Source organism: Procambarus clarkii, chromosome 65 (assembly GCF_040958095.1).
Source record: "Procambarus clarkii isolate CNS0578487 chromosome 65, FALCON_Pclarkii_2.0, whole genome shotgun sequence".
NCBI lineage: Eukaryota > Metazoa > Arthropoda > Malacostraca > Decapoda > Cambaridae > Procambarus > Procambarus clarkii.
In genome coordinates, this window is record NC_091214.1 from 13645242 (window position 1) to 13717330 (window position 72089).

General features: G+C 45.5%; 1 protein-coding gene across 1 annotated transcript; it reads left to right on the forward strand.

Annotated features, from left to right (window-relative positions):
- The first annotated feature begins 19864 nt into the window (after positions 1-19864).
- LOC138354986 (glutamate receptor-like) lies at positions 19865-56836 on the forward strand. The gene is made up of 6 exons (XM_069309690.1): positions 19865-19876; positions 20321-20487; positions 23078-23292; positions 44339-44556; positions 56298-56457; positions 56790-56836. The coding sequence occupies exons 1-6, from the start codon at positions 19865-19867 to the stop codon at positions 56834-56836; spliced, it is 819 nt and encodes a 272-aa protein (XP_069165791.1).
- The last annotated feature ends 15253 nt before the right edge of the window (positions 56837-72089 follow it).

The following is a 72089-nucleotide window of genomic DNA, read 5'->3' on the forward strand; positions in this document are numbered from 1 at the left end:
TCAATCTGGACATGGTAGTAGATGCTTTACTGATGCGTTTGTTTAGCTCTGTATCTAGAGAGAGGTAGTCAGAGATTGTGGAGCCCAGGTACACGAAGTCGTGAACGACTTCCAGTTTGGAATCAGAGATGCCGATGTCAGGTGTGGAGTCCACTCCTTGTCCCATAACCTGTGTTTTCTTCAGGCTGACGGTGAGTCCGTAAGCCTGACAGGCCTCGCTGAAGCGGGTCATGAGCCATTGGAGGTCTTCGGCTGAGTGGGCAGTGACTGCTGCATCGTCGGCAAAGAGGAAATCGCGCAGACACCTCAGCCGAACCTTCGTCTTGGCTCTCAGCCTGGCAAGGTTAAAGAGCTTTCCATCCGACCTGGCCCGGAGATAGATGCCTTCCGTGGAAGATCCGAAGGCGTGCTGCAGCATAACTGCAGAGAGAATCCCGAATAGGGTTGGAGCCAGTACGCAGCCCTGCTTTACTCCACTTCGGATGTCAAAGGCGTCTGATGTTAGGCTATCAAAGACCACGGTGCCCTTCATGTTCTCATTGAAAGATCTGATGATGCTGAGGAGCCTGGGTGGGCATCAGATTTTGGTGTGGATCTTGAACAGGCCATCCCTGCTGACGAGGTCGAAGGCCTTCGTCAGATCTATGAAGGCTACGAAGAGTGACTGCTTTTGTTCCCTGCATTTCTCCTGCAGTTGTCTGAGAGAAAAGACCATGTCGATGGGGGACTTGTTAGCTCTGAATCCGCATTGTGATTCTGGATAGACTCTCTCTGCAAGTACTTGGAGCCTCTTCAATTTGACTCGAGCAAATAGCTTTCCGACAATACTGAGGAGGGAGATTCCACTGTAATTGTTCCAGTCGCCTCTTTCACCTTTATTCTTCTACAGCGTGACGATGTTGGCATCCCTCATGTCCTGTGGCACCTCTCCTTCCCAGCAGAGGCAGATAAATTTATGCAGCTCCATGAGCAGGCTACCTCTGCAGCACTTCAAGGTCTCAGCAGGAATGCCATCTTTTCCAGGAACTTTGCCAGAAGCAAGGGAGTCTAGGGCCTCGCTGAGTTCTTCGAGGATCGGTTCGCTGTCGAGCTCCATTAACACAGGCTGGCACTCAGGGCGTCTTCGGTGACCACATTCTCCCTGGCGTATAGCTCAGGGAGATATAGCTCATATAGCTCGACCCAGCGCTTAAGCTGCAGTGTCTGGTCCTGAATTACCTCGGCAGTGGCAGATTTCAGAGGAGCTGTCTTCTTCTGGATTGGGCCGAGGACCTGCTTGATGCCGTCATACATTCCCCTTACATTGCCTGTATCCGCTACAGTCTGTATCTGGGAGCAGAGCTGGAGTCAATTGTTGTTGGCACATCGCCTGGCGCTCTGCTGAATTTTGCAGCGGACGGCCCGAAGGATCTGTAAGTTGCGCTGACTTGGGAAGGCTTTGTAGGCTGCCAAGGCGTTTCTCTTCACTTCGATGTATAGGTGTCATCTCTTCCGAGTGAGCCTCGAACTCGTCTGCCGACCTGCTGGTCTTCTTGTCAAAGGTGGAAATGGCAGCGTTGAACACAGCATCTCTGAAGTGCTCCCATCTTTTACAGACGGTGACCCCGGCTGGGCCAGGGAGAGCTTCCTCGAGCACATGTGTAAAATCTTCCACCTTGTCCTGGTTGCAGGTCTTGGTGGTGTCGATGCGAGGTCTGCCCTCCTTTTTCAAGTTATGAATCTTCTATGTTTGCATATTGACCCTGCTACATACCAGGGAGTGGTTGGTGTCACAAACAGCACTCTGGTAGCTACGCATAATCTTGACGCTGGGTAGACTAGCACGCCTGGTAAGAATCAGGTCAAGCTGGTGCCAGTGCTTGGATCTGGGGTGTCTCCAAGATACTCGGTGTTGAGGCTTTGTGCCAAAGAACGTGTTGGTGACACAGAGACCATGAAGGCAGCAGAGTTCTAGCAGACGTTGCTCGTTCTCATTCATCCTCCCCATGCCGAATTGACCCAGACAAGTGGGCCAACTGTTGTGATCGGCACCCACTCTGGCGTTGAAGTCGCCGAGGATGAACAGTAGCTCCTTTACAGGGATTCTCGCTATGATTCTGTTGAGGTAGGTCATCGTAGAATTTTTCCTTTGCCTCTGCTGGAGAAGTCAGGGTTGGTGCATATGTACTAATTACATTGACTGGTCCTGTTTGGGAGTGCAGTTGCAGAGACAGAATTCGTTCGGTTTTCCCCGTTGGTGGCATAATGTGTCCCAACAGTGCATTCCTGACGGCAAATCCCACACCATGTTCTCTGGTCTCATCTGGAGGATTTCTTTGCCAGAAGAAAGAGAAAGCCCTCTCTCTCACAGATCCTGATCCTGGAAGCCTGGTCTCTTGGAGAGCAACAATACCCATCTGCAGGTTGCTCAGCTCCCTATCGATGATTGCTGTTTTTCGGGCGTCGTTGATTTCTTGCAGGTCGTCAGAGAAACTTAGGGTCAGTGGCCTGACGTTCCATGTGCCCAGCTTCAGGGCAGTTGATATTTTCTTCTGAGGTTTGGTATTGCTTGGTGCAAAGTTGTCGGGCTGCTTGTCGGTTTTAACCCTAAACCCCATGCACCCAGTGAGGTTAACGGACCGTGGCGAGGCAACGCCTTATTGGCTGGGGTTTGCCCTGCTTGAGGCGGCCGGTAGCTGCCCAGTGGGGCGCAATGACCCCTCCCAGAGTCGGAAGCAACCCCTGGCATCACACTCTTCGACAATCGAGCAGACTTAAAACCGGTAGACTGTCGCTTCCCGTGTTGGTTCAACGCTGTGAGGCGAAACTGGAGTGTCGTCTCCATGGCACAAAGCTTGGATAGGTAGATATGAAGGAGAAGCTGTTACCCATGCAGCAGGTCCCCCCTCTCCACGTTGCTGAAATTATCCAATGGAAAGTCAAATGCCAATACACATGGTTCCAGCACCGTCGCTGGAGCTGCCAGAACGAGGTCGAAGTCAACAACGAACTGCTTTAGGAGCTCCAACTCTGGATTTTCCTCGAGGTTGACTCCTGAAGCCTTTTCCAAAACAGGGGTATGACCGCAAGGCAGCGGAGGTTTAAAATCAGCGTTTTCCTTCCCCTAGATGGGCTGCCTTCCCAGGCTATTGAGTCCCATCTACCCGGAGCAGCTGGTTTTAAGACGCAAGAGGTACGCCCTTGCCCCTTCTCCTGTTGGTAAAAGCAGTTCCGCCAGACATAAAGACTAAGCCACCCGTGCAGGCCAGGAGTTGGATTTGGTTGTCAGAGGCTATTTGAGACGCACGCCGTATTGGCGCTTTTTATAGGTCATGGGAGCTCTTCCCCCATTACCACCCCCTGGCTATGACAACCCCTTGGAACCTGAATAGGTGTATAACTAATATAAATAAATTTCATTATTAAGTTACATAAATTTACACTCTCTGGTCTAAAAGTTTTCTGTATCCAATCCTTCGGCCATCCAGCCTACACCCGGCCATTTAGTTATAGAACTCTCAAGCATCCCGTTGCTGATGTTTGTTTTGCTTCAGTTTGAGCCAATGACGCTGCTCACACGCCAGAGGGATGGAAGTTCCTTGGTGACTGGCCTCCTGGCCGACGTCTTTACTCACCTTCAGGAACTCACCAACTTCACGTAAGTCACCATACCACCTTGTCTCATTATTCTTGTCACCTCACCAGGGAGTAAGGTGGAGTGTGGACGATATGTGAGTAGGAATAGGAAAAAGAGATAGAAGATAGAACAATCTGGAAGAGAGGGAGGAGTGGGGAAGTGAGCAAAGAGATCCAGGCACAGTAGGATAATTCTCCCTAGCAGTATTGTAAATGGGGACATAAATGTGCTGTGTTTCTTTTCCTGACAGCTTCTTTCTGGCCCACTATTTTTTCCATGAACGTCTGTGATGGCTCTCTTCTGGCCCACTATTTTTTGTGCGAACTCTTGAAAGATCTACCATCTGTTCCACTATTTTTTTTTAACCAGAGGCGACAGTATGTTCTAGTCATTACTAATTTAACGTGATTGTCAGCGACTGACTGTTCCACTCATCCCTAATTTTATTTTTCAGTGAATTTCGATGATGGACGGTTCCAGACATGATTAATTTTATTTTTCAGTGAATCTCGATGATAGAGGGCTCCAGAGATTATTAGTTTTATTTTTCAGTGAATTTCGGTGATGGACAGTTCCAGAAATGATTATATTTTTCAGTGAATCTCGGTGATAGACGGTTCCGCTCATGACTAATTTATTTCTTTAATGAATCTCGGTGACTGACGGTTCCAGTCATATCTAATTTTTCTATAAAACTCTTTGATTGACGGTCGTAGTCGCATTTTTTTAAATTCATTTTCAAAGATTGTTTAACAGTATTAAACAATCTGTATTTTTTTAATAGTATTAAACAATTTTGGGTCTGTAGACTGAAAACTAAACATTTATCAATATCTGACCAAAGACTGCATACCAAATATGCATCAGAGTTTAGTCTAATATTTGTTTATGGAACATTATAATTAAGAAAACTGCAGAAGGACTGTTGGCCCATACATACATAGTATATTTTATTTATATCCATGCTAAGCTCATGTATATATATATATATATATATATATATATATATATATATATATATATATATATCCTTCAATCAATCATATATATATATATATATATATATATATATATATATATATATATATATATATATATATATATATATATATATATATATATCAATCAAAGCATCAACAGATAACCCAGAGCATGAGCCAGCCTCTAACATCACTCAGTACGTCACATTAATATCTCCTAGATAGCATAATATATTTGTTACTTAGAGTATGCAGTTCTCAATATATTCTTTAAGGAGAGAGAAAGAGGGGTCTAAGATGCTGAAATACAATAATAGACAGAAAGAAATAATATAATGGATAGAGAAAAGAGCTTCTGCATATATTCATAACTTACAACACTTCCAGGACTAAAATATTATTTTTTTGTCCCTTTATTGCTAGGACGCACCGCTTTATGCTCCATTGAAATCTCCAGATAAAAATGTTTCCAACAATATTGTTATTCTCATTCATCACGTCACATCAAATCATTTCTGATTGTAAGAGGGGCTGCTTGTAGACCACATTGTCATTAAAAGTCGATTAGCACCCAGGTGCGAAATTTTAGAGCAGTGTAGTATTCAGATAGTTGAGGTAAAGTTCATTATAAAATGAAGTCTTGTTATATTATTGAAACTTACAAACATTAATAATTGTGACACTGATCATGCATTTACAAGCACAACTGTAAGCATGAATGAGACAGATAAACACAGCTAACCTAACCTAACCTCTTCAGGATTATATTAAATTCAAACAATTATATAGTAATAAGCATAAGAATAAGAATTTTAATTTTATAATTGCATTATTATTCTTAATAGTGTACTTTCTAGTTTCAGCAAAAACGAAGAGAGAACACACTCACACTAGGAGCAATAATAGTACGGAATAATTACAAAGGGAGATCACAGCAATGTTAGTACTGGATAGTTGCAGGGTGACCACATCAATGTCAATACTGGATAGTTGCAGGGTGACCACATCAATGTCAATACTGGATAGTTGCAGGGTGACCACATCAATGTCAATACTGGATAGTTGCAGGGTGACCACATTATTGTCAATACTGGATAGTTGCAGGGTGATCACAGCAATGTCAGTACTGGATAGTTGCAGGGTGACCACATCAATGTCAATACTGGATAGTTGCAGGGTGACCACATCAATGTCAATACTGGATAGTTGCAGGGTGACCACATCAATGTCAATACTGGATAGTTGCAGGGTGACCACATCAATGTCAATACTGGATAGTTGCAGGGTGACCACATTAATGTCAATACTGGATAGTTGCAGGGTGATCACAGCAATGTCAGTACTGGATAGTTGCAGAGTGATCACAGCAATGTCAGTACTGGATAGTTGCAGGGTGACCACATCAATGTCAATACTGGATAGTTGTAGGGTGATCACAGCAATGTCAGTAATGGATAGTTGCAGGGTGACCACATCAATGTCAATACTGGATAGTTGCAGGGTGATCATAGCAATGTCAGTACTGGATAGTTGCAGGGTGATCATAGCAATGTCAGTACTGGATAGTTGTAGGGTGATCATAGCAATGTCAGTACTGGATAGTTGCAGTGTGATCACAGCAATGTCAGTACTGGATAGTTGCAAAGTGATCACAGCAATGTCAGTACTGGATAGTTGCAGGGTGATCACAGCAATGTCAGTACTGGATAGTTGCAGGGTGATCACAGCAATGTCAGTACTGGATAGTTGCAGGGTGATCACAGCAATGTCAGTACTGGAAAGTTGCAGAGTGATCACAGCAATGTCAGTACTGGATAGTTGCAGGGTGATCACAGCAATGTCAGTATTGGATAGTTGCAGGGTGATCACAGCAATGTCAGTACTGGATAGTTGCAGGGTGATCACAGCAATGTCAGTACTGGATAGTTGCAGAGTGATCACAGCAGTGTCAGTACTGGATAGTTGCAGGGTGATCACAGCAATGTCAGTACTGGATAGTTGCAGGGTGATCACAGCAATGTCAGTACTGGATAGTTGCAGGGTGATCACAGCAATATCAGTACTGGATAGTTGCAGAGTGATCACAGCAATGTCAGTACTGGATAGTTGCAGGGTGATCACAGCAATGTCAGTACTGGATAGTTGCAGGGTGATCACAGCAATGTCAGTACTGGATAGTTGCAGGGTGATCACAGCAATGTCAGTACTGGATAGTTGCAGGGTGATCACAGCAATGTCAGTACTGGATAGTTGCAGGGTGATCACAGCAATGTCAGTACTGGATAGTTGCAGGGTGATCACAGCAATGTCAGTACTGGATAGTTGCAGGGTGATCACAGCAATGTCAGTACTGGATAGTTGCAGGGTGATCACAGCAATGTCAGTACTGGATAGTTGCAGGGTGATCACAGCAATGTCAGTACTGGATAGTTGCAGGGTGATCACAGCAATGTCAGTACTGGATAGTTGCAGGGTGATCACAGCAATGTCAGTACTGGATAGTTGCAGGGTGATCACAGCAATGTCAGTACTGGATAGTTGCAGGGTGATCACAGCAATGTCAGTACTGGATAGTTGCAGGGTGATCACAGCAATGTCAGTACTGGATAGTTGCAGGGTGATCACAGCAATGTCGGTACTGGATAGTTGCAGGGTGATCACAGCAATGTCGGTACTGGATAGTTGCAGGGTGATCACAGCAATGTCAGTACTTGATAGTTGCAGGGTGATCACAGCAATGTCAGTACTGGATAGTTGCAGGGTGATCACAGCAATGTCAGTACTGGATAGTTGCAGGCAAATCACAGCAATGATAGAAACACAAAATTGTATTGAGATCGCCAGTCTTATTCCAACAGTTGAACAGGATAATTGTAAATCCGACACCAGCATCTATTCCAGGTTTCCTCTTCAGATCTTGAATATATAAATATGAGCAACACAGAATAATAATAATAATAATAATAATAATAATAATAATAATAATAATGATAATAATAATAAATAATAATAATAATAATAATAATAATAATAATAATAATAATAATAATAATAATGAGAAAATCAAGTGAATACATGAGGGAATTTGAACTTTCAACCTGGGCAACTCCCAATCAAATGCCATAAACCAATAAACCACAATTCGCATACAGTATTCCAACAGATTTTTCTCGTTGATTCGTAACCTGAATGTGATTTCTCTGTGCAGCAATCATATTAATAATAAAATTAGTAATTATAATAATTATAACAATAATAAAAATAATAATAATAATAATAATAACAATAATAATAATAATAATAATGAGGAAAAACCATTGGGATGTGAGACGGCGTGAACCTGCGACCAAGATATTGCCAGCCGCACACTCTGCCACTCACAAGTAACGCGACACTTAAAAGCTGTCACTCACTGACAGATTACACTTTTACAACCTCATTGGATCCTAAGACAGCAAACTCGTTGCGAGGTAATACTCTGATGATTCCGAGATTCGGTGATTAACTAATCACCGAAAGTACTATATGCACAATTTATGTATCCCGGGATTAGTACTTACATTCAATTTCACACCTGTCATGCCCTTTCGCAGCTGTCACTGATGACGTCTCCAGGTGGCAGGTAGACTGTAGAATTTAGCGAGGGAAAGCCAATGCTGAATGAACAATATTGGATAAGGTTTCAACCTCCAGCTATCCAGATGATAGATTGCAATTCCTGGTGTACGGTGTTGTAATACACGAGCTGGTTAATCACCCCAAACACGATCCTCAATAACTCTAGTGTAATTTGCAACATTCACTCACAGTCTTTATTACTGTACAATAAACCCCACACTTCTTAACACACAGATAGTGTATTTCCCCACACTTTGCCGTTTTCTGTTTGGCGCGACGAGAGACACTGGCTCTCCTCCTCCACACTTCCTGTTTTCTGTTCGACACAGGGAGTACACACCTTGCCGTGTATAACCCGTCCTCTTAAAAATAACGTCACTTTTCGCTCATATGCGCACTATGGCCAAATTTGGACGTAATATGAAATGAAATCGACTCACAAAAGTGACGTACTGTTCCGTTTTCTCTTTGAGTCGTCCGGCTTACTCGGTAAGGTTAAAAGAGGAAACTTTCAATTAACGTTTTCCATAACGTTTTGAAACTTTATGAGAATTTCCTGCTCACCTATCAGAGAACCCTTAACTTACTGTTGTTGAAAAAAAATCCCAAATTTATCTTAATTTTCTTTCATTTTCAAATTAGGTCCATTTTCGGCCATACGGGCAAACGGCCAAAAGCGACGTTTTTTTTTAAGAAGACAGGTTGTAAATACCTTCCTCATGTCCCGTTATAGCGAACACCCAAATTCTACTCACATTTCTGGAATATTTCACACAGTATATTTGTGTAAAATATTCCTACAGATAATCTACAAGTATAGAAATGTTCTTACAGACAATCACTGCTAGATGGACAATCACTCCTCTCTCAGATTCACAAATGATACCGAGTCCTTCTCCTGAACTTGTTACACTTGATTTCACCTTTCTCTCTCTCTCTCTTCCTGTGAAATCACTCTTTCAGGTATTTAACACTTCTGTTAAATTCACATATCAACACACACGTGGTTCTTGGTCTGTTCCTGACCGCCGTTTATGTCGTAATTTCTTATTCCAGTCCAATATAATATCCTCTTGACACCTGCAATTACCTAGTGATATGGTTCTGGAATATTTACGGGTGTTTGGGTTACACCAATACTTCAGGACCTGGGGACAAAGCGACTTATCTTGGAGATCTTGAGACAGTTATCTTCTGCTGTAACTCTTGAGAATGCTGTGATGTCATCACTTGTTGGCCAATCAGAGTCGTGGGCCTCTCCGGCACTTTACATACTCTGCTTCCATTGGATCCGGCACCTGTTGATCCTTGTGATGCCGTGTTTGGTTCCCCCCCCCCCCCACCAACACAGTGCCCCACAGTCTTCGAAGAGGATGGAGTAATCTTGTGGTTACCTTCCAACCGTTTTGAGGAGAGGAGAGCCTATCCTGCCTCCCCACTACCACCTTGTAGCAATAATGCCCCCACCCTCTCAGTAGAGGGTATCATATCCTTGGTGATTTGAGTGTGCATTCTGCATTGCACGACTTCCAGATGACTCAGATCACATCCATTGACCTGCTTGAACTTCTCTCAATGAGATAAATTCAGAGACATACAAGTAGACACACTTTGGACATCAACTAACGAAGTTAGTTCTTGCACGCACACATCAAAGCAATAAGTTACTACGCTGAGAGATCTTCCTTTTACATTACCCCCAATTTCAAATGCATATTGCTTGCAATCATGCATTACCACGGTGTTCACAGAAACTTCATGATTAACACAAACTTATGGTTACATATAGATGATTGCAACAAGAAATGTTGAAGCATACTTTCAATATGACAGCTTGAGTGATTCATGTGGACCACTCCATCCTCTGCATCTGCTGCCGACACTTGATCTTCATCATAAAATGTCAATCTTCTTTTCTGCTTCTTCTCAGGTGTTGAAATGTCCTGCAGCTGCGTGGTAGAGCTCTGGGGCATGCACCGGTGCAACAAACGGCTCAACACCTCAACATATGTCACCAGACACATGACTCACACAACCAATTAGACCACACAAGACAAACTCATCAATACCTGTGGTGCACCTGACTCCTAGCTGTAATGACAGCTGGCTGTCAAACACATTGACACTTTTGCTTCTTCTTGGAGCCCCATAATGAATCCCTTCAGACATTTGACACGTCGTGTCTCCAAGCGAATGGTATAATTCTCCGTCATCTTTTCTCATCTCTCTTGACAGAACAGCAAGCAACCCCAAGCACTGTAAAACACAATCAGCGCAACCCTCAATGTTGACACAGTTCACCTCTGCACCGTCGACCAATATCACTTGGTCCGGTGTTGTATGACACCTGACACCTTGGGTAGAAAACCACGTTCCACCCTGAATTGCATCTGAGACTTCGGTCATTGCTGAAATTATGGCATCTTCAATGCTTTTAATTTCCTCATAAGATGTCATCTGACTCATGGCACATTGGATGACAAATCGAGTGACATCTCGTCCCACCGAATTGATCGTTCCGGTAGAGACCAGTCTGACACCACAGTCAACTGTCTCCATCTTCTCTAGTGTCGGTTGACACCTGACACTAAAGGCATACCATCTTCCATGAGTGTCGACACACATAGCTATCTTAAGTCTGACACCACTGCAAGCTACTTCTTTCTTTTGGGTCCCGTCACTTTTGACACTCATAATGATTCCACGAATGAAATCTTTTTCCTTTCATTTAAATTCTTCGTCGCAACAGACAAGACTACACTGTCGGCTACCGTCGTCTTCTTTGTCGCATGACACATGACACCTTTTTTGACACCGTTAGTAGTGCCTCTTCTTTTAACAGCTCCACCTGCTGGGACGACAGATCTGACACACCCATGAACTGTCGTCCCTTGAGTCTCCCTGACACTTGACACTACTGTTGACACTTCCTCCTTCCTGCACACTAGTGAAATTCCCTATAATCCCACTTGACTTCTCAAAAGGCAAGAATGTGCCACGCGTTATCAGGTACACGATGTTAGCATCACCTTTGAGTTCTTGAGTTCTGCTCCGTGTTCCACAGAAATGTGCAGGCATGGTGATATCTTGACACTCCCCCGATGTCTCCCTCTGATATCACACAGTTGTCAGCCATGACAGTCGTTAGGACAAGCTGATGAGGTAACGTAGCAGGTTACGATCCTACTAACTACTTAACGTCCCTTATTCTGTACACACTAGTGACATGGTCATATCCAAGTTCACTTGAGGTCATACCATAGTCAGCAACTGACTCGCCACCACATCCAGTGGGGGCGAGTCAGTCACGGTAAAGTGACTTCACCTTATCGCAGATGTCACTTCCGTACCTACCTTATTGTCGCAGATATCGTTGATCAAACGATCACCTTGGGTGACATTAGTTCATCCATCGACAACTTCCACTGGCTGTCTACAGACTCCCTTTGAATCTCTATCTTCTTGAGTTGATGTTTCACTTCCGGTCAACGCCTCATCACCTAACACGAACGCTATCCTGCGTTGGACCTCAAGATTTGCTTGTTCGTTCCATCTCTTCATAGCAAACTGAACACACTCTTGTTGACTCATGTTCCTCAACTTGTTTATTATTATAGTGCGGGTTGGTGGTGTTGTCGTCGTTGTTCCTTCTTTACGGACAACCCAACCCACAACTCAGTAGACTGCTTATACTTAACCAGGAGATCACACTAGGCGCTTCTGGCTCTTGGAGTGGGGCTCAACGTCACACGTTTAGAGGATGCGGCTCCAATACTTAGCCTCGTTGACATGTGCACACACCCACTCGAGCTGCTGTGACTCCCCACTCACTCCTTATGTGATATGATCTTAATCCCCCTTTGACTTATTAGTTTTCCATCCTACCCTGCCCACAGCGGTGGTTCTTGGGTTTTTTTTCTCTCTCTCTCTCTTTCCTTACTATTTCGTGGGAAGCCTCACTAGGACAAGGGCAAGCACCAGCAAATTGGAATACATTTACTGGACAAAGCACATACACGATACATACACACATATAATAATAATGAATCCTATACTCTATACTATTACAATCAGGTTGCACTCCAACACCATCAGAACTCTATCATCAGCTTATCAAGTGGTATCCTATCTCCTGATTCACCACCTAATATTACCAACCTCCTCAAGTAGGACAAGTCTTATATTACAATGTTGCACTATCAGCAAGAGAATATATATATCTTTGAACATGTACAAGGAAAATCAGCATTTAATGCAATAACATATATATATCAGTATAAATGTTCCTCGATACACAACAATGATCAATCGATCACTCTATCAGTCCTAGAACACATACATCAGTAAGTAATCCTGCCTGCGACTGTAACTCTATACTTCAGTATAAACTTTTTGGTACAAAAATGGCAAACTATCACTCGCCTTTCACTGCGTCTTACACGCTAAAGACAAACACTCTATCAACTCCCTACAAGTGATCATTTAGAACTTCCCTTCCACATCTGGAAGTTCACTACCCTGATATCTTCAGGTTCTTCCGGACTTAACTACCAGGATCCTCTGCAGCTCCTCCAGGCTGCTACACCATGAAGTTTTTCTTGGGGAAACTATGGTGCTTCACTACCTCTACTAGGGTCCTCCACAGCTCTCCTGGCTGCTACACCATGAAGTTCCCTCGAGCAACTATGGTGCTTCACCACCTCTACAGAAGCACGTGACACTCCTCTTCACTGCTTCTCCTCACAGCTCGAGGTCCTCTCCTCCACTACCTTGGCGTCTCATCAATTACTCCCTCTGTGCTGGCTTCGAAGTTCTCAGCAACTTCTTCCCCAAAGACAAACCACAGATTGTCTAGTCGAGGGCGCTATCCCTCTGATGGCGTCTGGTCAGGGCGCTCCACACAGCCCACGAAAATGTCTCTGGGCAGCTCAATAAACTCTCCTCGCCGTCCAGGACTTGAGACCACAACGTTCTGAGCTCAATTCCACAGCTGGCACGTCTGCACACTTCTCTTCTCTTGGAGATTTATCACTAGGAGTTCCTTTCTGACGGGAGCTCAAACGGAGCGCGGCTTTCCCCCTGCGATGTCTGGCCTCAAGTGAGGGGTCAAAGCCCTCCAGAAGCAAGCCTCACGCCTCCAGCAAATTATCCACGTCTCCTAACCAGTCATTTATCTGTTATTCTTATTCACTGCTCATAATCTTAAACTCCGTGTAAAATTTACCCAATTATCTTTACATATGAATCTTCATGTCTGTATTTCCGACCTCCTAGTCAGGTCAGGCTTGATAGAATAATTCTCAAAGGGGAGACTCGTTTTTCGGCTACCTGGGATCATAACACTATGTTATAAAATTCTAATACTGTACGGGAATTGGAACTTTAAGTACCCATCTCGACAACTTAATCCTTGGTGTGTAACTGTATTCTCACTGAACTTCCCCGATGAATGAGATCTTTCAGGCCAAGACCATATGCCTCATGGCCTTGAACTTCGACTTCCATCTCAGGCAACATTCTCCCTTCATACTATACAGTGCTAACCACTTCCACATGTGGCTGGCATTTGTCCCCTTTAGTAGTAATGATGCCTGACCCACCTCCACACAGGTCACCCGTACTTAGGGAACATGTCCTCGACTTATCCCGTCGTCCACGACGACTCTTAGTGGCACACATGGTACTTACATACCCAGTCATACTTGATATGTTCCTACCTAACAATTTCACCCATTCCTAAGTACTTCTTACCACCATGAAATGCAAACAACACAGAATACCAAACATTACTTTACTCAACTTTGCAACTTTTAACTTGAGTTATAGCTCTTGGGCTCTGCTTTAGCCCTACACGTTGGGCGTCAGATTTGAGAGCATACTCCGGGTCACTGTAAACACAAAGGTCCCATGTTGGGCGTCAGATGTGTGAGAGAGGCCCCCTTTGCATCCACACTCAATGGATGTGAGAATATGATTTTCCTGTTTTCTTTATTCACATCTTAGCCCCACCTTGGGCGTCCGATGTGTAATGATAAATTTTACCACACAAGACAAGAACATACCGGGCGCCAGAATGTGCGATATTACTGGTTAATGAGATGTGGATTCGAATTTTTGCTCTAGACAAAGGAATACACTCCGGAGGCGTGATCAAAACGCCAAAGATATGAGCACTTCAAGTGGAAATGAAAGCCAGGGGGTCTTCAAATTCCACAAGCAATACCAACCCTTTCTTACTTAAGTTGTTCGCTTTGCAATTTGCTTGCAAGCAAATCTAGCAGGTAGAGGATGGATTCTAACACCAAATTTGTATTTATTGATTGGGATTAGAGGGTTAGATCCCGAGCCAACTTAAATCAATGACATTGTCAAGAATGCAAGTGAAATATGGTGGGGGGGGGGGGGGCAGTACTGCAGAATGAGGAATAACATCAAAGTCACGTGTTTTAGCAAAATTAGTTTTATTCGACAACTTACTGACTAATACACAGTGACCCTCGTTCTTTACGTTAATCAAGAGTATCACTTCAACAACTGTCAAAACCACCATTTCGTAGCAGGTCTCCTGACCCACTACTCTACAGGTGCAAAGAGACTAACAGTCTCGACCCACTGGACAGGTCATGAACAAAAGTCAACTAACCTGAACACTAAGTAAACGCTATTGGCAATTATTGCTCTAGCTACTGGCAGTATCAAAACACTTCAACACAATAAATTTACATATACGTAAATAAATACTCAAGGCAAAGTCACCAAGATATTCAGCCACAATATCAACACCAGTTAATTACTTTTCTCTGAAAAGTTCACCAAGACATAATATTACAACAGCTTGAGCCAGTAACCGGGTTCTTTCTGCCTAATGTGCCTTAGAGCCTCTTCTATAATCCCACTCCATATCAATGGAACGTTCTCAAAAATTGCCGGTAGCAAGTAATAGTGCAAGGAATAAAGGGAGGTAAACAAGATGCAATTACATCTTCATCAATATATTATCTATTGAGGTATAACTACACTTATGTACACAATGTCGCTTTAACCCAGGAAACTCAATATCCCTGCAGTGTTCTTCATATCTCGGTGAGTCTACTATCATAAAGTCTACGTCGTTCAAGCTCAATGGTAATCACCGGCGAGTTCACCTTCCTCAACATGGGCTCGTCCACACACTGTATTGTCACGATGTCCCAATACCCCACATCTGCTCTCCAGAAACTCACTGACAGAGGACTTCAGCAACATGCTGACAGAGGTCACAAATTATTTCCAGGGTGTGTCTCTAGCAACACACTAGCAGCACTTCTCAACAGACGGCCACTACTGTCGTCTTGTAACTCCTCTTGGCTAAATCCCGGGTACGTCGGTCCATACGACAGTGCTTAAGTACAACAGCTAACACACTGTCTACTACCGACGGCGGCCACGTGTCCTCTCACAGGAAAAAGTCAGGGACCAGATTCACGAAGCAGTTACGCAAGCACTTACGAACCTGTACATCTTTTCTCAATCTTTGGCGGCTTTGTTTACAATTATTAAACAGTTAATGAGCCCCAAAGCACCAGGAGGCTGTTTATAACAAAAACAACAGTTGATTGGCAAGTTGTTTAAAACTTGTAAACTGTTTAATAAATGTAACCAAAGCCATCAAAGATTGAGGAATGATGTACACATTCGTAAGTACTTGCGTAAAAGATTCGTGAATCTGGCTGCAGGAGTTTGGGACTGCCCGAGGTGAACTCTTTTCCACAGGGCAATAAACTTTCCACGTCACCTTTGTGGACATAAAAGTCGTTAGCCAGACAGAAAGTTTACAAGCGGAACATAGGATGTCAACCTTTTACCAGGGAACTGTGAAATGTAATCAGATGCACACTCTAGATGGCGATGATGTTGTTACTTCACTCACCAGAGGGCATCATCATCGCCCACACCTCATAACATAAGAGGAAAGGTATGAAACAGGAACCTTTCACAGCCGCCACACCTCCTCCAACAGTTGGCATTGTCCTCGTCTCACTTAATGCCATGGAGTTGGAGTGCAGGTCCACAGATGGCATCGATATCACCACACCTCACCCCATAATAAGCGTTGTTATTGTAACACCTCCCACACCAAAAAGAATTTGGTTTGGTTTCCAAAAAGAAAATAAACCAAATTATTATTTTTAATAAAACAAATTAGACTTATGCAGATTGACTACCAATGTCTGGAGAATGTCCGGGTCCTAGAGCTTTTCCAATAGGGATACCTTGAACAGAGCGAGCACCACGACCACGGGCAATGATCTAACAGACGTGACTGTCAGGAGCGGGGCCACCTTCCATGCCTTGGTTATTTTAAGCACTGAGACTTTGAGGAAGATTGAAAAACTGAGGCGCACTGCTAACACCTTCCTGAGTCAGCGGTACCACTGGTGGCTGGATGCAGAAAGAACAATCGACTTGAGAATGGTCCGGGACGGACCCAAACGTCGTCGTCCCTTCACCTTCTAGTGTGTGGTCTGGTCAACATACTTTATCCACGTTATTGTGACTCATCGCCTGCTTGCAGAAGGCGTTTCCTGTGCGGATCTGGATGTCCCCAGGGAGATTCTGGAATACAGGAAGTAGACAACTTTGGTTACCAGGTACAGCTTGGGGATAAGTTCCAGTGTTTTGGCCGTTGACTGGGTTCACGCATGTTCCCACGACGACAGTCTGTTCATTGAAGGTAGTCAGGGGTCAGAGCCACGTGGTTGAAGGCCTGGTCGATGACTGTAACGCAACGATCGAGGATGATACCTTGGGTGACAGTGGGGGTGAAGACTGCGTTCACTCTTCTAACTTCAGGGCTGCCAAAATTTCTTATAATGTTGGTACCTGGCTCACTAGTTACATTAGTAACATCAACCTTTCTAGACCTGTCACTCATTACAACATTTATTTGTCTACCAAGATCCTCAAACACTTCTAGGTCCCTTCCGTTGTGATAACCATCGTCACTGGGCGAACGTCCTGTCCGTGGTATTGCTTCATCATGCTGACGTGTATCAGCCTCTTCATCTGGTCCATCCACTGTTCCTTGGTCACCTCTAATAATCATCTCACTGAGTGACCATATGCCATCTCGAATGGAGAGGACTCCAGAGACTTACTCGGCACTGATTCTATGGCAAAGATAAGAAAATCACAGAAGATACTGAAGAAATATCTGTCTAGATGATTAATAATTTTCGCAAGCCTGTAATATCCATAATGGGCCGTTTTCATCACTCTTGTTCCAAACATTGAGGGCACAATACCCTGTGCACATACCTCTGAAGTCGGGGAATTCTTGGTCGATTCCATTGGCACCACACCTTATATGTCCGAAAGTATGAGTCACCTGCCGTCACAGTTACTCTAGGGTAACTGTAAGTGCTTGCAATTGGGGGTTCCCTTTCTTGCTCTGTTGTCCAGGTCGCTCTAGTCCTGTGTTTTGGTTCGGGGTTAGAGTCGAGAGTGTTCGCTGGAGTGCTGTCAGCAACCGGTGGGGTAGATATAGGGATAAACAAGTCATTGTCATTTCATCTCAACTGCGTCTGCACCTGTAATCTGGTTTGTAGTGCTACTTCAGGTCTTGCCAACTTTTCAACAGGACCGTCCAGAACTATGAGATGGCTACTGTCTAAACTCAAAGCTTAGTCATTGGCCAGTATGACCTCTATCCCCTCTACTGCCAAAGTATACTTGACATTGAAATATGGCAATTCCAAATGTATTTCTACTAAGGGGGGCAACGTACCACATAGAGGGAAACTCACCTAAAATAACCCTTTGTTTCCTATCAGTAAGCACTTCCTCGCGTAACGAGTTCCTCAGAATCAGAAAATGGGCTGCTCCACTATCTCAGAGAATCACTACAGACCGGCCAGTCTGGTCACTCGATGCATACCCTTCCGAAGTGTAGGGGCAAACAATCCTGGTTTCTCTCTATATGTGCATAGAGACTGGGTTTCTACTGCTGATGTTACACATCTCACCAGCATAACCTGCCTATGCGGGTCGTTACCTGTTCTAGTTCTACACTTACCAGATATGCGCCCATTCTGTTCGCAGGTCCAACACACTATGTCTCTCTTGGTCTACCTAGGGGTGTTTTTTCGGCACCACGTGGAACGGTCTTCTTTTCCGGCTAATAGCTAAAAAATGGTTTGGAGTAGCTCTTTGTAACATACCTGATACAGGGCCTATGGGTTAGAATATATTTTTCAGCCATGGTGGCTGCAACACCCAAGGTCTCTACTTGCTGCTCCTCCAAGTATGTCTTCAGATCACCGGACAAACACTCTTTGAAATCTTGTAATAAGACGAGTTGTTCCAGTTGTTCTTTGGTCTCCACCTTCCGAGAGGCGCACCATGCGTAAAACAGTCACTCCTTAATACAAGAGAACTCTGTAAAGGTGTGCCCTGATTTCTTCTTAAGGTTGAAACGTCTGTCTATATGCCTCAGGCACCAACTGGTAAGCCATCAGCACCACCTTCTTGATAGCGTCGTAATCACTAATGGCACATACCAACAGTGTGGAGTATGCGGTTTGGGCGTTCCTAGTCAGCACCAATTGGATCATAATTGCCCAATTGTCTCTTGGCCAGTCTAATGATGCTGCTACTTTCTCGAAAGCAGCAAAGAACTTTGACTCCTCCTTCTCATGGAATTTAGGCATCATTTTAATGTTACGCACAGGGTCGAATCTATTGGTCTCTCTTCTACTACTTAATGTTAGCACTTCTAATTCATATGTCCGTTATCTCTCCTTTTCTTCTCTTTCTCGCTCCTCTCTTTCTCTCCTTTCTCCATTTTCCAAACGCTTAATTTGCATTCCCAATCCAACCGTGTCATTTCCATTTCCTTCTCCAACCGTTTCACTTCGATTTCACGTTTTATTTCCATTTTCCTCTCTACTCTTCTCTTCTTTTCTCTTTCTCTTCTTTCTTGGGTTTCTTTCCGTTTTTCTTCTCTCTCTAGTTCTAGCTTTTTTCACTCTATTTCACGTTGGATTTCTAATTTTCGCATTTTTTACTATTAATAGGCTCACATTAAGTTCTTCTTTGTCATTATCGTCATCATTTCCCTCGTTTTCCTTTTCGGTGGACACCATAACACTTTCTCCTTCACTATGGACTTCACTTTCCTGCTGGCTGTTAGGTTTTAAATGCCTATATACCTTTGAGAGGATCTCGACACGAGAATCTCTATCGCTTACCTTAATCTCAAGGTAGGCAATTATTAACACTAATTCAGGTTTTCCCAGATGTTTCAATTTGGGAAGGCAGTTCTCCTGGTTTAGGAACTCCTGAACATCGCCCGGAGTATCAATAGTCTGTTTCTGAGCAATTGTTCACTTTCGTAACACTGCGCTCCATGTAACACTGCACTTAACACTGACACAAAAAGGGGAAATCTATACAAGGGGATTGCAATAATTACTTGAAGAATTCTATCAAACTTTTGCCAATTATGTTACAGCCTGCTTGAGACAGTAACCGGGTTCTTTCTCCGAATGTGCCTTAGGGCCTCTTTTACTATTCTCCCACCCAAAGTCAATGGTAAGTTCTCAACAATTGGCTATAGCAAGAAATAATGCAAGGAATAAGGGGGTAAACAAGACGCAATTTCACCTTCACAATGGAGAAATTGGTAATTTGCAGTAAATACTTGTTGCTTGACTAAAAAGTACATGTTCTGTTTCACTGAGAAAGAGGGTGGTCCTTTATTTACTCTACTGATGCCTATTTATTCATCGTTCCTCTAGACATGAACCATATCTTAGTTAGTATCACAATAATAATGTATATCTTGATTCAACCTAGTAAGCAATTGAAAGGCAAACAGTACTCTTTAGCCTATTACATATAATGCTTCACAGACGATGTTTACCCTATCAGAGAAGTCACAGGCAGCCAAAGCACTTACTCATGTCAGTAAACCTGATTAAGTTTTCCAGAGAAGGCAGTATTGAAGAGTGCTGCAACCTCTGCTTAGTTTGTGCACTATTTATATTAGGCAAACTTGGAATATTGGACTAGGAGTCATAGTAAATGAGCTTGGCTAATTTAATGACTGCAATATTGAAGGTTTCAGTGTGAGCGTGTGAGGGATGGCGGGTGGGGGTCGCAAGTGCAGGGTGAATGGGGCGGCATGGTGGGGGAGCTGGTGCGTGGCGAGGCAGACATCGCCATCGCCGCCCTCGACATCACTCACAAGCGCAGCACCGCTGTCGACTTCCTTCTTGGTTTTCTCTACTCTAAGTACGCTTGCGGTTACATTTATTTGCTATTATAAATTTGATCCGAGCTTGTATTGAACTTGTTGTTGCTTAAATATTTCAGGCCTATTTTTCCAGAAAGAAGTGGCAAATCACCCATTCCATAATGATCACTACTTATATTAAGTTTGAAGTAATTCTAATTCACAGCAATATGTTTGCAACAGTTAGACATTGGCTTACAATTAATAGACCAATGAGCAATTATATGTGTGAACGATGTTGTTACGGCCACTATGGACCAGTAACCGGGTCTCTGATGGATGAACCTCGTTTATAGTCCCCGACCCCAAGTTGGTAGTACACTTTCAAGAAATGGTTGTATAGTGCAATAGAATAAGGGGAAATTGAAAATACACACAGTTCCCTTCACCAATATATTTATAGTTGCACCGTTAAATATCTTAAATAAAACTGACTATTACCACAATTATTTACAATAGTGTCACGTTCACACAGGACACCAAAAGTGCACACATGCAGTGTTCACCAACCCCAGAGTTTTCACCATTCAGTACCTTGTCCACTCGTATTGGAAAACACTGGCGCGTTCACCTTTTATGTGGGCCAGCCCACCGACACAGTATCACAAGGTGCCTATACCCAACTATCACCAGCCACTCCCTGGCAGAGGATTTCTGTCACACGCTGATCGGGGTCAAAACAACCAGATACAGGGTAGCTAACCCCTGGCAGAAGCCTCTAGCGACCGGCTAGCAGCACTTCACAACATGCACCTCACTGTTGTCTGTTACTCTCCTAAGCCAATCCCGGGGTATGCCGATCTCTTCCAACACTGTGTAAATCAGCATCTAACACACTGCTCAGATCGGCGGAGGCTTACTTAGTCTTCTTCCAGAACCAAACTGAGAGTACGTGGACTGCCCAAGGTAACCTGCCTTTCTCAGTACGACTGCTTCCACACGTCACCTCTGTGGACATAAAACGTCATCATTTACATGGATGGTACCATGAGGTAACACTCATTTACCTGGGAGTTGACATTATGCTCCGTAGCACAATCTAGGTGGCGCTGATCTTGATACGTCCACCACCAAAGGTCATCCACAACGACCTCTTTGTCTGACCAAGGCAGGAAATAGGAGCCATTGTCACTGCTACGCCACCACCAATTGATGGCATTGTCCACGTAGTGTCCAATATCAGAGGGTTGGAGTGCAGGCCCATAGGTGGCGCTGGAATTGCCACTCTACAATCCGACGAAGGAGACGAGACCCTTAACAGATGTGAACCCTTTACCCTTACGAAGTGTGGATTCACTAGAAAAGACTAGTGTTGCTAGTCGATGCTACAGCTCTCAAGAGCTCTGAAAGTTACCTCGGCGACAAAGACATGTGCTTGTGTGCAAAAAAAGTTCATATAAGCATAAGTCGCTGCACAATTTGGCAGGCAATTTAGAACACTGATTTTCAAGGTGTTAATTATAATAAATTTACTTTAACATGCTAACCATTAGGAACGAACAATTGTTTCAGCCATTTGTGTAACCAATTCATAATTTTAAAACACATCGAAAAATAATAATTTTGTGAGTCTCTTTCTTCAAAGGAAGAGCTAAAAATATGAAAAAAAAAGATTTAAAGCAAATTTGATATGTTTTCTTGGCTATATACCATAAATTAATAATAAAAACCAGATATTTATATAGCAGATACTTAAATTTAGAGAGAAACATTTCCGAAAATTTATTATCTTTTTTATTGGGCTCTTGAGAGTGTAGATAAATGGTTCAATTACAAAAAAAAATGATTGAAAAATGTCTGAAACAATTTTATAACTTATATATTAATGTAAATTATAATACCAATAATGTTATAATTCTTCAAATTAGTTCATTTTTATGCAGACCATGAGCTACAATAACGTGGCTGAACATATGATAACGAAACTACACATCAGAAAGTGAAGAAACTGCAACGTTTCGATCCGTCCTGGACCTCGAATTGATAATGGTCCAGGATGAACCAAAACTTTGTTGTTTCTTCCCTTTCTAACGTTTGCTTCATCAGTTACTTTTTATGTATGCAGACGAGGAGTCACAATAACGTTACTGAAATATTTTTACTAAACCACACACTAGAAAGTGAAACGACAACGACGTTTCGGTCCGTCCTGGACCAATCGACTTGAGAATGGTCCAGGACGGACCGAAACGTCGTCGTCCCTTCATTTTCTAGTGTGTGGTTTGGTCAACACATTTTATGTATAATAACGAATGTAATCATCTTATTAGGTAATAAGAGAATGATATCAAAGCTCGGTAATAAATGGAGATTTATAAACTGAACCTAATTTCCATGTATCTCCATTGTAAAACCTCAACTGACAAAAGCCATATGCTCCTGTGTAGGTAAAACCTCATAAATCATTAAACGAAAGCTGCCCTTCATTTGGATTATAATATCTTTCTGTAGAAAGTTTCCTTCTTTATCTCATAAAGACCATTATGTGTAAATAAATAAAAACAATATTATCACTAAAGTTATATAATAGACGGCAATAAAATTCTAAAGTTTTTCACATGCAGTGTTTTATTAGTGTTTTGCTGTTAGATACCAACTGGTGATGCGTCGCCCGTCAAGCAGTGACTATGTGTGGACAGCGTACACCAAACAGATGGAGAACAGGGCATGGGCAGCGATGGGGGCGGTGGTGGTGCTCTCGCTGCTGGTCACGACCCTGGTGGTAATCTGCTCCGGCCGACGGGGACACCACATCTCCCTCTCTGATACACTCATCACAGTCTTGGGATTCCTGATGGGTCAAGGTACTGTTACGATTATCGTCACGTTCATACATTTCCCAAGAGTTATTACTGACTCGTTCATCAAGAGTTATTTTGCTTATCTTATGTACTGTACATACTTGATGGCCCAGATTTTATTTCAATTCAAACAGGAAGTGTGAGAGTTGCACGGTTTTGGAGAAATTTAGATTTTAAGGAATTCTTAGGGGGGGGCTACATGTTAAAAAAAAAAAAGCTGTTGCGGTGCTGAGGATTTCAGTCTATTCAAATCGGTCTCGAAGAGCATCCTTTGATATCTTTGAGATTATCTTTTATGTCTTTGAGATTATCTTTGATGTCTCTGAATGTATTTTTGATGTCTTTGAGTGTATTCTTGATGTCTCAAAGAGTATCTTTGAAGCCTAACAATGTCTTAGAATGTTTCCTTTGATATTTGACGAATATATAAGTGAGGAAACTTTGTAAAGAAGTTACCTGCTTGATGGGGTTCTGGGAGTTCTGCTCCCTAAGCCCGGCCCTGGGCCAGGCTTGACTTAGGTTACATAGTTACCCACAATAATTTAATACCTTTACGAAAGAGTACTGTTAGTTGAGAAATAATGTAAAAATGATTCCTTAAACTATTTTTCATGTGTATTCTTAATTAACATATGACATGAAAATAAAGTCTTTATAAACTTTATACTGCATAAAGAGTAATGCTAGTTATGAAAAGATGTAAAGACGTTATTATAAATTATTTACAGTATCACGAATTGTAATGCTGGTTAAGAAACGTTAAGAAAAGATTGTGTTATTAAATTTGTTACTGCATAAAGCATAGTTGGTTTAAGAACAGTGTTAGTAAGAAATATTAAGTTGATGGAGATAAATACATTGACAGATTTACAAATAAATTTCGGTAAATGACTAAATAAATACTGTGTAATATTTTTTTAAATAACAATATATATGTAATTTGTAAATAAATAAATTAATCATTTGTAACTAGAATAAATAAATAATTTGTAACTAGAATAAATAATTTGTAATAATTAATTTGTTGAGAAATAGTATTGGTGTTGATAATATGTAACAAGGAACTAGTTACTGTATAAAGATGTAATTGTACATTTTGTTTAAAGGAATACGAAGAACATTTAAGAGAATGCAAACAAAACAGATAACATGAATTGAACTTGTAAAGAATATGCTGTAAACAAGGGCGCCTGACTGCTGAGTGGACAGCACTTCAGATTCGTAGTCCTGAGGTTCCGGGTTTGATCCCCGGTGGAGGTGGTGACAAATGGGCAAAATGTTTGTTTTGCCCTAATGCTCCTGTTACCTAGCAGTAAATAGGTACCTGGGAGTTAGACAGCTGCTACGGGCTGGTTCCTGGGGGTGTGTAACAAAAAAGAGGCCTGGTCGAGGACCGAGCCGTGGGGACGCTAAGCCCCGAAATTATCTCAAGATAATCCTCAAGATAACATGAATAACGTGTAACAAGTTGTGCAGAGAACATGTAAGAACATTCTGAAAACATGGAGAATATGAAAAAACACAACGAATATGCGAAGAACATCGATTGAACTTGCAGAGAATATGCTGAGAACATGAATGACGTTAAACAAGTTGTGCAGAAAACATGTAAGGCCATGTATGAACATTCTGAGAACATGGAAGGAACATATAATGTGTGCAAAGATCATGCGGTGAAAATTTGCAGAACATGGTGAGAACATACAGATGAACACGCAAAGAGTGCAGAGATGTTACGTATTTACACTCGAGTATTGACAAAATACAGTAAGATGCATGGTAATATCTGTTTTACAAGAAATATTGTTTCATGAGACAAAGTCTCACAGATAATAACCGAACATTATAGAGTTATAGACGTAGAACGGATAAAACGAGAGATGTAAAAATAAATTCTAATTCAAATTCTTGTAGGGTAAAGTTGAGATGGGATTTGGGGAGGGAGGAGGTTAAGGAGTAGTTGGGGAAGGGGTTGAGATTTGGGGGAAGTAGGTGGTGAGGGATGGGGAAGATAAGAGAGCGGGGAGCTGTGGAGTGAGGGAGGAGATAAGCGAGCAGGCTGGCGTGGGTGTTATGATGATTATAAGGAGGAGGCAGGTGTGTTGGGGGGTGAGGTTTTCTTTTCTTGTTACATCTGAAATAAGACTCCTAATAAATATATTCTCTGAAAATGAGCTTCATTTGACCTTAACTTTACTCCTGAATGGGTAAAGCTTAGCGTGTATATTTTATTAATAATTGTTTAACAAACTCCTAATGAACATATTCTCTGAAAATGATCATGATGCGATTTTACTAAAAACACCTTCGGAACTCCTTTTTAAGGTTCTTACAATTTTAAGGGGGGTAGCTTAGCGGTAAATTTGGCCCAAAACCAATATTTACAACTTAGCTGCTATTACCACTAATTGTGTTGTAGTAGCTTAGACAAAGTCTGGAGCTGAGCAAAGAGCTGAGTGAGGCCGGGGGGTAGAGAGCTCGGATGTGGGTGGAGTGCATAGAGCAGAGCTCTGAATGCGGGCTGGGTCGAAGAGCTCGAATGCGGCATGGGTCGAAGAGCTCAAATGCGGCCTGGGTCGAAGAGCTCGAATACGGGAAGAGAGCGTGGAAACTTGATGCAGCTGGAATCTGGCTGTCTGCTCAGTAGTGAGGCCGAAGCGTCTTGTGATGGTAAAACTGGACACATGGGGTGTTACACTCTTGCTGGTAAATTTTTATAGGTGTTGATTATCTGCGGTATTTCTCAAGTAACTGCACTGAACCACTTTTGGAATTTAGACTGATGATGTTTCACTGAAGAGGACATATATTACAAGCTTCTCTTCACCTTGGACAAACTGACCGACATTTAGTAGGTTACGTATCGGTTAGCCTAATTGATCCTGTACCCTTGGGGAGAGATTTTAATTGTAATAAACTGTACACTTGGGAATTGTTAGGGGACCTCGAATTAGTGGAGAACTTCACGGAAAGTGAAACACTTAGAGAGGTTTTGTAGAATTAACAGACCCATCACATTATCTGTACATAAACTAAGGAAAATATGGAGTAAGTATAGTACTACTTAATATAGCTGCTTCACCCGAAATACGGACAATAATAATAATAATAATAATAATAATAATAATAATAATAATAATAATAAATGAACAAATTCACAAATGCATTGACAAGGATTCGAACCTATGTGTTGGATGTTCCCAACTGTACCACGACACAGAAAAATTTCAACCTTCAGTGCTACTGCCCCCCCCCCCCCCATTCCTCACGAAGATCCCGAGGCTTCCACTGAAGTCTAGCCGGGGTTTCACACAATTCTCCGATGTGCCCGGGCTCAAGTCAACCAAATAGTTCTACCTCTGATGCCCCTATTTCAATACACAGACAAATCACAATATCGTGATATACAAATGAACAAATTCACAAGGGCCTTGATGAGTATTCAAACCTAATCAAGGTTAGAATCCTAGAATTCGATCCTAGGTTCGAATCCTCATCAAGGCCTTTGTGAATTTGTTCATTGATTTATCACGTTATTGTGATTTATCTGTGTAATAATAAAAATAAAAATAATAATAATAATAATAATATTAATAATAATAATTAAAAATACTAATAGAGTATTAAAACCTAGGTTTTGAGATTTAACCTACATCTTTTGTCACGGTACATTATACAATGTTCTGAACATGATTCTAGGAGCATGCGTTTATGTCTGGCTGACACACTTGGTGTTTATCAATAGACGTCGTCGTGATTATGCTCCCCAGATCCCGCAGCTGGACACCCCATATGAATACTGTCAAGCAGTATCCTTCCCAGTGATAGCAGCCACATAGTGAGAACCGACGATTTAAATGCAATCTCAGGACACAATATATTCTTTCACGAGCAAAGATCACGTTCACTCCAAAACATATATTACTTACGGGCTATTCATGCCCGTGCCACTTCTTGGGTGGCTTAATTTTCATCACTCAATCATAAATGCTCCCCAGGAACTAGCCAAGGAATGTCAGCGTTTCAGAAAAATAACCAATTATCCAGTTTTCTGGGAACGGTGGGCAGGGGTTCGTGGACTTATTGTTTCCACTCTGAACACCACAATCTGTGCATATAAGAAGTAATAAGATTAGTGAACTTTGCTTCCTCAAGAATAATTTTACGGTTAATCGGATATATTTTACTAAATGATTTCTTGCCCCATATTGTCTCTATAGAATCTATAATTTCTTCTCTTATTAGGCGGTTCTCTTCTATATTTGAACAGTTATGCATTTTTTCTATTATTAAAATCTTTTCTACGATTAAAATCCCAGCAATAGTTAGTAATGACATTATTCTTATATAATTTTGTTATTTTTTTGTGGGTGTGTTCTTCAGCTCTTTGCAATAAAACACGACCAGTTTCTCCAACAAATGATGAATGGAATCATTACAATTTATTACATAACTTACCTTGAGGTTACCTTACCTGGAGATGGTTTCGGGGCTTAGCGTCCCCGCGTCCCGGTCCTCAATCAGGCCTCCTCGTTGCTAAACTGGACAACCAGGCTGTTAGACGCAGCTGCTCGCAGCCTGACGTATGAGTCACAGCCTGGTTGATCAGGTATCCTTTGGAGGTGTTTATCCAGTTCTCTCCTGAACACTGTAAAAGGTCGGCCAGTTATGCCCCTTATGTGTAGTGGAAGCGTGTTGAACAGTCTCGGGTCTCTGATGGTGATAGAGTTCTCTCTCTCAGAGTACCTATTACACCTCTGCTCTTTAACAAGGGTATTCTGCACATTCTGCCATACCTTCTGATCTCATGTGGTGTTATTTCTGTGTGCAGGTTTGGGACCAACCCCCCTCTACTATTTTCCACGTGTAAAATATTATGTATCTCTCGCACCTACACTCAAGACAGTCATTACCTACACCGTTCTTATTATTATCATTACTACCATTATTAATGCTACCATAAAGTAATGCTAGTGTCTTCTCACAGTCATAATAAAATAGAATAAAAACTACACACACACATGCAAACACACACACACACACACACACACACACACACACACACACACACACACACACACACACACACACACACACACACACACACACACACACACACACACACACACACACACACATACACACACACACACACACACAGGTGGAAACTTAGTACCCAAATGAGCCGCAGAGACGTTAGAAAGAATTTTTTTTCAGTGTCAGAGTAGTTAATAAATGGAATGCACTAGGCAGTGATGTGGTGGAGGCTGGCTCCATACACAGTTTCAATTGTAGATATGATAGAGCCCAGTAGGCTCAGGAATCTGTACACCAGTTGATTGACAGTTGAGAGGCGGGACCAAAGAGCCAAAGCTCAACCCCCGCAAGCACAATTAGGTGAGTACAATTAGGTGAGTACACACACACACACACACACACACTGGAGAGCAGAGAAAGATACCAGAATGTCAGGATGAGAAAAGAGGCAGAAAGACAATACAAAAATGACATCGCAAGCAAGGCAAAGACTCAGCCTAAATTGTTGCATAGCCACATCAGGAGAAAAACAACAGTAAAGGAACAGGTTATGAAATTAAGGATAGGGGCGGAAGGATTCACTACAAATGACAAAGAAGTGTGTGAGGAATTGAATAAGAAATTCCAGGAGGTCTTCACCTTAGAGAAAGGACAAATTCCAGAGGTAAGTGTGGGAATAGCTAACCAGGAACCACTGGAAGAGTTTGAGATTACCAGCAGGGAAGTAAGGAAGTGTTTACTAGAGTTGGATGTGACAAAGGCTATAGGCCCAGATGGAATCTCCCCTTGGGTTCTAAAGGAAGGAGCAGGAGAACTGTGCCTACCACTCTCCATAGTGTATAACAAATGCAACAGGGGAACTGCCAGATATTTGGAAAGCAGCTAACGTAGTCCCGATATACAAGGAAGGGGATAGACAGGAGGCACTGAACTACAGGCCTGTGTCCCTAACCTGCATACCATGCAAGATGATGGAGAAGATTGTGCGAAAAAAACTAGTGGAGCATCTGGAGCGTAGGAACTTTGTAACACAGCATCAACATGGTTTCAGGGATGGCAGGTCCTGCCTCACAGGGTAACTTGAATTCTACGACCAGGCAACAAAAATAAGGCAAGAAAGAGACTGCATACTGGGTGGGCAGACTGCATATTTTTGGACTGTCAGAAAGCCTTTGATACAGTGCCACACAAGAGGCTAGTGCGAAAGTTGGAGACGCAGGCTGGAGTGAAAGGGAAGGCACTCCGGTGGATAGAGGAGTACCTAAGCAACAGGAGACAACGAGTCTGTGTGAGGAGTGAGGTCTCAGATTGGCGAGACGTTACAAGTGGAGTCCCGCAAGGGTCAGTCCTTGGACCTATACTGTTTCTGGTATATGTAAATGATCTCCCAGAGGGTATAGATTCGTTCCTCTCAATGTTTGCTGACGATGCAAAAAATATGAGGAGGATTGAAACAGAGGATGATAGTAAGAGGCTACAAGATGACCTAGATAGACTGAGTGAATGGTCCAACAAATGGCTGTTGAAGTTCAACCTGAGTAAATGCAAAGTAATGAAACTAAGCAGTGGAAACAGGAGGCCAGACACAGGATACAGAATAGGAGATGAAGTACTTAATGAAACAGAAAGAGAGAAAGATGTAGGAGTTGATATCACACCAAACCTGTCTCCTGAAGCCCACATAAAGAGAATAACGTATGCGGCATATGCGAGGCTGGCTAACATCAGAATGGCGTTCAGGAACCTGTGTAAGGAATCATTCAGAATCTTGTACACAACATATGTAAGACCAATCCTAGAGTATGCGGCCCCAGCATGGAGCCCGTACCTTGTCAAGCACAAGACGAAGCTGGAAAAAGTCCAAAGGTATGCTACTAGACTAGTCCCAGAACTAAGAGGCATGAGTTATGAGGAAAGGCTGCGGGAAATGCACCTTACGACACAGGAAGGCAGAAGAGTAAGGGGGAACATGATCACAACCTACAAAATCCTCAGGGGAATCGACCGGGTAAACAAGGATGAACTATTCAACACTGGAGGGACGCGAACAAGTGGACACAGGTGGAAGCTGAGTACCCAAATGAGCCACAGAGACATTAGAAAGAACTTTTTCAGTGTCAGAGTAGTTAGTAAATGGAATGCACTAGGAAGTGATGTGGTGGAGGCTGACTCCATACACAGTTTCAAATGTAGATATGATAGAGCCCAGTAGACTCAGGAATCTGTACACCAGTTGATTGACGGTTGAGAGGCGGGACCAAAGAGCCAGAGCTCAACCCCCGCAAGCACAATTAGGTGAGTACACACACACACACACACACACACAAATACACACACACACACACACACACACACACACACACACATACACACACACACACACACACACACACACACACACACACACACACACACACACACACACACATACAGTAGGCCGGGAGACGATAGAAGACACACACGATTAGTGAGGTCCGCGGAAATTCGTCAATTTCTCGGGACATTGAAGGAGTATAGAGGCTAGATCATAGTATTTGGCCTCTCGCAGTGTGTAGCTAGCAGGGTGCAACATAGCATAGTCATATCGCTAGCGATAGTGCGAAGATTTGGTGAAGAAACCAAAGTGGAGCTAGTGGCATCACCGGTGCATGTAGGTGTGCTACCTGACCGGGTGGGACGCCCCGCCGTGGAACTACCTGATTGTGCTGTTGAGTGGTGACTGTGATCAGTGGTACAGTGAATTAGTGAACTGTCACACAACGATACAGTGACTGACTCCAGAGCTTTGTGTAGACAGAGAAGAACCGACCTCATCAATCTACCAGCACTTAGTGAATCACCTAGTGGGAGACAATGATGGATAACCATCGTCACCATACATCGTCCTTACTCATCTGGTTGTGTGAGCAGGAGGAGACTGGTATGTACCCCCTCTCTGGTCAATTAATCAGTTGTACAGATTGAGGTAAAATATTATCAAATTCTTGTTCAGGATATCATATATATTTAAAAATCTCAGGGTGGCTCATTTGGTTAGAGGTAACGTATAAGGGATATCTTGACACATACACGCACGTCCGCCCACGTACGTATACACGCACACAAGTGTGCACACGCTAAAACACACACACACACACGCACACACGTGCACACACACACACACACACACACACACACACACACACACACACACACACACACACACACACACACACACACACACACACACACACACACATACACACACACACACACAATCGTTCAGTCAGGGGAAAAGGCATTAACACCTGGGATCAGGACCTTACTATCCCCCCCCTTGACACCCCCATCTGACCTGACCTGACCTGGTCGCCATCTCCACCCCCCCCCACCCCCAGTCCCCAGCATCGCCCATACACACACTCTTCCCCTCCCCACTCTCTCCCTCTCCCACTCCCTCTCTCCCACTCTCTCTCTCTCCCACTCTCTATCTCTCCCACTCTCTCTCTCTCCCACTCTCTATCTCTCCCACTCTCTCTCTCCCACTATCTCTCCCACTATCTCCTGCTCTCTCTCGCTCTCTCTCTCTCTCTCTCTCTCTCTCTCTCTCTCTCTCTCTCTCTCTCTCTCTCTCTCTCTCTCTCTCTCTCTCTCTCTCTCTCTCTCTCTCTCTCTCTCTCCCTCTCTTTCCTTCCCCCTCCCTCTCTGCCCCCCCCCACACACACACACACACCTGTTACAGGGCCTCGTAGCCTGGTGGATAGCGCGCAGGACTCGTAATTCTGTGGCGCGGGTTCGATTCCCGCACGAGGCAGAAACAAATGGGCAAAGTTTCTTTCACCCTGAATGTCCCTGTTACCTAGCAGTAAATAGGTACCTGGGAGTTAGTCAGCTGTCACGGGCTGCTTCCTGGGGTGTGTGTGTGTGTGTGGTGTGGGGAAAAAAAAAAAGTAGTTAGTAAACAGTTGATTGACAGTTGAGAGGCGGGCCGAAAGAGCAAATCTCAACCCCTGCAAAAACACAACTAGTAAACAACTAGTAAACACACCTCCCCCCCTCTCTCCCTCACCCGCTCTCTCCCTCACCCGCTCTCTCCCTCTCCATCTCTCTCCCTCTCCTCTCTCTCCCTCTCTCCCTCCCGCCTCTCTCTCCATCTCCTCCCCCCCTCCCCTTCTACTTTCTTCTCACTTCAGTGGAAGGGTCGGAAAAATTTATCTCTCCCTTTATCACTCCCTTTCTCTCTCTCTCTTTCTCTCTCTCTCTCTCCCTCCCCCATCCCGCTCTGCCCTCCTGACAAATCCTATCACGGCACAACTATAGGAACACGGTCAAGCATGGCAGCCAGAGGGACCAGGGGAACAGGGAAGAGCCAAGATGACGAAATGAAGGAAATATTCGCCCAGTTTCTGGAGGACATCAAGAGTGAGATGCAAGAAATGATGCAGGAAATGAAGAACGAAATAAGCAACCTGAAAAAGAGAGCTGACAGCAGCAAAGGAGGAGATTAGAGCCCTCAAAGAGAATGGTATCGAGACTGAGAATCAGAAAACCATCTAGGGAGAAGGTGGTAATAGTTTTTTTGATGAGAATGCCACAATAAAAGCAACATTTGCGGAAATAAAAAAAAAAATAACTCTGAAGTAATGACTGCAGTGATGGAGGTGGCCATGAAAGCAGCCACCTCACAGGAGGTGGCACGCTCCACTAGCCAACTGCTGGAAAGGAACAGATCAGTGGTTGCTGTGGGTATTAAAGAGCAGGAAGGCTCTAATAGGACAGAGTGGAATGACAAGGACAAAGCAGCTGTGAATGAAGTACTAAAGGCACTAGACATGGAAGGGGCTGAGCATAGCATTGAGAAGGTTTTCAGGCTAGATTGGTACAACAAAGACCGAGACCGAATGATAAAGATAGTGTTTGCAAACGACAGCACAAAGGAGAAGATCCTATCAAGGAAGAGCTCCCTGAAAAATGTGGGAAAATTAAAAAAATGTATTCCTCCAGAGAGACATGACAAGGGAGGAGAGAGCCGTGGCGTCAGAAGCAAGGAAGAGGCGCAGGGCGAGAGGGAAAAACCAGGAAGTCACAGCTCCCAACACAACACCCCCAGAGGCGAGGGGGACACCCACAACCAGCTACCCAGTAACACCAGAAGGGAGGACAACCCCGCCTCCCTCCTCTGCATAGAAAACCCCCCTACCCCAAACCCTCCCTGCCCCCACTCAAATGTTCAGCCAAATCTCCATCCCCCCCACACCCAATCCCCACCCTTCTACCCCTCCCTTTCTCCCGAGTCCTCCCTCCCCCCCTTTCCTTCCCGTCCTCCCTCCCCTTTCACCTCATACCCTCCCTGTCCCTTCCACTTCACTGGATCCCCCGCCCCTCATCCCAGTATCCTCTGAGACCCTGTTATCCACCTCACAGGTCCTCACACCCATGGAACAGCCTCCCCCTGTGGGATGTGGGCAGCTGTGAAGGATGTGCAGGAGCTGTGTGGGATGTGGGCAGCTGTGAGGGATGTGGGATGTGGGCAGCTGTGAGGGATGTGGGATGTGGGCAGCTGTGAGGGATGTGGGCAGCTGTGAGGGATGTGGGCAGCAGTGAGGGTTGTGGGCATCTGTGAGGGATGTGGGCAGCTGTGTGGAATGTGGGCATCAGTGGGGGATGTGGGCAGCTGTGAGGGGTGTGCGCAGCTGTTTGAGATGTGGGTAGCTGTGAGAGTTGTGGACAGCTGTGTGAGTTATTGGTATCTATGTGAGGAAATGCTGTTGTGTGGGATGTGGGCAGCTGTGAGAGATGTGGGCAGCTGTGAGAGATGTGGACAGCTGTGTGAGATGTTTGCAGCAGTGTGAGATGTGAGCAGCTGTGAGGGATGTGGGTAGCTGTGTGTGATGTGGGGGGCTGAGTGGGATGTGGGCCGCTGTGTGGGATGTGGGGAGCTGTGTGGGATTTGGGCAGCAGTGAGGGATGTGTGCAGCTGTGTGGGATGTGGGCATCTGTTTGGGATGTGGGCAGCTGTGTGTGATGTGATCAGCTACGTGGGATGTGGGGAGCTGTGTGGGATGTGGGCCGCTGTGTGGGATGTTTGGAGCTTTGTGGTATGTGGGGAGCTGTGTGGGATGTGGGCAGCAGTGAGGGATGTGTGCAGCTGTGTGGGATGTGGGCCGCAGTGAGGGATGTGGGGCGCTGTGAGGGATGTGGGCAGTTGTGTGGAATGTGGGCAGCAGTGAGGGATGTGAGCAGCTGTGAGAGATGTGGGCAGCTGTGTGAGTTATGTGCATCTGTGTGAGTTATAGGCAGCTGTGTGGGATGTGGCAGCTGAGTGAGGTGTGGGTAACTGTTAGAGATGCGGGGCAGCTATGAGAGATGTGGGCAGCTGTGAAAGATGTGGGCATCTGTGTGGGATGTGGGCAGCTGTGTGAGCAGTGAGAGATGTGTTCAACTGAGAGATATGTGAGCAGCTGTGTGGGTTGTGGCGTGCTGTGTGAGATGTGGGCAGCTGTGTGGGTTGCTGCAGTTAAGTAGGACGTGGGCAGCTGTGTGAGTTATGGGCATCTGTGAGTTAAGGGCTGCTGTGTGGGATGTGGGCCGCTGTGTGAGATGTGGGCAGCTGTTAGGGATGTGGGCAGCTGTGGGGGATTTGGCCAGCTGTGTGAGATGTTACCAGCAGTGTGAGATGTGGGCAGCTGTGTGAGATATGGGCAGCTGTGTGGGATGTGAACATTTGTGTGGAATACGGGGGCTGTGTTGGATGTAGGCAACTGTGTGGGATGTGGGCAGCTGTGTGGGATGTGGGCAGCTGTGAAGGATGTGCAGGAGCTGTGTGGGATGTGGGCAGCTGTGAGGGATGTGGGCAGCTGTGTGGGATGTGGGCAGCAGTGAGGGTTGTGGGCATCTGTGAGGGATGTGGGCAGCTGTGTGGAATGTGGGCATCAGTGGGGGATGTGGGCAGCTGTGAGGGGTGTGCGCAGCTCTTTGAGATGTGGGTAGCTATGAGAGTTGTGGACAGCTGTGTGAGTTATTGGTATCTATGTGAGGAAATGCTGTTGTGTGGGATGTGGGCAGCTGTGTGGGATGTGGGCAGCTGTGAGAGATGTGGCCCGCTGTGTGAGTTATAGGCATCTGTGTGAGTTATGGGCTGTTGTGTGGGATGTGGGCAGCTGTGTGAGATGTGGGCAGCTGTTAGGGATGCGGGGCTGCTGTGAGAGATGTAGGCAGCTGGGAAAGATGTGGGCAGCTGTGGGGGATGTGGTCAGCTGTGAGGGATGCGGGCAGCTGTGAGAAATGTGTGCAGCTGTGTGAGTTATGTGGCATCTGTGTGAGTTTTGGGCAGCTGTGAGTGATGTGGGCAGCTGTGTGAGATGTGGGCAGCTGTTAGGGATGCGGGGCAGCTGTGAGAGATGTGGGCAGCTGTGAGAGATGTGGACAGCTGTGTGAGATGTTTGCAGCAGTGTGAGATGTGAGCAGCTGTGAGGAATGTGGGTAACTTTGTGGGATGTAGGCAGCTGTGTTGGATATGGGCAGCTGTGTGGGATGTGGGGAGCTGTGTGGGATGTGGGTAGCTGTGTGGGATGTGGGTAGCTGTGGGAGATGTGGACAGCTGTGTGAGTTATTGGCATCTGTGTGAGGTATGGGCTATTGTAGGGGATTTGGGCAGCTGTGTGAGATGTTGACAGCTGTTATGGATGCAGGGCAGCTCTGAGTGATGTGGGCAGCTGTGAGAGATATGGTCAGCTTTGTAGGATGTGGGCAGCTGAGTGAAATGTGGACAGTTGTGAGAAATGTGGGCAGCTGTGAGATATGTGGGCAACTGTGTTTGATGTGTGCAGCTGTATGTGATGTGATCAGCTGTGAGAGGTGTGCGCAGCTGTGTGGGATGTGGGTAGCTATGAGAGATGTGGACAGCGTTGTGAGTTACTGGCATCTGTGTGGGATGTGGGCAGCTGTGTGTGATGTGATCAGCTGTGAGAGGTGTGCGCAGTTGTGTGAGATGTGGGTAGCTGTGAGAGATGTGGACAGCTGTGTGAGTGTTGGGCATCTGTGTGAGTTATGGGCAGCTGTGTGGGATGTGGGCAGCTGTGTGAGATGTGGGCAACTGTTAGAGATGCGGGGCAGCTATGAGATATGTGGGCAGCTGTGAGAGATGTGGGCAGGAGTGTGGGATGTGGGCAGCTGTGTAGGATGTGGGCAGTAGTGAGAGATATGGTCAGCTGAGAGAGATGTGGGCAGCTGTGTGGGATGTGGCGAGCTGTGTGAGATGTGGGCAGCTGTGTGGGTAGTTACAGTTGTGTGGGATGTGGGCATCTGTGTGAGTTAAGGGCTGCTGTGTGGGATGTGGGCAACTGTGTGGGATGTGGGCCGTTGTGAGGGATGTTAGCAGTTGTGAGGGATTTGGGCAGCTGTATGGGATGTGGGCGGCAGTGAGAGATGTGGGCAGCTGTGTGAGTTATGGGCATCTGTGTGAGTTATGGGCAGCTGTGTAGAATGTGGGCATCTGTGTGAGATGTGGGCAACTGTTAGAGAAGCGTTGCCGCTGTGTGGGCTGTGGGCAGCTGTGTGAGATGTGGGCAACTGTTAGGGATCCGGGGCAGCTATGTGGGATGTGGGCAGCAGTAAGAGATGTGGGCATCTGAGAGAGATGTGGGCAGCTGTGTGGGATGTAGGTAGCTGTGAGAGATGTGGACAGCGTTGTGAGTTATGGGCATCTGTGTGGGATGTGGGCAGCTGTGTGTGATGTGATCAGCTGTGAGAGGTGTGCGCAGCTGTGTGGGATGTGGGTAGCTGTGAAAAATGTGGACAGTTGTGTGAGTGTTGGGCATCTGTGTGAGTTATGGGCTGTTGAGTGGGATGTGGGCAGCTGTGTAAGATGTGGGCGGCTGTGAGGGATGTGGGCAGCTGTGATGGATGTGGTCAGCATTGTGGGATGTTGGCAGCTGTGAGAGATGTGGGCAGCTGTGTGAGTTATGTGCGTCTGTGTGAGTTATGGGCAGCTGTGTGGGATGTGGCAGCTGTGTGAGATTTGGGCAACTGTGAGAGATGCGGGGCAGCTATGAGATATGTTAGCAACTGTGAGAGATGTGGGCAGGAGTGTGGGATGTGGGCAGTAGTGACAGATGTGGACAGCTGAGAGAGATGTGGGCAGCTGTGTGGAATGTGGCGAGCTGTGTGAGATGTGGGCAGCTGTGTGGGATGTGGGCCGTTGTGTGGAATGTAGGCAGCAATGATGGGTGTTAGCAGCTGTGAGGGATGTGGGCAGCTGTATGGGATGTGGGCGGCAGTGAGAGATGTGCGCAGCTGTGTGCATTATGGGCATCTGTGTGAGTTATGGGCATCTGGGTGAGTTATGGGCAGCTGTGTGGGCTGTGGGCAACTGTATGAGATGTGGGCAACTGTTAGAGATCCGGGGCAGCTATGTGGGATGTGGGCAGCAGTGAGAGATGTGGGCATCTGAGAGAGATGTGGGCAGCTGTGTGGGATTTGGCGAGCTACGTGAGATGTGGGCAGATGTGTGGGTTGTGGGCAGTTGTGTTGGATGTGGGCAGCTGTGTGAGATGTGGGCAGCTGTGGGGGATGTGGACAGCTGTGTGGGATGTGGGCAGCTTTGTGGGACGTGGGCAGCTGTGTTGGATGTGGGCAGCGGTGACGATGTGGGCTGCTGTGAGGGATGTGGGCAGCTGTGTGGGAGTTGGCGAGCTGTGTGAGATGTGGGCAGCTGTGTGGGTTGTGGGCAGTTGTGTGGGATGTGGGCAGCTGTGTGTTTTATGGGCATCTGGGTGAGTTATGGGCAGCTGTGTGGGATGTAGGCAGCTGTGTGAGATGTGGGCAGCTGTTTGGGATTTGGACAGCTTTGTGAGATGTTAGCTGCTTTGTGATATGTGGGCAGCTGTGTGAGATGTGGGCAGCTGTGTAGGCTGTGGGGAGCTTTGTGGGATGTGGGGAGCTGTGTGGGATTTGGGCCGCAGTGAGGGATGTTGGCCCTGTGAGGGATGTGGGCAGATGTGTGGAATGTGCGCAGCAGTGAGGGATGTGAGCAGCTGTGAGGGATGTTGGCCGCTTTGTGGGATGTGTGCAGCTGTGAGAGATGTGGGCCCCTGTTTGAGTTATGGGCATCTGTGTGAGTTAAGGGCAGCTGTGTGGGATGTGGGCAACTGTTAGAGATGCGGGGCAGCTTTGAGAGATGTGGGCAGCTCTGTGGGATGTGGGCAGCTGTGTGGTATGTGAGCAGGTGTGAGAGATGTGGGCAGCTGAGAGAGATGTGGGTACATGTGTGGGAAAGGCGAGCTGTGTGAGATATGGGCAGCTATGTGGGGTGTGGGCTGTTGTGTGGGATGTGGGCTGCTGTGTGAATTATGGTCATCTGAGTGAGTTATGTGCAGCTGAGTGGGATGTGGGCCGCTGTGTGAGATGTGGGCAGCTGTTAGGAATGTGGGCAGCTGTGTGGCATTTGAACAGCTGTGTGAGATGTTAGCAGCTGTGTGAGATGTGGGCAGCTGTTTGAGTTATGGGCATCTGTGTGGGATGTGGGAAATGTGTAGGATGTAGGCAGCTGTGTGGGATGTGGGCAACTGTGTGGGATGTGGTCAGCTGTGTGGGATGTGGGCAGCTGTGAGGGATGTGGGCAGCTGTGTGGAATGTTGGCCGCAGTGAGGGATGTGGGCCGCTGTAAGGGATGTGGGCAGCTGTAAGGGATGTGGGCAGCTGTGTGGAATGTTGGCCGCAGTGAGGGATGTGGGCCGCTGTGAGGGATGTGGGCCGTTGTGTGGAAGGTAGGCAGTAGTGAGGGATGTGGGCATCTGTGTGGGATGTGGGCAGCAGTGAGAGATGTAGGCAGCTGTGTGGAATTTGGGTAGCTGTGTGAGATATTAACAGTTGTGTGAGATGTGGGCAGCTGTGTGACATGTTAGCAGCTGTGTGAGTTACGGGCCGCTTTGTGAGATGTGGGCAGCTGTTAGGGTTTTGGGCAGCTGTGTGAGATGTTAGCAATTGTGTGAGATGTGGCAGCTGTGTGAGATGTGGGCAGCTGTGTGGGATGTGGGCTGCTGTGTGGGATTTGGGCAACTGTATGGGACGTGGGCAGGTGTGTGGGATGTCCAGCTGTGTGGGATGTGCGGAGCTGTGTGTGATGTGGGGGGGCTGTTTGGGATGTGGGCACCTGTTAGGGATATGGGCAGCTGTGTGGGATTTGGGCAGCTGTGTGAGATGTTATCAGTTATGGGAGATGTGGGCAGCTGTGTGAGAGGTTAGCATCTGTGTGATTTATGGGCATCTGTGTGAGTTATGGGCCGCTGCGTGAGATGTGGGCAGCTGCTAGGGATGTGGGCAGCTGTTTGGGATTTGGGCAGCTGTGTGAGACGTTAGCAGCTGTGTGAGATGTGGGCAGCTGTGTGAGATGTGGGCAGCTGTGTGGGATGTGGGCTGTTGTGTGGGATGTGGGCAACAGTGTGGGATGTGGGCAGGTGTTTGGAATGTGGGCAGCTGTGTGGGACGTGGGCAGCTGTGTGGGATGTGGTCAGATGTGTGGGATGTGAGCAGCTGTGTGGGATGCGGGCAGCTGTTTGGGAGGTGGGCAGTTGTGTGGGATGTGGGCAAAAGTGTGGCATGTGGGCAGCTGTGTAGGATGTGGGTAGCTGTGTGGGATGTGGGCAGCTGTGAGGGATTTGGGCAGCTGTGTGAGATGTTAGCAGCTGTGTGAGATGTTAGCAGCTGTGTGAGATGTGGGCAACTGTGTGAGACGTGGGCAGCTTTATGGGATGTTGGCAGCTGTGTGGGATGTGGGCAGCTGTGTGGGATGTGGGCAGATGTGTGGAATGTGGGCAGCTGTGTGGGATGTGGGCAGCTGTGCGGGATGTGGGCAGATGTGTGGGATGTGGGCAGATGTGTGGGATGTGGGCAGCTGTGCGGGATGTGGGCAGATGTGTGGGATGTGGGCAGCTGTGCGGGATGTGGGCAGATGTGTGGAATGTGGGCAGCAGGGAGGGATGTGGGCAGCTGTGAGGGATGTGGGCATCTGTGTGGGATGTGGGCAGCTGTGAGGGATGTAGGGAGCTGTGTGGGATGTGGGCAGCTGTGTGGGATGTGTGGAGCTGTGTGGGATGTGGGCAGCTGTGTGGGATGTGGGCAGCTGTGTGGGATGTGGGCAGCTGTGAGGGATGTAGGGAGCTGTGTGGGATGTGGGCAGCTGTGTGGGATGTGGGCAGCTGTGTTGGATGTGGGAAGCTGTGTGGTATGTGGGCAGATGTGTGGGATGTGGGCAGCTGTGTGGGATGTGTGGAGCTGTGTGGGATGTGGGAAGCTGTGAGGGATGTGGGCAGCTGTGTGGGATGTGGGCAGCAGTGAGGGATGTGGGCAGATGTGCGGGATGTTGGCAGCTGTGAGAGATGTGGGCAGCTGTGTGGGATGTGGCCAGCTGTGTGGAATGTGGGCCTCTGTGAGAGATGAGGGCAGCTGTGAGAGATGTGGGCAGCTGTGTGGGATGTGGGCAGCTGTGTGGGATGTGGGCAGCTGTGTGGGATGTGGGCAGCTGTGTGGGATGTGGGCAGCTGTGTGGGATGTGTGGAGCTGTGTGGGAAGTGGGCAGCTGTGAGGGATGTGGGCAGCTGTGTGGGATGTGGGCAGCAGTGAGGGATGTGGGCTGCTGTGTGGGATTTGGGCAACTGTATGTGACGTGGGCAGGTGTGTGGGATGTCCAGCTGTGTGGGATGTGCGGAGCTGTGTGTGATGTGGGGGGGCTGTTTGGGATGTGGGCACCTGTTAGGGATATGGGCAGCTGTGTGGGATTTGGGCAGCTGTGTGAGATGTTATCAGTTATGGGAGATGTGGGCAGCTGTGTGAGAGGTTAGCATCTGTGTGATTTTTGGGCATCTGTGTGAGTTATGGGCCGCTGTGTGAGATGTGGGCAGCTGCTAGGGATGTGGGCAGCTGTTTGGGATTTGGGCAGCTGTGTGAGACGTTAGCAGCTGTGTGAGATGTGGGCAGCTGTGTGAGATGTGGGCAGCTGTGTGGGATGTGGGCTGTTGTGTGGGATGTGGGCAACAGTGTGGGATGTGGGCAAGTGTTTGGAATGTGGGCAGCTGTGTGGGACGTGGGCAGCTGTGTGGGATGTGGTCAGATGTGTGGGATGTGAGCAGCTGTGTGGGATGCGGGCAGCTGTTTGGGAGGTGGGCAGTTGTGTGGGATGTGGGCAAAAGTGTGGCATGTGGGCAGCTGTGTAGGATGTGGGTAGCTGTGTGGGATGTGGGCAGCTGTGAGGGATTTGGGCAGCTGTGTGAGATGTTAGCAGCTGTGTGAGATGTTAGCAGCTGTGTGAGATGTGGGCAACTGTGTGAGACGTGGGCAGCTTTATGGGATGTTGGCAGCTGTGTGGGATGTGGGCAGCTGTGTGGGATGTGGGCAGATGTGTGGAATGTGGGCAGCTGTGTGGGATGTGGGCAGCTGTGCGGGATGTGGGCAGATGTGTGGGATGTGGGCAGATGTGTGGGATGTGGGCAGCTGTGCGGGATGTGGGCAGATGTGTGGGATGTGGGCAGCTGTGCGGGATGTGGGCAGATGTGTGGAATGTGGGCAGCAGGGAGGGATGTGGGCAGCTGTGAGGGATGTGGGCATCTGTGTGGGATGTGGGCAGCTGTGAGGGATGTAGGGAGCTGTGTGGGATGTGGGCAGCTGTGTGGGATGTGTGGAGCTGTGTGGGATGTGGGCAGCTGTGTGGGATGTGGGCAGCTGTGTGGGATGTGGGCAGCTGTGAGGGATGTAGGGAGCTGTGTGGGATGTGGGCAGCTGTGTGGGATGTGGGCAGCTGTGTTGGATGTGGGAAGCTGTGTGGTATGTGGGCAGATGTGTGGGATGTGGGCAGCTGTGTGGGATGTGTTGAGCTGTGTGGGATGTGGGAAGCTGTGAGGGATGTGGGCAGCTGTGTGGGATGTGGGCAGCAGTGAGGGATGTGGGCAGCTGTGCGGGATGTTGGCAGCTGTGAGAGATGTGGGCAGCTGTGTGGGATGTGGCCAGCTGTGTGGAATGTGGGCCTCTGTGAGAGATGAGGGCAGCTGTGAGAGATGTGGGCAGCTGTGTGGGATGTGGGCAGCTGTGTGGGATGTGGGCAGCTGTGTGGGATGTGGGCAGCTGTGTGGGATGTGGGCAGCTGTGTGGGATGTGTGGAGCTGTGTGGGATGTGGGCAGCTGTGAGGGATGTGGGCAGCTGTGTGGGATGTGGGCAGCAGTGAGGGATGTGGGCCTCTGTGAGAGATGAGGGCAGCTGTGAGAGATGTGGGCAGCTGTGTGGGATGTGGGCAGCTGTGTGGGATGTGGGCAGCTGTGTGGGATGTGGGCAGCTGTGAGAGATGTGGGCAGCTGTCTGGGATTGGGGAACTGTGTGGGATGTTTGCAGCTGTGTGTGATGTGGGCAGCTGTTTGGGTGATGTTGTTTACTGTTATAGTTGTGCGATGTTCAATGATGTTAATTTCCTGTTCAATGCTATGTGTTATTTCTTGTTTAATGTGTTGATAACGAAGATTTATTGTAATATAATCTTTTAGTTGTTAACTAGTCAGTGTTGCAAGTCCGTATGTCTGCGTTCTGATAGTTGGAGTAACTTATATACTGATGACCACAGGTGATGGATGTTTAGGAGGAACCCTCAGGAGGGAACCTCTGCCCCCTCCCGGGGGACCAGGGTAGTGGACTCTCCCAATCTGATGAGTGGCTGGGTAAGGGGTAAGGAGGGGCGGTGGTGGGGAGTATACGTCCCCCTGGTGGTATTGGGACGGCAGATGGGAGCTGACACTCTCGCAACATACATGCGTTTGGCAGAAACCACTGAATCTCTCGTATTAAGCACAAATCTATTATGTAACAGTTGACCAGGTTGTGTAAACCGACTGTCACCAAGGCTCTCCCAGTAGTCACAAATAGTGAAGTGTAAACTAACCAAGTTGCGGAAACCAGTGGTCTCTAGTGGATAGGAGAGCTATTGAGATGAAAAGAGGATGTGGGAGGAATCCTAAAATTATCAAACGTAACCCAAAACCGAATAAGGGTTTTGTATTCATAGATTATCCTACTCCCCTTCCTCCCACCTTATATACATGTCGTGCCAAGGTCATCCCTCTCGTCATCCCTTTCCCCTATCATCCATCCCTACCTCCATAGAGAGAGAATAAGAGACTGACAGTCTCTTAAGACAGATAGGAAGACAAAGACATGAACATAAACAGAATAAGACGTAGGTAGACACATACAGACTGATCTGGGATGCCCAGATCACTGGCTCACACAGCCTACGTGTTAACCGAACCTCTCCCTCCAATGATAACCAAATATGACCAACCCTTCTCTGAAAGTGAGATGTGCTTGCGATATATATATCGATATATATGGATACATACACAAAAAACAGAGAGACAGAGACAGGAAGATAGACAAACACAAACATAGAGGGTGGCAGACAAAAACAGAAAGACAAAGAAAGAAGAGATAGATAAATCGATAGATATGGTAGCCCGAAGCATCTGGCCTCCAGCCTCAAACAGGCTGACATTCTTATATATTAATATTGATATAATAATAATGAGAAAATCCGTAGGGATAATGATGATGATTGGAACATATGTAGCGGAGATTCCCACGCACACGCCCCAGACAATCATATCACGACTAGGTCAAAAGCATTACAACCTGGAGTTCTACTGGACATACGAGGGTTTTCTGAGGCTTCCACTGAAGCCGGGACAGAATTTTCACACAATCCCCCATGCAATACGGCTCTGTCATCTAGTAATGTTCTACCTCAGGAAGCCTCAATACACAATCATGTGTTCAGTGGAACGCCAGGTTGCAATCCTTTTTACCTTGTCAAGGCCTGGTTGTCTGGGGAGTGTGTGTGGGAATACTCACTTTATAGGTTCAAATCCTCATCACAACTCCAACGGATTGTCTTATTGATATATCACTCCAGAGTGTTTACTCTCTGTTTAATAATAATAATACTAATACTAATAATAATAATAATAATGTGCATGGTACAATTGGTTGTTCATCTAGGTGGTAATGTGGGTTTGATGCCGGCGTCGCTGTGCGTGGTAGCTGTAACGTGTCTGCTGCTGCACCAACTGCTGCTGGCTCACTACAACAGCGGCCTCATCACTGCCCTGGCAGTGGGACCACCTCTCACACTCATCTCTAACTTAAACGATATCAACCGCATCCCCTCACTCACTCTTGGCTATGTTAAAGGTTCTTCTCTAACCGAACATTTTAAGGTGAGAGTTATATTATATTGTAATCAAGTACCCTAAAAACATGTATCCACACTTTCATAGCAGGTAACTCGAAATGGTTTTTTTGTTTTTCTTCGATAAAATCTATCTTAAGTTGGATATGGGCTTGGATATTTAAAAGGAAATAAAGAGTATATATGTAATGAACTCAGAGTGGAAAACTGTTGTAGAAAGAGTGGCCCAAGGCTATGTCCTGGAACCCGTGTTGTTTAACACACACACGCACACATATATATATATATATATATATATATATATATATATATATATATATATATATATATATATATATATATATATATATATATATATATATATATATATATATATATATATATATATATATATATATATATATATGCAGAATAACCACATGTGTAAAATAGAAAATGCTTAACGCGTTTTCGGCTAATTCGCCTTCATCAGAGCAAAGTAGAATGAAGATAAGATTGCTGATCAGACCTTTATATCTGCCTGGGCAGATCACCTGACCACCAAAAATAAGTGGAGGAAAGGAATTATAAGAAAAAAGGTAACTGCAGAAGGCCTATTGGCCCATACGAGGCAGCGCCTATTAATATCTCCAAGTGCCATACGTGTTAAATGATTGCTATATTGTTTTGACGTGCTATATTGAGGCTTAAATAGGGATCCAACTTGTACATACCGGGGCTCACATTAAGGCTGTTGTTCTCGATCTTTCGTACGTTTCTTTTCACTGTTGGTGGTAATTCAAAAATCAATTCTCCAAAATTCATTTTTTATTTCTAGTCTGACGCGACACTTGAGCGCGTTTCGTAAAACTTATTACATTTTCAAAGACTTTAGCTAACACATACACAACTGAATAGAACTTACACACATTCGATTTGTTTATATCTACATTTGAGTGAGGTGGATGGGGTGAGGTGGTATTAATAGGGTATTAAATTCGTAAACACAAGACAGAACACGAAACAATGGGTTTTGAATGGAAGTGATTTGTAGAAAGCCTATTGGTCCATATTTCTTGATGCTTCTATATTGGAGCAGAGTCTTGAGGTGGGTAGAATATAGTTGTGCATTAATTGGCTGTTGATTGCTGGTGTTGACTTTTTATTGTGTAGTGCCTCGCAAACGTCAAGCCGCCTGCTATCGCTGTATCTATCGATGATTTCTGTGTTGTTTACTAGGATTTCTCAGGCGATGGTTTGGTTGTGGGAAGAGATTATATGTTCCTTAATGGACCCCTGTTGCTTATGCATCGTTAAATGCCTAGAAAGAGATGTTGTTGTCTTGCCTATATACTGGGCTTTTTGGAGCTTACAGTCCCTGTTACGGACCCGGATCCAGCGTCCGAGCACGGAGCAGTGACGACCGCGCCATCTGTGGGTCAGCTCCCGAAACCCCCTCCAAATGGACGACGACACCTGGTGAGGACGAAGTGTACTGGCCACAAGGGCCAGTTTCCAGTCCTGTTCAGCTCACAACACCGCCGCTGCTGACCTCTGGTGAGGTGGTGCTAAGACGACAACGCCATCTATGGAGTGGATACGTCGGGCGTTTGTGTCTGAGCCTGTAAGTGAGGTGCTTTAGTGTGTCCCTGTTATTGATGACGTGTCTGCTTACAGAGTCGACCTGGGACTGCTGTAAGGGAAGTTGAGGGAGTCTACCCAAGGCAGCTGTCCCCATACCAAGTGCTTTGCTGCAGCAGCTGTGAGTCGCCTCCCGGAGGAACACTGTGGTGTTACCCTGCCAGTGAAGTGGCAGTTGAAGGATTGTCGTACCCGGGACTGACTGGTGGAGACGATTGACCACTGGGGTATTGTGGACAGGAGAGTGATCTGTGGTATCACACGAGGCTCCTGACTAGGGCGCTACCCTAGTATCGCTCGTGGAGTGGCCTGAACAGCGTTGCTGATCCGGAACCTGCCAGTAGTCTGCTGGACTTGTGGTTGACGGCCTCCACGGCGGTGCCCCCAGTGGAACTGTGTTTTGGCTGGCCTGTGGCCAGGGTAGACTCAGCTTCTCGAAGAATTCGTCGTGAGGGCACGAGAGCACCGAGGGCTTGACACCGAGAGGATCCAGAGTCTTCAGAAGAAGACGACAGTGTTAATAAGTGTTTATACCCCTTCCCCCGTGTAATCTTTTTATATATTATTTATTGGTGGCGGTTATTATATTATATTAAGTTTTTGCCTTTCTTTCCCTTCCCCTTTTAGTTTACTTGCGTTACTGATCACATCCCTTGAAAGCCACTACTGGCTTGGGGCCGGATACTCTTCCTCTAACAATATCAGAGTAAGAACCCAGTTGCGACCCGAGAGGGCCGTAACAGTCCCCAAGAGAGCATTTGAAGGCATAGACGACGTTGGTCTCTTTTAAAGCGTTCTGCGTTGTGTCTGGAGAGTTTCTCATGAGTAGGCTGGCCGTTTTTCTAGTTTTATAGTAAATCGTCAGTTGTATCCTCTGATTTTTGTCTGTAGGGATAACGTTTCTATTAACAATATCTTTCAGGACCCTTTCCTCCGTTTTATGAGCTGTGGAAAAGAAGTTCCTGTAAAATAGTCTAATAGGGGGTATAGGTGTTGTGTTAGTTGTCTCTTCAGAGGTTGCATGGCGTTTCACTTTCCTTCTTATGATGTCTTCGACGAAACCATTGGAGAAGCCGTTGTTGACTAGGACCTGCCTTACCCTACAGAGTTCTTCGTCGACTTGCTTCCATTCTGAGCTGTGGCTGAGAGCGCGGTCGACATATGCATTAACAACACTCCTCTTGTACCTGTCTGAGCAGTCGCTGTTGGCATTTAGGCACATTCCTATGTTCGTTTCCTCAGTGTAGACTGCAGTGTGGAAACCTCCGCTCTTTTCCATGACTGTTACATCTAGAAAGGGCAGTTTCCCATCCTTTTCCATCTCGTAAGTGAAACGCAACACGGAACTCTGCTCAAATATATATATATATATATATATATATATATATATATATATATATATATATATATATATATATATATATATATATATATATATATATATATATAACTGAAAACTCACACCCCAGAAGTGACTCGAACCCATACTCCCAGAAGCAACGCAACTGGTATGTACAAGACGCCTTAATCCACTTGACCATCACGACCGGACATAATGAGGTGATAGCCGAGGCTATTTGAACCACCCCACCGCCGGCACTCGGATAGCATTTTACCAAATCTTGGGCATAGCATTTTACCAAATCACCTCATTCTTTGGGGCACACGTGAGGAACACAAAAATGTATGGGTATGGGTATGAGTATGGGTTCGAGTCACTTCGGGGTGTGAGTTTTCAGTTGCATATTGTCCTGGGGACCATTCAGGCTTGTTCGCATATATATATATATATATATATATATATATATATATATATATATATATATATATATATATATATATATATATATATATATATATATATATATATATATATATATTTATATATATATATATTGTGACGATAATCTCCTTCAAGAGATTGAGCCTGCTCTTCCCTCCACAACTACGTCGTTGAAATTATATAAAACGACTATGGAAGAAATGTCCAACAACGACAACAACACCAGCAAGGCTTGCCAGAGCGCAAAACGTTGCAGCCAGAGACACCTGTTCAGACTCAAACCGCCAAACTACCTGTTGAACGCTACCGGCTACGCTGATTGGTCGCCGGTCTGGCTGCAACTGCACTCGCCCCCCCCACACTACTTTATGTCTGGGGTCGCCACGACCTCAGACCTCAGAATGTTCAGTGCTTTCGTGGTTACCACTCCTCCCGGCTAGACGTTAGCGTGTACTGAGAGAGGTGGTAGCTTAAAGCCAATATTCCAGCACCTTCCCTTTATTTTGTGTTGCACTTCTTGTTATTTTATCTAAACGTAACTTTTCATTGTGTCATTTAATTATTCTTATTATTTTGATTGATTGATTTTATTATACAAATTTGTTTGTCCATTTGTTCATGTTTTGATTTATTTAACGTAATTAAAATTTCATTGTTAAAATTTACTTGTGTTTTGTGTGTCTTCTCCTTACCTTACCACAGACGAAGTTCCAGTTTTTCTATTTTTTTTTTTATAACTATGTGACGAGGCCATACCCCTAGCCTTAAACAGCCGAACACCAACGCGTTACCGTCACAAGTTATATGGGGGCCTGTCCTAGGAGCTTCACTCAGGTACTGGTGCCAAGTGGTAATTTATGGTAAGCGTATTTAACTTTGTTAACGTAGCTTTACTATTTTTCATTCAATTTCATTTTTTATAAGGTGCGGTGTATTGTGCATTACGAGAGTAACATATAGTGAAGGTGAGACAACTTTGGATTACGTGGTGACTGTAGGCCGCAGTCATACTCTTAATTGGTCATCTCTCCCTCCTTGTTATTACTCGTGTTTACCATCTATGTCCCTTGAATATTTCTCATTTTGACAGATCATCATATTGGTACCCTGGTACTGTGGTCTGCCCAATGTCAAGAGTACCCAATCTTCTGCAATCTGACTGTAGGAGGACAAAGAGGGCCATAGTTCCTCTAGCTCGAACTTTAGTTGCTGAATTGGGACCTCAGCAGCAGTTCTCGTCACCAGTTGACACCTCGCACCCCTACACGTCAGTCAGAGATGATGATACATACAACGGTAGGGAATTAGCTTATTTTTTCAGAGCACAAAAGTTCGCTAATTCTGTAAGTATCATATTAAATTCAGTAGGAAAAACTTGCTTTATGTCCTATAGAGACTCGGCAAGGTATGCCTACATCCTTGGACTACCAATTTTACTTTTGAAGCATTTAACTGTTTCATTTGTTTTCGAAACTCTGTTCCATTTGTTAGTAGGATTTTCTTGCCCTTACCCTCTTACATGAGTACCGGGTACAAGATTTCCTGCGCCTTTGATTTAATTTAATCATTTAACATCTTTTACTTAACTTTAATTGTTAAAGATCTCACAGGATAGGTACCAGTTGCCACGTTGTCCTGTTTCTGACATTCACTATTGAATATTCGTGTACCTTTATTTGCTAATTTCACCATGTTTCGTCTCCAAGCTTTCCGTACAAATCCAGCAGGTGAAATAGGGACTTTAAGTCGTGCCAGAAGACTGAATTACAAACTCTTGCACACGAGTATCAACTAGAAGTTCCCTACCAAGCCAACAAAAATGACCTACACAACCTGTTGCTGGATCATTTCTTAGAACAAGGTAAGATAGACTCTGAAACTCATGAAACTTACTATATTGCAGATAAAACTGATTTGGCGACGATGAAACTCAAACTAGAGCTGGCCAAGATTGAACGTGAGCAGCAAAGGGAAGCCCGCGAACAACAAAGGGAAGCCCTCGAACAACAAGAACGAACAGCTGCCATACGAAGGGAAGAACAAGAACGAGAAATCACCCTCAGAGAACGTGAAACTACTTTGAGGAGAGAAGAACAAGAACGAGAAATCGCCCACAAGGAACGTGAACTCGCCCTCCAGGAACGTGAGGTTGCAATGCTCCAGGAGCGGGAACGCGTACAGCTTGAAACCAAACAACGCGAGTTGGAGATGCAACGCGAGCATGACAAGCAACAAGCGACTCTGGCTCTAGAGTGTCGTCAACGCGAAATCGCCTTGGAAACTTCACACTTCACTCAACGCCAGCAAGCTACTGCCAATCTTCCCGTCAGTTTTAATATATCACATGCAAGTAAGTTAATGCCATCCTTTGTAGAAGCAGAAGTTGATGTGTTCTTTACCACCTTTGAAACCCTTGCTAATCAACTCAGTTGGCCTGTCGACCAATGGACCACACTTCTCAGAGTCCATCTTACAGGTAGAGCTGCAGTCACACTCAGTACTTTGGCGTCTGAGAATGACTACCACACTCTGAAACAAGCAGTGTTGGACGCCTACCTCCTCTCTACTGAAAGTTATAGAAGGAAATTCCGTGACCACCTGAAGGCAAGTACCACTACCTTCCTCGAGTTTGCTAACACGAAACGGAGGTATTTCATGAAATGGCTGGAAGCAGCACATGTCTCTACTTTTACAGAACTCGTCAACCTGATGCTTGTTGAAGAATTCCTGAGACGTGTGCCACCTCCTGTCCGCCTCTACTTAGCAGATAAAGAAGAAACCGACTACCTGAAGTGTGCTAAGTCGGCTGACACTTACAGCCTCATCAACCGGCTGACACCCGAACCATCCTCCAGTAAGAAGTCGTGGTACAGTTACGAGAAGGTGAGCCCCGATCAAGCTGGTTCACAACTGTACTGCAAGTATTGTAGACTCTATGGACATACCATAGACAAGTGTGGTAAGTCTCAATACAAGGGAACCACTGACCAACAAAGACCCAAACCAACTCCTCCTAAGTCCGGTAAGCCTGTGATGAATGTTGGTGTTGATGTTAATGATCTTTCTCTTTTCAGTAACCACCTGTATACTGGAACTGTCTCTGCCAACGGTTCAAATCCGGAGGGACGTTTCAAATTGAAGATCTTGAGGGACACAGCGGCTCTACAATCGATCATCTTGAAGTCGGCTGTGCCCAACATCGTCTACACCGGAGAAACCGTCTTCATCACTGACCTCACTGCTACCACTCCATACCCTCTCGCCAGAGTCCACCTGGATTGTCCCTACGTGAACGGGGAAGTCCAAGTCGCCGTCAGGGAAAAGCCTTTTCCCATGCCTGGAGTGCAACTTCTCCTAGGCAACGACTTGGCAGAAGACCTGCAACCGACCAACCTGATCGTCATGGACAAACCCCAGGTGTGTAACTCTGTGCCAATAAACCCTATTCTTGAGTATGTTCCAGCAGAGGTTCAAGAGAGTGATGAAGTTTCTCCTCCGGTTCTCGTGACCACCCGTGCACAAGCCGCACGTCCACAGCCAGCTGACTCTACTGCTACCGCTGTCCCTCAAGACCCTCAGAAACTACCCCCGCATCTGACCAAGTTGGAGATCCGTAAGTTGCAGAGGGAAGATCTTACTTTAACACCATTGTTTTTCCAAGCTGAGACTCAACCCGACAGTATTCCTGGGTTCTTCCTAGAGAACGACTTGCTCTACCGCAGATATAAACCCAGTAAACTGAAGGAGGAGGACGATTGGGCCAACATCGAATAACTTGTGATTCCCACCAGCCTGCGGCCCACTATTCTACACCTGGCCCACGGAGCATTCTCCCACTACGGCTTCAACAAGACTTACCATGGGATTCGTCAAGACTACTTCTGGCCAGGTATGGTAAATAACGTCAAATAGTACGTAAAACAGTGTCATACATGTCAGATGGCAGGCAAACCGAACGTCTCCATTCCCAGAGCACCACTGATTCCCATACAGGTGCCTGCGGAACCTTTCCACAGACTCATAATAGACTGTGTTGGTCCTTTACCTCGGACCAGTTCAGGTAACGCCTACATCCTAACCATCCTGTGTCCTACCACCAGATTTCCCATAGCAGTTCCAGTGAAGAACATCACGGCTGCTACGGTTATAAAACATCTATTGAAGATCTTCACTCAATACGGATTTCCCAGGGAGATTCAAAGTGACTGTGGTACCAACTTCACCAGTGATCTCTTCAAAAGGACACTGGAGGAGTTCAACATCAAACAGGTATTGTCCAGCCCCTATCATCCTGCTTCACAGGGTTCTCTTGAACGTAGTCATCAGACCATCAAAGCACTCTTGAAAAAGTTTTGTAGTGAAACCTCGAAGGATTGGGATAAGCAGATTGACCTTATAATGTGTATTTTCAGAAGTCTCCCCAATGAGTCCCTAGGAGTATCTCCTTATGAGATGCTCTACGGCCATAAGTGCCGTACTCCCCTTAAGGCTTTCAAAGACTCTCCCAGAGATGCCACCTTCAGTGAGCATCAGAATGTGCCCCAGTTTCTTCAAAACCTTCAACACATTCTAGAGAGAGTCCACCGCTTTGCCCATGATAATCTATTGAAAGCCCAGGTGAGAATGAAGACTCATTACGACCAGACCAGCAAAGTAAGAAAATTCAAGCCGGGAGACTTCGTCCTTGCCTATTTCCCTATCCCAGGTTCACCTTTACAAAACAGGTTTTCAGGACCCTACTGCGTCAAAGAGTGCAGGAATAATAACAACTACGTGATAGAGACTCCAGATAGGCGGCGGAAGACCCAGCTGTGCCACGTCAACCTCCTGAAGCAATATAATGGTACTCCTCCCACTGTCTTGACTAACTATTCCACCTTCACAGAACCCTACATCCACAGTGAGACCATCCCAGCTTCTCCTCCCGAAAGCACTGACAAGGAGTCGGCGCTTTCTAATTCCGAAATCCTTAATGATCTTCCCAAATGCTTTCAGGATAATAATCGTGCTCCTTTGCCCTCTTCTAATTCCACTCTCACCTCGTCAGATAAGCCCTTCATCCTCCATGTCGACGCCAATGGTACCGACGTTGGTGGTGTCGTGATGCAGCAACGAGGCGAGAAGAATACACCTGTCAGCGACTACTGCTACAAGGATCTACGGAACAATTGGCAAGGAGCTACACTTCCTCATCCTGAAGCTTCAGCACTTCACTCCACACCTGAAAAGTGCTCGGTCCACCATCAACACGGACCACACCACCCTACACCTCCTGCAGCACGCCCACTTCTCATCTCAACGTCTTCTACTATGGGTTTGCTAACTGCAGAAATTCAACCTGGAGACACGCTATACCAAGAGTCTGACAACATCTTAGCCCATGATCTCTCCAGAGTTTATGAAGTAGAAGCGACTCCATCCATTACTCCACCACATAACGACGTACTTCTTCCAGAACCGCAGGCTTCGGGGGAGAGTTGTGACGATAATCTCCTTCAAGAGATTGAGCCTGCTCTTCCCTCCACAACTACGTCGTTGAAATTATATAAAACGACTATGGAAGAAATGTCCAACAACGACAACAACACCAGCAAGGCTTGCCAGAGCGAAAAACGTTGCAGCCAGAGACACCTGTTCAGACTCAAACCGCCAAACTACCTGTTGATCGCTACCGGCTCCGCTGATTGGTCGCCGGTCTGGCTGCAACTGCACTCGCCCCCCCCACACTACTTGATGTCTGGGGTCGCCACGACCTCAGACCTTAGAATGTTCAGTGCTTTCGTGGTTACCACTCCTCCCGGCTAGACGTTAGCGTGTACTGAGAGAGGTGGTAGCTTAAAGCCAATATTCCAGCACCTTCCCTTTATTTTGTGTTGCACTTCTTGTTATTTTATCTTAACGTAACTTTTCATTGTGTCATTTAATTATTCTTATTATTTTGATTGATTGATTTTATTATACAAATTTGTTTGTCCATTTTTTCATGTTTTGATTTATTTAACGTAATTAAAATTTCATTGTTAAAATTTACTTGTGTTTTGTGTGTCTTCTCCTTACCTTACCACAGACGAAGTTCCAGTTTTTCTATTTTTTTTTTATAACTATGTGACGAGGCCATACCCCTAGCCTTAAACAGCCGAACACCAACGCGTTACCGTCACAAGTTACTCCCGGACAGGCCCCCATATAACTTGTGATGGTAACGCGTTGGTGTTCGGCTGTTTAAGGCTAGGGGTATGGCCTCGTCACATAGTTATAAACAAAAATAGAAAAACTGGAACTTCGTCTGTGGTAAGGTAAGGAGAAGACACACAAAACACAAGTAAACTTTAACAATGAAATTTTAATTACGTTAAATAAATTAAAACATGAAAAAATGGACAAACAAATTTGTATAATAAAATCAATCAATCAAAATAATAAGAATAATTAAATGACACAATGAAAAGTTACGTTAAGATAAAATAACAAGAAGTGCAATACAAAATTAAGGGAAGGTGCTGGAATATTGGCTTTAAGCTACCACCTCTCTCAGTACACGCTAACGTCTAGCCGGGAGGAGTGGTAACCACGAAAGCACTGAATATTCTGAGGTCTGAGGTCGTGGCGACCCCAGACATCAAGTAGTATGGGGGGTGGAGTGCAGTTGCAGCCAGACCGGCGACCAATCAGCGGAGCCGGTAGCGATCAACAGGTAGTTTGGCGGTTTGAGTCTGAACAGGTGTCTCTGGCTGCAACGTTTTGCGCTCTGGCAAACCTTGCTGGTGTTGTTGTCGTTGGACATTTCTTCCATAGTAGTTTTATATAATTTCAACGACGTAATTGTGGAGGGAAGAGCAGGCTCAATCTCTTGAAGGAGATTATCGTCACAATATATATATATATATATATATATATATATATATATATATATATATATATATATATATATATATATATATATATATATATATATATATATATATATATATGTGTGTATATCACGAAAATAAACACGTGATTAAGAATGTGACAATGTCAGACCACGGAGGAAAAATGAAACAGGAAATTTCCTTAAGTACTTTCGTATATTAAATACATCTTCAGAAGGTGAAGATGTATTCACCTTCTGAAGATGTATTTAATATACGAAAGTACTTAAGGAAATTTCCTGTTTCATTTTTCCTCCGTGGTCTGACATTGTCATATATATATATATATATATATATATATATATATATATATATATATATATATATATATATATATATATATATATATATATATATATATATATATGTGTGTGTGTGTGTGTGTGTGTGTGTGTGTGTGTGTGTATAGGTCGTACCTAGTACCTAATTGATAAATTTAATTTTCATAGATTTCGATTTATTTTAATTTTCATTTAATTATTTTGAGTGACATTGCATTGGAACTGAACTGTGTTGTTCATCATGCCTTTCATTCCGTAAGTATAGTTTTTTTCATCTTTTTTCATTTCGTTTTTTAACTGTTCTTATTTTTCAGTGCAATTGGCGTTGGAATTGAGCTATGTCGATTGATCTGCGTTTTAATTGAAATATTTCGTTAGTACTTTTTTTTTAAAGAAGAAAATGGACAACGCATATCTTTCACTGCTGCAAATGTGCAACAAATAGCAAGTAATCCACCGGCTACAACGTTAATTGCTTTCTTAACGTTATGTCAGAATGACGCATTTGCGAAAACACTGCTGTATTCGGAAGTGCCTCTGTATTACATATGGAATGCGAGTAGAAAGTCATTTAAACGACGCCGCAGAAGAGGAGAGCAGCCTGGCATATTCAAATAAACTACGATAGGCACACTATACACCGTGCATCCCAATCAGGATGAATGCTTCTTTATTCTCATGCTGTTGGTAAATGTGCCCGGTCCAACGTCTTTCCAGCAATTGAGATTTGTCAACGGCGTTACACATGCCACTTTCTATAGTGCATGTCAAGCTCTGTATTTATTGGAGAACGACAGACCATTTGGGAACGCATTAATATTGCTTGCAGGAGATTTCAGGCAAACATTACCTGTAATTCCTCGATCGACACCAGCGGAATGCTTGCCTGAAATACTCTACTTTGTGGCGCCACGTAAAGATGTTAAAATTAACTACAAATTTGCGTGTCCAGCTTCAAAACGATCCATCAGCTGAGATATTCTCACATCAATTCTTGGAAATTGGGAACGGAAACGTGCTGGTTAATTTCCCCTCAGGACGAATTTCATTGCATCATAACTTCTGCAATTTAGTGACGTCAAAAGAGGAATCGGTTGAAAAAGCATTTCCCAATATTCAGACCCATTATAAAAATCACGATTGACTGAGTGATAGAGCTATTCTTCCGACCAAGTTCAAAGACGTCTACGAACTCAGAAATATTATTCAGTCTTACATTCAAAGGGAGAAAGTCACATACAAGTCCGTCGACACTGTTGAGGAAGCAGGTGAAGCGGTTAATTATCCAAAGAGAATTTTTGAATTCACTCAATCTGCCATGGACACCACCGCACGTACTGCAATTGAAAATCGGCGTGCCAATTATCATGTTGCGAAATATCAACCGGCCAAAACTTTACATCGCCACGTGATTTGCAGTAAAAAAAATAATCAGCAACGTCGTAGAAGCAACATTCTTGACAGGACCTGTCAAAGGTAAAGATGTCCTCATTCCTCGCATTCCTATGATTACAACAAATATATCATTTCAATTTAAAAGATTTTAATTTCCAATTCGATTCGCGTTTACAATCACCAAAGCTCAGGGCCAATCTTTAGAATGGTACGATTTGTATCTAGACACAGATTGCTTCTCACATGAACAATTACATGTTGCGTGTTCTAGAGTCGGCAAACCAGACAATCTCTATATCTCCACAGACAATGGAATAACAAAAAGTATTGTATACCCACAATCATTGTGAAATTAAACATATTAGAAACATGCGCTTTCTCTTTTCTTTCTTTTCCGTTTAACCAGACTAAGCCACAGCAACGCGTGGCGGGGACAGCTTTTTCAACCAATTCCTCTTTTGACGTCACTAAATTGCAGAAGTTATGATGTAATGAAATTTGTCCTGAGGAGAATTCAACGGGCACCTTTCCGTTTCCAATTTCAGAGAATTGATGTGAGAATATCTCAGCTGATGGATCGTTTTGAAGCTGGACACGCAAATTTGTAGTTAATTTTAACGTCTTTACGTGATATCACAAAGTAGAGTATTTCAGGCAAGCATTTATTTCACCCTCTGGTGTCGATTGAGGAATTACAGGTAATGTTTGCCTGAAATCTCCTGCAAGCAATATTAATGCATTCCCAAATTGTCTGATGTTTCCACGCAAATCTTGCAATGATCGATCAATGATCTTATTGTGCATTCATCCCAAACAATAAGTTTGCATTTCTGCAATACTTTTTCCATGCCGGATGCTTTGGAAATGTTGCACATAGGAGTTTCAATGAATTTAATGTTCAATGTCAATTTCAAGGCCGAATGAGCAGTTCTTTCACCTGGTAGCAATGTTGCAGCTATTCCGGACGATGCAAGAGATACGACTATGCCATTTTAGGATCGAATTGCGTCCAGAATCAATCTAATTAGGAAGTTTTACCAGTTCCTCCTGGCGCGCCTAAGAAGATTTCTCCAAGCCCGTTAATAACAGTTTGAATTATTTGATCGTAAATGCCTTTATGCTCAAGCATTAGCTTAGGAATATTTGATTTCACAAACAACAACAGATCACCCGTGTTGTAATTTTGTTCACGACGCAATTCTACGTCGAACGAAGCAGCAGCAGATCGATTCAGTGATAGCATTTCCAATTGATTTAGAACTTCGTTCGCAATTTCTAAGCACAAATCCTCAATCATTATCAACGCTTCGTTGTAGATTTCTGCTGTGAAATCCATGTTCATATTTGAATTTTCCTTGCGTATTCGACGGAAAATATCTTAAGCTAAGTGCGATTTATATTTCTCGCATAACACTGTTGGAGATGATGGAAAACAGGCGGTCAATATGATTGCAAACAATGCACGAATTGGATTTGAATGTGACGTGTTTAACGCATCATTAATGCATACATCCCAGTGTCTGTCGTTCTCCAATAAATACAGAGCTTGACATGCACTACGGAAAGTGGCATTTGTAACGCCGTTGACAAATCTCAATTGCTGGAAAGACGTTGGACCAAACACATTTACCAACAGCATGCGAATAAAGAAGCATTTATCATGATTGGGATGCACGGTGTACAGTGTGCCTATCGTAGTTTATTTGAATATGCCAGGCTGCTCTCCTCCTCTGCGTCGTTCAAATGATTTTCTACTCGCATTCCATATGTAATACGGAGGCACTTCCGAATACAGCAGTGCTTTCGCAAATGCGTCATTCTGACTTAACGTTAAGAAAGCAGTTAACGTTGTAGCCGGTGGATTCATAGCTATTTGTTGCACATTTGCAGCTGTGAAATATATGCGTTGTCCATTTTCTTGTTTAAAAAAAATGCTAACGAAATTTTTCAATTAAAACGCAGATCAATCGACATAGCTCAATTCCAACGCCAATTGCACTGAAAAATAAGAACAGTTAAAAAACGAAATGAAAAAAGATGAAAAAAACTATACTTACGGAATGAAAGGCATTATGAACAACACAGTTCAGTTCCAATGCAATGTCACTCAAAATAATTAAATGAAAATGAAAAAATCGAAATCTATGAAAATTCAATTAATCAATGGTATCAGAAACATTAAAATGGAATCGTAACATATTTAGTACAACCTGTGTTGCTATTACGTGCAACGGATGGCACTGTTTTTCAAGAACAAGCATGTTTTTACCTGGCACAGGTGGGGCATCTATATAATAGGTACATCAAATAACTTGCGAATTCGAAAGGAACGTTGTGTCACAATTTCAAAGCAATTGGTGAAGAACTTTTGGAGATTACAGCGTGTGTTGCTCTTACGTCCAACAGATGGCGCTATTTTTCAAACAAAGCATGTTTTTTCCTGTCACAGGTAAGGCATGTACATGGTAGATATATAAAAAGATGCGCCTACTCAAATGCAACGTTGTGTGAAAATTTCAAAGCAATTGGTAAAGACGTTTCAAAGATTTCATTCACTTGAAAAACACATGAAAAACAGTTATTCAGAAAGAGCATGTTTTTTTCCCGTCGCAGACGTGACTTCAGTATTGTATGTATATATAAACCCGCTCAGATACGAATGGAATATTGTGTGAAAATTTCAAAGCAATCGGCGAAGAATTTTCGGAGATTAGCGATTTTGAACAAACGAACATTTCCATTTTTATTTTTTTAGATTAAAAAATATTAAGAACATAAATTATTGATTTAGTTATGCTAGTTTAGGTTAAATTAGGATAGGCTTCAAGTGTAGGTTGCACATATATATAATATATATATATGATATGGGTGGATAAAAATCGGAACTGCCTCGTATGGGTCAATAGGAATTCTGTAGTTTCCTTAATTAATTCTAATATTCATAACTTCTTAACCAGTATAATAATTCAGGTTTAATATATTTTATTAGAGTACAATAATTATGTCGCCGTCTGTCTTAACCTTATCACGGATGTGTGAAGTGAATTATCAGTCATCATGTCCAGGACGCAAATGTCGTGGGAGCAGCGTGGATCACCGTCACATACATTGATCTAATACTGGATCAGTGCTATTAACCGAGACCCAATATTGGATCACACTCACTAACGGTGACCCAGTATTGGATCACACTCACTAACGGTGACCCAGTATTGGATCACACTCACTAACGGTGACCCAGTATTGGATCACACTCACTAACGGTGACCCAGTATTGGATCACACTCACTAACGGTGACCCAGTATTGGATCACACTCACTAACGGTGACCCAGTATTGGATCACAGTCACTAACGGTGACCCAGTATTGGATCACAGTCACTAACGGTGACCCAGTATTGGATCACACTCACTAACGGTGACCCAGTATTGGATCACACTCACTAACGGTGACCCAGTATTGGATCACAGTCACTAACGGTGACCCAGTATTGGATCACAGTCACTAACGGCGACCCAGTATTGGATCATAGACACTAATGGTGACCCAGTATTGGATCACAGTCACTAACAGTAACCCAATATTGGAACACCGTTACTTTGTCATTGACCTACATATACCTTTCATTAAGACATGATGCACAGAATATATCTTAGTTCCCATAATTAGAAGATAGTTCCCATAATTCCCGATCCAATCACTTGGGCTGGACGGTAGAGCGACGGTCGCGCTTCATGCAGGTCGGCGTTTAATCCCCTGATCGTCCAAGTGGTTGGGCACCATTCCTTCAGAACCCCCGTCCCATCCCAAAACCTTATCCTAACCCCTTCCAAGTGCTATATAGTCGTAATGGCTTGGCGCTTTCCCCCTGATAGTTCAATTCCCATAATTCCCATCGTTTTATACAAGCACAGGTCATTTGACACAGAGTACTGGGAAGACGGGACACATGGGGTTTTACATATGAGGTCAAATACAAGATGTTTAATTAACATCCCATTTTAGGAGAACAACAGTTGCATACACTGGCTCTCAGTTGAGTCCTTTGGCCAGCACTGGGAAACTTCCGGTGGACCACAAGTGGACCAAACATGTTACAGAGGTCGACCTTTATAACATGTAATTGTTACGAACCCGGATCCAGCGTCCGAGCACGGAGTAGTAACGACCGCGCCATCTGTGGGTCAGCTCCCGAAAACCCCGCCAAACGACGACGACACCTGGTGAGGACGGCGAATACCGGCCACCAGGGCCAGTTTCCAGTCCTGTGCAGCTCACAACACAGCCGCTGCTGACCTCTGGTGAGGTGGTGCTTAGGCACCAGCGCCATCTATGGAGTTGATAGGTGGGCGTTTGTGTCTGAGCCTGTAAGTGAGGTGTTTTAGTGTCCCTGTTATTGATGACGTGTCTGCTTACAGAGTCGACCTGGGACTGCTGTGATGGGAGTTGAGTCAGTCTACCCGAGGCAGCCGTCTCCATACCCTGTGCTTTGCTGCAGCAGCTGTGAAGTCGCTTCCCAGAAGAACACTGTGGTGTTACCCTGTCAGTGGAGTGACAGTAGAAGGATTACCCGGGACCGACTGCTGGAGACGATTATCCACTGGGGTACTGAGGACAGGAGAGTGATTTGCGATATCACACGAGACTCCTGTCTGGGGCGTTACCCTAATATCGTTCGTGGAGTGGCCTGTCCAGCGTTGCGGGTCTGGAACCTGCCAGCAGACCGGCTGGATTTGTGGTTGACGGCCTCCACGGCGGTGCCCCCAGTGGACCTGTGTTTTGGCTGACCTGTGGCCAGGGTAGGCTCAGCTTCTCAGAAGGATTCGTTGTGAGGCCACGAAGAAGCACCGAGGATTTAGCACCGAGATCGAGGATCCATAGTCTTCAGCAGAAGACTACAGTGTATTTCCCCTGTAAAATAAGTGTTTATACCCCTCCCCCTTGTGCACTCTTTTATGTCTTATTTATTTATTTGGTGATGGTGAATTATAATCTTAAGTTCTTAACTTTCTTTCCCTACCCCCTTTAAGTTACTTGCGTCACGGATCACATCCCTTGAAAGCCACTACTGGCTTGGGAACGGATATATATCTTCCTCTAACAACATCAGAGTAAGAACCCCGTTGCGTCCCGAGAGGGCCGTAACAGTAATGTTGGGCGACAATATTCAGAAAAAATGGTTTATTTAAAATTTTTATTTAATACAGTTTGGTTAGAGAAGTTGGAGGATAGAAACGGTATGGTCTAGTGATAGGTGTGAGGGAATGGAAATTCCCTCAGCTAGTTTTTCTAGTTATCCAGATTAGGCTAGAGTGTAGGGTGCACTCTAGACAAGAAGTTTTCACTCTACCAGCACTTGTGTGGTGTTGGATGAAAGCTTATGCTTAGGGCTATCTTTTAAGACTAGCCATGAGTCTGTGACTGCTCTGTAGAGAGAGTTACAGAATTAATCCGTGTTTTCTGAGAAATGGGACTTGTGAGAGTGAGAGTGAGCTAGCCAACGGTTTCATGGGGGATGGGGGACAGAGGGGTGAACGTCGCCTCCCCCACCCTGTGAGGTATGACGTCACACGTTGTGTATGCCTGAAGCTCTAGCATGAGGTCTCGGCTACCCCATCCCGCCCCCCTCCCCTTCCGGCCCGTTGGTGTCGTGAGGGGGCTTGGTGGACGGCTGCCGGAGTGTGATGCTCCGTTGGGCAGTCCTCTGTCCTTTTCTGGCCTTGCACTCCTGCTGCTGTCTTCTCCAATTGTGCCGGATCGCTTTTCCTTTTCCTTATGTTTCGTTTTTCTCCCCCCTCTTCTCCTATCTGCTTGTCGTTTCCTGCCGACCTTTTGCTTGTTTTGGATTATTTCTTTGGACTTCTTCTATTTTGACGCCCGGGTGCTTGAGGAGGCATACTCTTGCACCCGTAGCACTGTAGTACCCGACGTCTCGAGCGAGGGGAACCTTTTATTGTCAATCCCCCTTTCGTCGCTGAACCCGATCTCGACGGACTGACGGTTCTTAAGGTGGCGTTTGTGGGGCGTATACTCACGACGCACCCATAGGGGGCCCCGGCATGATCGGCGATAGCTTCCTGTTGGGTGTCCTGCCTCTAATTGTGGCTCCATGGTGGGTATGGGGGCACATTCGTGGATGAATTTGTCACTTTTCGTCTCTATGTCATTGCATGTTTCCGTTGTACCCTCTCAGGCTCGTGGGGTGGGCGACCAAGCCCCCGAGTCGGCCTGTATTGGAAGACCAGGCTCTGTAGTTCCCGCTGCGTTGGGCCCCGACCTTGCTCCTCCTTTGACCGTCCTGACTTCTTCCCCCAGCTCCCCTCCCTCCTCTGAGGTTGGGTCGAGCCTCCAGCCCCCGGTGGTGACCACTTCGTCCCCTGGTGTGGCTAAGTCTTTCGTTGTGACTACTGCGCCTTTTGACCCCTCTCTCTAGGGGTTCTCAACGCCGTTCGCGCCCCAACCGCACTCGCTCGATTCCTTCCCGTGCTGATGCGTATCAGGCCTTGTTTGGTCCTGCTTCATGGGCCAAATACTTTGATCTCCTCCCTCTTGATTGTGCGCCTCCTGACGATTTCTCCCTCCATCGGCATCTTGTAGATTCCGTGGATTCGTGTGTTACTTTCAACCCCACTCGTCTCGGTACACGTGTCGTTGCTGCTCCTTCTCAGGATGCGGCTTCCCGCTTGGCTGCCTTATCTTGCCTTGGCGAGATCCCTGTTCGGGTCTCCAAGAACGTTCAGATGAATTCCAGTGTTGGCACTATTCTCCTCTCACCCCATGTTGCAACCGGCGTTCGGAATCTGCAGGATTGCCACGATGATATTCGGCATATCCTTGATGCCCAAGGCCATTCTGTCCTCCAGGTTGACTCGTTTACTCGTCCCCCTCGTGGTCGTCGCCGTCAACCCCTTCGCGTTGTGAAGATCACCTTTGATGGTAGGGCCCTTCCATCCTCTGTCATTCTTGCTGGTGCTAGGTGCTCTGTCCAGGAGTATATTCCTTCTCCTCGACTTTGTAATAAGTGCTGGAGGTTTGGGCATGGTGCCCTCCGCTGCTCTGGGACTGTCTCTCTCTGTCCTTTGTGTGGGAGTGAAGGTCACTCTAAGTCGGAGTGCACTTCTCCCCAAGCTCGCTGCCTCAACTGCGGTGAGGCCCATCCTACGTTCTCCCGTGCCTGTGTCCATTACAAGCTTGAGGCGGCCGTCCTTAACCTGAAGCACCGGGAGCGTTTGTCTTTTCCTGAGGCGAGGCGCCAGGTTCGCCGGCTCCCGCCTTATACTAACATCTCTTATGCTCGCGTGTTGCGCTCTTCCTCTCCTCGTCCTTTCCCCCTTCCTCAGACTCTCAACCGTTTCCGGGCCTTGGACCCTGATACGCCCACTGCCCCCTCCTCTGTTCCTTTGAGTTCTTTCCCGAGGGGTCCCCCTCCTGGTCCTCTGTCTGGGGTTCCCCTTCTTTCAACCCGGTCTGTCATGTCTCCTGTGTCTTCTTCCTCGTCCCCCTCCGATCCTCCTTCCCATCCTCTTCCTCCATCTATCGGCTCTCCCCGCCGCCTGTCGGTGCAGGCGGATGTCCATCGCTCTCCTAACGGCCGTCGTGTGTGCTCTCGTTCGGCTTTTCCTGTTGAGACACTGGAATCCGTTGCCCGGTACGTAGTTGCTGGGACACCTGTCTCTTTAAGTCAGAAGCGTAAGCCTGGCTCCTCTCCTTCCTCTTCCCCGGCGGGTAAGAAGGCTTCGCTTTCTTCCTTAGCTCCTACTTCTGGCTCTGTTGCTCCTTCCCCTCCCGTTTCAGTGGTTGCGCCCCCTGTTCCTGCTATGGAGGTTTCTTTGGCCCCTGCTTCCCTTTCGGTTGCTGCTCTTGCTGGGGTGCGCTCCCCTCTTTCTACTCCCCCTCTTCCTACTGCTGTCCTTGACTGCTCCTCTCCGTTGTCTCCTCCTCTTCCTCCGGACCCCGCCCGCCCACCTCTGATCTGTTCTCTAGTTTCCTTCCCTCCGTCTTTGCTCAGTTTACCCATGCCCCCTAACCCTGACTTTGCTGACCCTGATCCCGACCCTGATATTCTTTTACGTGCTCTGTTGCTCTTTCGCCTTTGTTTCTTCCTTGTTCTCTGTTTTTGTCCTTTCTCTTCTCGTCGTTGTCCATTCTTCAATGGAACGTTCGAGGTTATTACGCCAATTTCCTCGACCTCCAACTTCTGATTTCGCGGTTTTCGCCCCTTTGTGTCTGTCTCCAGGAGCCAATGCTTGGTGCTCGTCCTGGTCGTTTTCGTGGCTATTCCTTTCTCTCCCCCCCCCACCCAGCCATTGCTGGGGCTTCTAATTCTTCTGCTCTCTTGATTCGTGCAGATGTTCCCTTTGTTCCTTTACTTTTTCCTTCGCCTCTCCATTGTTCTGCTGCTCGTATCTTTGTGGGGAAATGGTACACAGTTTGTTCCATTTATCTCCCCCCGAGTGTCCCGCTCTCTCTTCCTGATTTGAAACACCTCCTAGACTCCTTGCCGGAGCCTGTGCTCCTGCTGGGTGACTTCAATTGTCGTCATTCTCTTTGGGGTGACGTTCTGACGAATACCCGGGGTCGCCTCCTTGAGCCGTTTCTCCTATCTTCTTCCCTGTCTCTTCTGAATTCTGGTGAGCCCACTCATTTGAACTCTCGGACTCGCACCCTTTCTTGTCTTGATCTTTCTCTCTGCTCTTCTTCTCTTTACTTAGATTTCATGTGGCAGGTTCTTGATGACCTCCATGGAAGTGATCATTTCCCCATCCTTGTTTCCTTTTTCTCTTTTCGCCCTTCCCTCTCTTTCCCTAGGTGGCAGTTTTCTAAGGCAGACTGGACCCTATTTACCCTCAGTGCTGCTCTCTCTGACCTCTCCCTTCTGCCTCTCTCTCGCGCTCTCCTCCTTTTTCATGACACTGTCTTCAACGCTGCCCTCCGCTCTATTCCTCGCTCTTCCTCTCGGGGTCCACGGAAGTGCGTTCCCTGGTGGAATGCGGACTGTGCTCGGGCTGTCCGCTGTAAGCATGCAGCCTGGAAGAGGCACCGCCGTAGGCAGACGACCGATTCTTTTCTTTTCTTTCGGAAAGCGAGTGCGGTGGCCCGTAGGGCCATCCGTACGGCTAAACGTGAATGTTGGCCATCTTATGTCTCAACAATTACGTCCGAAACCCTTCTGGCCCAGATCTGGAAGCGTATCCGTAAGATAGCGGGTAAGTTCGTTCCCGATGTTTCACCGGTCCTTCACCTCCATGATACTCTTGTGGCGGACCCGTTGCAGGTCGCTTCCGAACTGGGTTCCCACTTTTCTTCTGTTAGCTCTGGTCTTCATCTTCCCCAATCTTTCCTTCTTCGTAAACCTGTCCTTGAGTCTCGTCCTTTAGATTTCTGCACTCATCTTCAGCTTCCCTATAATGATCCCTTCTCTCTCTCTGAACTTCGTTCTGCCCTGGCCCTCTGCGGTTCTACGGCGGCGGGCTCCGATGGTATTCATTATGAGATGCTTCGCCATCTCCCTCCGAGCACGTCTCAGTATTTACTGAGTCTGTATAATCGGATCTGGGAGTCGTCGTCAGTCCCTGAGGACTGGCTCGATGCCGTTGTCCTCCCTGTTCGCAAACCGGGGTCTCTGGGTACTTCCCCTAAGGACTTTCGCCCTATTGCTCTCACAAGTTGTGTCTGCAAACTCTTTGAACGTATGGTTAACGTTCGTCTGATGTGGTTCCTGGAACACCATCACCTCCTCTCCCCATCTCAATTTGGTTTCCGCAAGTGCCGCAGCACGACAGATGTCCTGGTGAACTTGGAGGTCTATATTCGTACTGCTTTTGCTGCGAAGACCTCCGTTGTTGCCGTCCTTTTTGACCTGGAAAAGGCTTACGACACCATTTGGCGTTATCATATCCTATCTCAACTTCATTCTTTTGGCCTTCGTGGTCATCTCCCTCTCTTTCTCCGCAGCTTCCTCTCTCGTCGTTCCTTTCGGGTGCGCCTTGGTACCGCTCTCTCTCCCTCTTTTCAGCAATACGAAGGTGTGCCCCAGGGTAGTGTTCTGAGCACTACTCTTTTTCTGGTTGCCCTCAATGGTCTTCTTTCCTCTCTTCCTTCTGGTGTCTTCTCCGCTCTCTATGTCGATGATCTTACCCTTTGTTGTCAGGGTGATGATTCGCCTCTCCTTCAACGCCGGCTTCAACTTGCAATTGATGCCGTGTCGTCTTGGGCCACTGATCATGGCTTCAAGTTCTCTACTTCTAAGACTTGTGCCATGACATTTACGCGGAAACGGGTTGTTCTTCGTCACTCTTTGTCACTTTATGGTCATCCCCTTGAATACAAAGATTCCGCGAAGCTTTTGGGGTTATTCCTTGACACTCGTTTGTCTTGGTCTCCCCATATCTCTTACCTCCGTGTTGAGTGCTCTAAGGCCCTTACCCTCCTTCGGGTCTTGTCCCATACTTCTTGGGGGGCAGATAGGCGCACTCTCCTTGCTTTACATTCCTCTCTCGTCCTGTCTAAGCTCGATTATGGTTGCCCTGCTTACTCGTCTGCTTCTCCTTCTACTCTTCGCCGTCTTGATGCTTTGCACCATACTGGGTTGCGCCTCAGTTCTGGTGCCTTTCGTTCGACTCCCGTCCTTAACTTGTATGTTGACACTGGCTTCCTGTCTCTCCAGGACCGCCGTGATCGCTACTGTCTTCGCTATCTTGCGCGGTCCTTGCAACATCCTTCCTCTCGCCTCTGTCGTGCTTTAACTTTTACCCTTCCTGCGGTTCCTGTTCCTCTTCACCACCTCCCTCTTTCTGTCCGGTTATCTCGCCTGCAGGATTCTCTTTCCGTTCGTATTTCTGATGTTTCTCCTCGTGTTGTTCCTTCTTTGCCCCCGTGGAGGGTCCCTCTTCCGCGGTTTTGTACATCCTTGACCCGTATCACTAAAGCTTTTACCCCTCCTACGGTTCTAAAACGCCTTTTCCTCGAGCACTTTTCTTCTCACTCCCGCTCCGTTTCTGTCTTCACCGATGGGTCTAAGTCAGCGGACGGTGTTGGCTACTCTGTTGTTTTTCCTGATCGCACTTATATGTGTCACTTGCCTCCGGAGACTAGCATATTTACAGCGTAACTTTATGCTATTCTCTATGCTCTTCGTCTCCTACTTTCTCGTTGTCAGTCTTCCTTTGTAGTTGTTGTTGACTCTCGTAGTGCCCTCATGGCTCTCGGGTCCTTTAATCCAGTTCATCCAGTGGTTGTCGAGATCCAGCATTGGCTGTTTCTCGTTCACAGTAAATTTAAGTCGGTTGAGTTTTGTTGGGTTCCCAGCCATATTGGTGTGTCTTTAAATGAGCGTGCGGATGCTGCCGCCAAGGAAGCTGTCCGCTCTTGTCCCATCTCTCGTAAGGGCATTCCGTATTCCGACTTTTACCCGGTTATCCATTCCTCAGTCCTTACCCGTTGGCAGGCTTCTTGGTTGTCTGTTACTGGTAACAAGCTACGTACTCTTAAATGTTGTGTTTCCTCGTGGCAGTCCTCCTTCCACCGTAACCGGCGGTGGGAAACAGCTCTGGCGAGGTTGCGTATTGGCCATACTCGCTTAACCCATGGTCACTTGATGGAGCGCTGCCCTGCTCCTTATTGTCCTAGTTGCATTGTCCCTCTTACGGTCGTGCATGTCCTTCTTGAATGTCCTGACTTCCAGGACGAGCGTATGTCTTGCTTTCCGACCGCCCCTCGCGGTCACCTGTCCCTCGATAGAATTCTTGGTGACTCGGATACTTTTGATATTGTTCGCCTTATGCGTTTTTGTTCTCGTATTGGCATCCTTGGTGATATTTAGCGCCCTCTGATTATTTTGCGTCTTTGATGGTGCTACATAGCCTTCCCGGTTTGGTGCCTTCTTCTGATAATTACTTACTTACTTACCCCATCCCGCACCGCTCCGTGGCCAGACACCGTGGGCCACACCAGCCACCCCGTGTGCCACCTCATCCTGGGTGGGGCGCTGCGACCTCCTCGTGCTACTCCATGGCCACCCCCTTAGGGCCACACAGTGGCCACATGTCTTGGCCACCCCCTTGGCCACATGCCCCGGTCACACCCTAGGGTCACACCTAGTCGACGCACGTGGGAGCGAGCTAGGTGTTCTTCGGCAAGTGTGATTGTGACCGGGGAAGTGAATGTAAGAGAGTGGTAACGTGAGTACTCAATATTATGCAATGTAAGTTACAGTGTCTCAGGACTGATATTAATTCCAGTACCAGCTGTGTTGTCCTATAGCGCCTGCCAGGCGAGGGAAACAGCTGAGAGGCAGCTGTCTGTACTGACGTCCAGGTGACAGTGATGTGATGCGAGGGTGTATGTTATACACAGAACCACACATGTAGATGTATATAGATATATTTTGTTTGTAGACTGACTCGAGTATGTAAACCGGTCAGTGTAGACATTTCTACCATATAAGTGTCTGTTGATCTGTCGATTCATTATATATCATTCAGAGTCAAGATTAATGCCATGTTGCTGCATGTTATTATATTATTCCAGAGGTAGGCAGGCCACTGTAGTTAAGGTTGTCAGAGGACACCCTGAGGTCTGTATAATTATGTAGTACTACTACTCTAGGGATGATATAATTTATATATATGTGTAATTTTATGTTGTTGTGATGCATGTTGGGTAGCTATTTGATTTATGATCATTGATTAGTGTGTACCATTTCCATGTGTTTCATTTGCATGTATATTATTACAGTGTTGTGTGGTGAGTCAGTAATTGTGATTGCTGACTGATTGCCTAATGATGTCATTAGCATGTGGGGTTTGCTGGCGGCATCATTATGTTTGTATGTTTGGGCAGTGTTGTTGTTTGGTATACGTTATATTACTGCCCTAGGAGCTGTGTTGATGATTTAAGGAGGTCTCTTTCATTATTCAGGGGAATTCACAGTACTTAATGAGAGAGCAAGCAATTGATTGGTTTATCTGCCTAATTAGGAGAATTAGTGCCAGCTGTCAGTGTAGTGAAGGTGTCTTATATTGACGTAAATTGTTTTGCTAGGGTAGTGAATCCACACAGTAGTTTCTTGCAACTGTTGCAAGATTAGAGGGGGCAGTAATGTAGGTATACTTTTGTGTTGCCAAACCGTGTGTCATTACTGTGAGGGTACAGTAATTACCGTGTTGCAGAGCTGCAACTGTATGTGGGCTGTGCATTTATTTTGTTATGCCACTGTAAGTGTGACATATGTAACCTGTTGTTCCTCTGTGTTTTTTAAGTTGTGTTGATGACTTAAGGATTCAGTGAGAGTTAATTAAGGGGTAATTAACGACATACGGGGTTGTACATCACTTAATGAAAGAGAGTTGTTATGGAAAAAAGTACTGAGCTTGTTGAGATACGTTTCAGGTGCAATTAATTGTCCGTGTGACAACTAATTGACCACTCTAGCTAATTGTGTAATTAGCATTCTCATCATGAATTCACATAGTAGGGAGGAACTGTCAAGGTCTGGCAGTATTTGTGTTAACGTAATTTGCTCGAGACTAAGTGCTTGTCTGTGGTACAGCAATTAGTGGCTCATGATAATTAGTGGAGTAATTAACGCCAATGGTCTTGATGACTCGGTAAAGCGAGGTCATGGGGCTAGCATAACTCGTTGAATTAATCATATCCTGTCTGGTGACAGTGGATTAAGATGCACTCATGTTAATTAAGGTAATTAACACCTCGTCCGTGAATTCACAGTGTTTGATGAGACCTGCTTAAGCGGAGTGAGACGTATATATATATGTATAATTAGGTATCGGTCCTAGTGACAGTTAATTAATTGCTCGGGGTTAATTAGGGTAATTAACGCTCATTAAAGTAAAAGTTTGACATAGACTGTTGAAAAGCTACCAAGATAGAGGTAGGCTTAGTTAACATAACTCGATTGGGATTAAATTAGTTGTCCGTTTGACATTAATTAAGAATTACATACTGAATACTTGAAGGAGTCAAGTGTGGTGTAATTTAAGAGAATGAGTTATTGTTAACAAGTTGACTTGTGTTAAGAGAGACAAGTGTTGGTGATTAACGTAGAGTACCATCATGTTGTTGTCTAAGGGAGACAATTGTTTGTGATTAACGTAAAGTACTTTGTTGCTGACTGCTGTGGACAGTCAATTAACGTAATTAATCACATAATCAATTTTGTAATTGATTAAGGCATTTTCTTTTGTTTATCGTCTGGTGACGAGAGTAAAGTAACTTAGGGATTTCAGGAGAAGTGTCTCAGAATCCCACCTTGCCTGGCTTTGTTTACTGTTTACATGTGCAACTTCTTGCAGGGAGTTGCAAAGAATATTCACATTAGGTTGTGATAGGGGGAGTCAGTGTTGGACTACCCGCCTTGTTTCGTGGGTATCTCGCCTGGAGGGTTGGAGGACCTGTAAGATTGTGATTATAGTATCTGTTCACCGTGAAGCCGTGACAATATTGATTGCAAGCTTGTATCATCAATGGGCATCATTGTTCACTTAGTTCATTTAGTCAGCCTGAAGTGTCAGCAAGATGGAGACTGATGTCATTTCTCGAGGGGCAGTTGAATAGCTATGTTGCAAGTGCCACTGGATAGACATTAACGTAACGAATCACTCACTGTTATGTAAACTTAGTATTGTGAATTATTTGTTTGCAATATTGGGTCGTCAGTGGGCACACCTGTGTTCAGGTTAGTTCAGTATGCAGCTACACAGCAATGGACCGGAGTCATTGCTATTTAGCTGTTGTTATAGTGCCACTTGATGGACATTAACGTAACGTAAACTCGATGTTGGAATAGTTTAGTCTTTTGTATATAAATTGTTAATTTGTTATAGAAAACGGAATTTGATGTCAACCCTTCAACCATTATTTTCAACCCATGTTCTGCTTTATACAATTGTCTGTAAATGTGATCTTTTCTTAATGACGGCTGTTCTTGGGAAATTCGAATTCCAATTCATAGCACTATACATCAAAGTAAAATTTGATTGTGAGAACCCGTCAGTTACCCTTTATTGGTTTTAACGTCCTTTTTTAATTAGGAGGAACCAGCGGCCCAAGTGGACAGGTTTTCACCCTTGTGGTGGAAGCCTGGCGGTTTGCTCCCGCTTTTCCTTTTTCTATTGGTCTCATGCTTAGAGTAGAAATATCTGCGGTGTGCAGTTTTTTATGCTTGAGGTCCACCTCCTAAGGGATGTAGGTGTAGAAAAAATCTCACAATAGGATGTTTATACCGGGCTGCTGGCAGAGTCAGGTTGCATGTACTAATGAAGGTGATCTGCAGTGGAGTGCTGGTGTGAGGCCTGGTGAGGAGAGCTGGTGTGAGGCCTGGTGAGGAGAGCTGGTGTGAGACCTGGTGAGGAGAGCTGGTGTGAGGCCTCGTGAGGAGAGCTGGTGTGAGGCCTGGTGAGGACAGCTGGTGTGAGGCATGGTGAGGAGTGCTGGTGCGAGGCCTGGTGAAGAGAGCTGGTGTGAGGCATGGTGAAGAGAGCTGGTGTGAGGCCTGGTGAAGAGAGCTGGTGTGAGGCATGGTGAAGAGAGCTGGTGTGAGGCCTGGTGAGG

Excerpts from the sequence above, each read along its gene's own strand:
- LOC138354986 (XM_069309690.1), top strand. Across the intron at positions 20,488-23,077 it reads CTTGGTTTTCTCTACTCTAA|ATACCAACTGGTGATGCGTC; the intron begins GTACGCTTGCGG and ends TTTTGCTGTTAG. Across the intron at positions 56,458-56,789 it reads TGCCATGGACACCACCGCAC|AGTCGGCAAACCAGACAATC; the intron begins GTACTGCAATTG and ends TGCGTGTTCTAG.